We start from the raw sequence: 72,089 nt of genomic DNA, 5'->3' as shown, positions 1-72,089 counted from the left end.
TGACGTGGGTAGGCTTATCCCCTTGAGAGTGGGGAAGATTCCAACAAGGGGACATAACTTTAGAATTGAGGGACAAAAGTTTAGGGGTAACATGAGGGGTAACTTCTTTACTCAGAGGGTGGTGGCTGTATGGAATGGGCTTCCGGTGGAAGTGGTGGAGGCAGGCTCGATTTTATTATTTAAGAGTAAATTGGATAGGTATATGGATGAGAGGGGATTGGAGGGTTATGGTCTGAGAGCAGGTTGATGAGACTAGGTCAGAGAGAGTGGTCGGCGTGGACTGGTAGGGCCGAACGGGCCTGTTTCTGTGCTGTAGTTGTTATATGGTTATATGGTTTTATATATATATATATACACACACAAGATCAGAGTTTAAGTATATACTAGACCAAGTTGGGCCCGTTGGGCCCGTCCTATTGATCATATTGATCATATATATATATATATAAAAATCCTTAATTAATTCAAAATATCAATAGTGCCACAATTTTTGCACCATATTCATCAGCACTCTTGCTGCGACTGTTTCCAACAACTTTTATTTCAATTGGTCGTATATTTTTTAAGTTAGAGGTTTTAAAGTTAAAACATTTCATTTCTAACCGATTTCTTGAAGGGCTTCAGCGTGTGACGTCAAAATGGCCCGCACGTCTTCAACAGATCAGCTCCCCCCCCCTCCCGACCTTTGACTAATGCGCTCCCCCCCCGACCTTTAACTAATGCGCTCCCCCCCCCCGGACCTTTAACTAATGCTCTCTCCCCCCCCCCCCGGTGAATAAATAAATTCAGTGTCCACACATAGTTGTTAGTTACTCGACGGTTGCCGATTTTATTCTCTTATGAGGGAGCGTCTCACAGAGGACCAGCATCTGTATGAGTCTCGCCTGACTTGGTTACATTCAGTCAGTCTTTATAGGCAGAGACAAACAACCTTACCGCGTGACACATACTCTGCCTATCTTGTGACAAACCGTTAGCCACTCCCTCTAGAAGGCAGTTGTAGTCTTTCCTGTGTCCTGTGTCTTTCCGTACTGTCTCCGTCTGTCTGGCATACAAGAAGAAGTGTCTCATCGGTGTTTTTTCTGTAAGCCATGCAACATATTTTTACTCACAATCCCCCCTTTTATACATGTAACATACATTTTATAACAATTTTTCTTCATTTCATCCAGCCGTGGTCCGACACTTCCGTGCCTTCTGCCCACAGCCTTCATACACAAAAGTCTTCATAAATTAACCATGTGATCTTCGGGACTTAAGTCCGCCGATGCTTCACCTTCCACATCTGGCCTTATTTCCTTCTCGGAGTCACCTGGCTCCTTTTGCCTGAGGGACTCGTACATGATATTGTCCTGCTTGGTCAGCGCTGTCTCAATCAAGCGCTGGGTCAGTCCCCGCATACAAGGTATAACACAACATCCAAACAATGTCACCAACGCTACGCATACAATAATAGTTGTTATTGTAGAGACAAAGAAATTCTTCCATTTTCCGAACCACCCATCCAAGAACCCGGTCCATGAGGTATCGACCCCTGAGTTCTCTGCCATTTCAATGGAAAGGTGAGACCCGCCAATGCCCGTGACACCGATCCATCGGGGGCAGTGTTATTGGGAATAAAGGTACAGCATTCTTGTCCAAACATTACGCAAACACCCCCCTTCTCTGCCAATAACATATCCAAAGCCATCCGGTTTTGCCATGCCATAAGGCTCGTTTTATCCAATTGTTCGGCTAATCCTTTAACTGCGTCTCTAGTATAGTTAATAAATCGTTGCTGATTATAAAATAGGTAATTAATCCAATCTACGTTTTTGTTGATCGTAGACCACCAGAAGAACACGCTCTCCAATCCTGCCGCGATCTGATTTCGTGCTTTAAACTCATCCGGTACCCCTCTGGGTACCCCAATAGCGTCAATATAAATGTGTGTGTCAAACGACCCCTGTACCCTCAGGCTGCGTTTAACCCTTCCCTGGGCCTTAGTTGCTTCGTTCTTCCAGTTCCTTGGGTGATAATAGTAAATGGCATAACTAGCTGAATCATTGCACACGTCCCCTGCCATCCTGTTGGGAGCTTGGTCCTTAATATTTTCCCCCCACAATACCACCACACGTCCGCTCGTCCTACGGATTGATTGGCAAACTGGGATATGTTAGTGACGTTTATGGTCTCATTAACAGCCCGTCAAATGGCCCAACTCTTGTCCCCCATGTTTGTACCTGTTATAGCATTCGAAGTGCCCCTGTCCCCTAGTTGGGACCACAAAGGGCGGGGCCTGTTGCCCTTGCCCCGTGATAGGTGGAAACAAGTAGTGTAATGCTGCACATGACTCATCACTAGGACTCTCCTTATTCGTATATAACGACAGCATACATCGTACTCCCCCGCTACTTTCTCGCATGTTAAGGGAAACGCCATGGGCACCAACCGTGGTTTAGCCGCGGCGCAGGCATAAGTTTTCCTTTCCCATTGTTCGGGTGGTGTACATCATCCACTTTATCCACTCATTTGTTCCGTCCGTTCCCGTTCCTACCTCTAAGTTGGCTCGTAACTGTTCAAACCCTTTAATCTCCACTACTTTAATCGGATGGGCCTGTATTGTGGTGGCCTCCGTTGCTAGTGGCTTGGTGGGCTCTGCCTTATTCATTGGTTGCTCCATTACCTGGAACACTTCCCCATTCTCTGCCCAAAGCACCAGGAAGGAATCCCGCTTTATTTCTATAGTGAACTCACAACAGTTATCTACCCCACTTTGGTCAGCGCATACCCAGTATACCCCAGCATCCTCTGCCTTTGCACTCTGTATAGTTAAGTAAACCCTCTCCGGTTGTCCGGCCAATACCTCCGGCTGCCACATTCTCCATTGATCTGTTTGTTCCGTTGGCCACGTGTACATTTGTTGTCCCCTTCTAGAGGACGTGAACACTTATTTCCATGCCTTACAGGGATGGCGGCAAATATACATATGGATTCAACACCACCCTGGCCTTACCTTCAATTCAAGGTCTTCCTTTCCTGTCTCACCTGGTGTTGGGGGAGCAATAGCAGAGGTTTGGTTATCTAGCCATTTACGCATATAGTCTGCCAGTGTTGCTTCTTCCATTACCGTTTCTTCTTCCCTCTGCAGCCCGGGGTACGTGTAAGGTCTCCCAAACAGTATCTCATACGGTGAGGGACCCTCCTTCCCTGGTGTCATCCTCATATTTAACAACACCAAGGGGAGGCAATCCACCCACCCGAACCCTGTCACGGCCATAGCTTTCCGTAGCTTATTCTTCACCGTTCCATTTGTCTGCTCAATCAATCCTGCTGACTGGATGGTAGGAGCAGTGTCATTTACATGCAATGCCCATTTTGGTAGCCAGGCGATCCACGATTTCATTCACAAAGTGACTGCCGTTATCACTGTACAACGTTTCCGGGACCCCGAAGCGAGGAATGATGTCACACATTAGTGCTTTGGCCACGGTTAGGGCATCGGCTGTAGAAGTGGGGAAGATCTCGACCCATCGGGAGAAAACATCAATAATCACAAGGCAGGACTTCACCCCTTTGCACATACTCAGTTCAATAAAGTCCATATGCAAAATTTGAAAAGGGTAATTTGGTTGTGGGAACAGACCCGCTCCACTCCGCCCCCCCTCCTCCTCTCCCCCCCCCCCCCCCCCCCCACTGACATTAATATTTTTTTTAACAGACAATTTATTTTAAAGAAAAAAGCAATTTTCCTAGGTTACAATGGAAACCCTACGAGGGACGGGCCCACTTGGTCTAGTATCTATCTATCTATCTATCTATCTATCTATCTATTCTATCTATCTATATATTATCTATCTTCTATCTATCTATCTATCTATCTATCTATCTATCTATCTATCTATCTATCTATCTATCTATCTATCTATCTATCTATCTATCTATCTATCTATCTATCTATCTATCTAATCTATCTAATCTATCTATCTATCTATCTATATAATACTAAAACTCAGATCTTGTGAATATATATATATATATTTTTTGGGTTTGACCTGAATATATCGTATATTATATCGTATATTTATACGTAACAGCGATTGCAGCAAAACGGCGGACCGTAGCACGACGGTTTTCGCACCGCCTCAATCGCCAATCTCGCGCTCGCTCGGCCGTGATATTTTCATTTAATTTGGTCGCGTGTTTTTTAAGTTACAGAGGTTTTAAAGCGCTGCCCCCCCCCTTTTTCAGGGGGGCGCTGCGGTGCAGATTTAGTTTTCAGCTTGTGGCTTGTGACGGCTACATTTGTTTCGAAAAGTTTCCAGAAAAGGATTTAGTTTTCAGCTTGTGACGGCTACATTGTTTCGAAAAGCTTCCAGAAAAGCACTGATTGTTTTGTTATTGCAAGTCAAGTCAAGTCAAGTCAATTATATTTGTATAGCACATTTAAAAACAACCCATGTTGACCAAAGTGCTGCACATCTGATTAGGAAAAAAAAAAAAAAAGAAGGTTATAGTGGTCACTTGACATACACAGATCAGGAGGACGGGCCCAACGGGCACACTTGGAGAGTAAGAGTGGGGCTGGGGGAGGAGAGAATGGGGGGTGTGGGGACGGGCCCAACGGGCCCGCTTTGAACGGGCACACTTGTTCTAGTTATACTATTAAAACTCAGATCTTGTATATATGTACCTATCTTTCTATCACAGCTGCTATTGGGTGTTTACTCTGTAAATTTACATATTTTTTTTTCTGACCTTTTTTTTCCAAGGTCTTCAGCTTGTGATGTCACAATGCCCCTGCGAGATGAGCTCGAGCTGACCCCCATTCCCCCCCCCCCCCCCGCGGTATTCAGCGTGTGACGTCACAATGGACAAGCAGCTGCTATTGGGTGTTTAATCTTTACAGACGTTTTAAATTCACATTTTTTTCTGACCTTTTTTTTCAAAGTCGTGAGAAGCACTAAGTGACCGCGAATGTAGCAAAAACAGCAGTTAAACAGCACTTTAAACAGCACTGTTTTCAAGTAGTCTTTTTTATTGCAAGTCACTTAACATACACAGATCAGCATGGGGCCTCTATGCTCGTGGGCCACCGGAGCAAGTGTTGCGAAACAGCACTTGGAGTGTGTCTGGGGGAGAGAGAGAATGGGGGGGTCTGAGAATGGGGACTGGGGAAGGGGACAACAGGGGTCGTTGCGGAGGTGGCTTGGTGGTGGGGGAAAGAGGGTACTGGAAAAGGGGAGGTCCCCCTTCACCCCTCAACCCCTTCCTCCCCCCTCCTTCCCACCTCCATCCCCACTCCCTCCCCCCCTCCTCCCCCTCCCTCCCCAACTCCCTCCCCCTCCCACTCCACCTCCCTGAACCCTCCCCAACTAACTCCCCCCTCCCTCCTTCCCTCCATCCCTCCCTCCCCCCTCCCTCCACCCTTCCATCCCTCTCCCCCTCCCCCCTCCTTCCACCCTCCCTCCCCCCTCCCGGTTACAATGGAAACCCTACAGGGACGGGCCCAACGGGGAAAGAGGGGTAGTGGGAAAAGGGGTGGTCCCCCTCCCTCCCCTTCCACCCTCCCTCCCTCCCCCTCCCCCCAACCCCCCTCCCTCCCCTCCTCCACTCCCCCCTCCCCTCCCTCCCTCCCTCCCTCCCCCCTCCACACCTCCCTCCTCCGTCCCTCCCCCTTCCCTCCCTCCCCTCCTCCCGGTTAAAATGGAAACCCTACGAGGACGGGCCCAACGGGGAAAGAGGGGTACTACGAAAAGGGAGGTCCCCCTCCCTCACCCTTCCCCCCTCCCTCCCCCTTACCCCCCTCCCTCCCCTCTCCCTCCCTCACCCCAAACCCCCCCTCCCTCCCCCTCCCCTCCTCCCTCCACACCTCCTCTTCCCTCCCTCCCCCTTCCCTCCCTCCCCTCCTCCCTCCCTCCCCCAATCCCTCCCCCCTCCCTCCACCCTTCCATCCCTCTCCCCCTCCCCCCTCCTTCCACCTTCCCTCCCCCTCCCGGTTACAATGGAAATCCTACGGGGACGGGCCCAACGGGGAAAGAGGGGTACTGGGAAAAGGGGAGGTCCCCCTCCCTCCCTCCCCTCCACCCCACCCTCCCCCCTACCCCTCCTCCCCCTCCCTCCCCCTCCCTCCCCCCTCCACCCGCCTCCCTCCCCCCTTCCCCCCTCCCTCCCCCTCCCCTCCTCCATCCACACTTCCCTCCTCCCTCCCTCCCCCTTCCCTCCCTCCCCTCCTCCCGGTTACAATGGAAACCCTACGAGGACGGGCCCAACGGGGAAAGAGGGGTACTGGGAAAAGGGGAGGTCCCCATCCCTCCCCCCTTCCCCCCTCCCCTCCCTCCCCCCCCTACCCGCCTCCTCCCCTCTCCCTCCCCTCTCCCCCCCTTTCCCCCCTCACCCCCCCTCCTTCCCTCCTCCCTCCACACCTCCCTCCTCCCTCCCCCTTCCCTCCCTCCCCTCCTCCAGGTTACAATGGAAACCCTACGAGGACGGGCCCAACGGGGAAAGAGGGGTACTGGGAAAAGGGGAGGTCCTCCTCCCTCCCCCTTCCCCCCTCCCCTCCCCCCTCCCTCTCCCCCCCTACCCCTCTCCCTCCCCCTCCCCTCCCCCCTCCCTCCCCTCCCCTCCTCCTCCCTCCCCCTCCCCTCCTCCCTCCACACCTCTCTCCTCCCTCCCTCCCCCTTCCCTCCCTCCCCTCCTCTCGGTTACAATGGAAACCCTACGAGGACGGGCCCAATGGGGAAAGAGGGGTACTGGGAAAAGGGGAGGTCCCCCTCCCTCCCCCCTCCCTCCCCCCCTCCCTCCCCCTCCCTCCCCTCCCCCCCTCCCCCCTCCCTCTCTCCCCCCTCCCTCCCCCACCCCCCTCCCTCCCCCTACCCCCTCCCTCCCCTCTCCCCTTCCCCCCTCCCTCCCCCCCTCCCTCCCCCTCCCCCCTCCCTCCCCCTTACCCCCCTCCCTCCCCTCTCCCTCCCTCACCCCAAACCCCCCCTCCCTCCCCCTCCCCTCCTCCCTCCACACCTCCCTCTTCCCTCCCTCCCCCTTCCCTCCCTCCCCTCCTCCCTCCCTCCCCCAATCCCTCCCCCCTCCCTCCACCCTTCCATCCCTCTCCCCCTCCCCCCTCCTTCCACCTTCCCTCCCCCTCCCGGTTACAATGGAAATCTACGGGGACGGGCCCAACGGGGAAAGAGGGGTACTGGGAAAAGGGGAGGTCCCCCTCCCTCCCCCCCCGTTCCCCCCTCCCTCCCCCCTACCCACCTCCCTCCCCTCCCCTCCCCCCTCCCCCCTTCCCCCCTCCACCCCCCTCACCTCCCTCCCATCCCCTCCCCTCCTCCCTCCACACATCCCTCCTCCCTCCCTCCCTCCCCCTTCCCTCCCTCCCCTCCCGGTTACAATGGAAACCCAACGAGGACGGGCCCAACGGGGAAAGAGGGGTACTGGGAAAAGGGGAGGTCCCCCTCCCTCCCTCCCCTCCACCCCACCCTCCCCCTCCCCCCTACCCCTCCCTCCCCTCCCCCTCCCCTCCCCCCTCCCCCTCCCTCCCCCCTCCACCCGCCCTCCCCCCTCCACCCGCCTCCCTCCCCCCTTCCCCCCTCCCTCCCCTCCCCTCCTCCATCCACACTTCCCTCCTCCCTCCCTCCCCCTTCCCTCCCTCCCCTCCTCCCGGTTACAATGGAAACCCTACGAGGACGGGCCCAACGGGAAAGAGGGGTACTGGGAAAAGGGGAGGTCCCCATCCCTCCCCCCTTCCCCCCTCCCCTCCCTCCCCCCCTACCCGCCTCCCTCCCCTCTCCCTCCCCTCTCCCCCCCCTTTCCCCCTCACCCCCCCTCCTTCCCCTCCTCCCTCCACACCTCCCTCCTCCCTCCCTCCCTCCCCCTTCCCTCCCTCCCCTCCTCCCGGTTACAATGGAAACCCTACGAGGACGGGCCCAACGGGGAAAGAGGGGTACTGGGAAAAGGGGAGGTCCTCCTCCCTCCCCCTTCCCCCCTCCCCTCCCCCCTCCCTCTCCCCCCCTACCCCTCTCCCTCCCCCTCCCCCCCTTCCCCCCTCCCCTCCCCCCTCCCTCCCCCTCCCCTCCTCCCTCCCTCCCCCTCCCCTCCTCCCTCCACACCTCTCTCCTCCCTCCCTCCCCCTTCCCTCCCTCCCCTCCTCTCGGTTACAATGGAAACCCTACGAGGACGGGCCCAATGGGGAAAGAGGGGTAACTGGGAAAAGGGGAGGTCCCCCTCCCTCCCCCCTCCCCTCCCCTCCCCCCCTCCCCCCTCCCTCTCTCCCCCCTCCCTCCCCCACCCCCCTCCCTCCCCCTACCCCCCTCCCTCCCCTCTCCCCTTCCCCCCTCCCCTCCCCCCCTCCCTCCCCCTCCCCTCCTCCCTCCCTCCCCCTTCCCTCCCCCCCACTCCCCTCCCGGTTACAATGGAAACCCTACGAGGACGGGCCCAACGGGCACACTTGTGCTAGTATACTATTAAAACTCAGATCTTGTGAATATATCAATATGTTTGTAACATGTTTATTTGTATCAGTGATTTCGGCAAAACGGTAAACAGTCGCGCCACGGTTTTTGCACCGCCTTGATCACCAACCTCCCGGCTAACCGGCCGCGATATTTTCATTTAATTTGGTTGCGTGTTTTTTAAGTTAGAGAGGTTTTAAAGCGCTGCCCCCTGATTTATCGAAGTTTTTACAGAAGGGGGGCGCTGCGGTGCGGATTAATCTTCATTGTGATGTCACAATGCCCCTGTGAGATGAACTCGAGCTGACCCCCCTTCCCCCCCCCCCCCGCGGTATTCAGCGTGTGATGTCACAATGGACAAGCAGCTGCTATTGGGTGTCTGCTCTTTACAAATTTACATTTTTTTATTTTTAACCTTTTTTTTCAAGGTCTTCAGCTTGTGACGTCACAATGCTTGGGTGCGATGGGCTACTTTGTTGCGAAAAGCAACTGATTGTTTTTAAAGTTGTGTTTTTTATTGCAAGTCACTTAACATACACAGATCAGCATGGGGCCCTATGCTCGTGGGCCACCGGGGCAAGTGTTTCGAAAAAGAAAGGGAGGTCCCCCTTCCCCCCTCAACCCCTTCCTCCCCACTCCTTCCCACCTCCATCCCCACTCCCTCCCCCCCTCCTCCCCAACTCCCTCCCCATCCCTCCACACCTCCCTCACCCCTCGGGGACGGGCCCAACGGGGAAAGAGGGGTACTGGGAAAAGGGAGGTCCCCTCCCTCCCCCCTTCCCCCCTCCTCCACATCCCCCCCTGCCCCCCTCCCCCCATCCCCCCTCACCTCTCACCCCTTCCCTCCTCCCCCCTCCATCCCCCTCCCCTCCTCCCTCCCTCCCCCCTCCCTCCCCGCCTCCCGGTTACAATGGAAACCCTACAAGGACGGGCCCAACGGGGAAAGAGGGGTACTGGGAAAAGGGGAGGTCCCCCTCCCTCCCTTCCCCCCTCCCCTCCCCCCTTTCCTTCCCCTCCTCCCTCCACACCTCCCTCCCTCCCCCTCCCTCCCTGCCTCCCGGTTACAATGGAATCCCTTCGAGGACGGGCCCAACGGGGAAAGAGGGGTACTGGGAAAACGGGTGGTCCCCACCCTCCCCCCTCCCTCCCCCTCACCTCTACCCCCTCCCTCCCCTCTCCCTCCCCCCTCCCTCCCCTCTCCCTCCCCCCTCCATCTCCCCCCCTCCCCCTCCCCTCCCCCCTCCCTCCCCCTCCCCTCCTCCCTCCACACCTCCCTCCCTCCCTCCCCCTTCCCTTCCTCCCCTCCTCCCGGTTACAATGGAAACCCTACGAGGACGGGCCCAACGGGGAAAGAGGGGTACTGGGAAAAGGGGAGGTCCCCCTCCCTCCCACCAACCTCCCGGCTAACCGGCCGCGATATTTTCATTTAATTTGGTTGCGTGTTTTTTAAGTTAGAGAGGTTTTAAAGCGCTGCCCCCCCTGATTTATCGAAGTTTTTACAGAAGGGGGGCGCTGCGGTGCGGATTAATCTTCATTGTGATGTCACAATGCCCCTGTGAGATGAACTCGAGCTGACCCCCCTTCCCCCCCCCCCCCCCCCGCGGTATTCAGCGTGTGATGTCACAATGGACAAGCAGCTGCTATTGGGTGTCTGCTCTTTACAAATTTACATTTTTTTATTTTTAACCTTTTTTTTCAAGGTCTTCAGCTTGTGACGTCACAATGCTTGGGTGCGATGGGCTACTTTGTTGCGAAAAGCAACTGATTGTTTTTTAAAGTTGTGTTTTTTATTGCAAGTCACTTAACATACACAGATCAGCATGGGGCCCCTATGCTCGTGGGCCACCGGGGCAAGTGTTTCGAAAAAAGAAAGGGGAGGTCCCCTTCCCCCTCAACCCCTTCTCCCCACTCCTTCCCACCTCCATCCCCACTCCCTCCCCACCTCCTCCCCAACTCCCTCCCCATCCCTCCACACCTCCCTCACCCCTCGGGGACGGGCCCAACGGGAAAGAGGGGTACTGGGAAAAGGGGAGGTCCCCTCCCTCCCCCTTCCCCCCTCCCTCCACATCCCCCCCTTCCCCCCCTCCCCCCTCACCTCTCACCCCTTCCCTCCTCCCCCCTCCATTCCCCTCCCCTCCTCCCTCCCTCCCCCCTCCCTCCCCGCCTCCCGGTTACAATGGAAACCCTACAAGGACGGGCCCAACGGGGAAAGAGGGGTACTGGGAAAAGGGGAGGTCCCCCTCCCTCCCCTTCCCCCCTCCCCTCCCCCCTTTCCTTCCCCTCCTCCCTCCACACCTCCCTCCTCCCCCCTCCCTCCCTGCCTCCCGGTTACAATGGAAACCCTACGAGGACGGGCCCAACGGGGAAAGAGGGGTACTGGGAAAACGGGTGGTCCCCCACCCTCCCCCTCACCCCTACCCCCTCCCTCCCCTCTCCCTCCCCCCTCCATCTCCCCCCCTTCCCCCCTCCCCCCCCCCCTTCCCCCCTCCCTCCCCCTCCCCTCCTCCCTCCACACCTCCCTCCTCCCTCCCTCCCTCCCCCTTCCCTTCCTCCCCTCCTCCCGGTTACAATGGAAACCCTACGAGGACGGGCCCAACGGGGAAAGAGGGATACTGGGAAAAGGGGAGGTCCCCCTCCCTCTCCCCCTTCCCCCTCCCCTCCCCCCTTCCTCCCCCTCCCCCCCCACCCCCCTCTCTCCCCTCTCCCTCCCCCCCTTCCCCCCCCTCCCCTCCCCCCCTCCCTCCCCCTCCCCTCCTCCCTCCACACCTCCCTCCTCCCTTCCCCTTCCCTCCCTCCCCTCCTCCCGGTTACAATGGAAACCCTACGAGGACGGGCCCAATGGGGAAAGAGGGGTACTGGGAAAAGGGGAGGTCCCCCCTCCCCCCTACCCCCCTCTCCCTCCCCCCCTCCCTCCCCCTACCCCCCTCTCCCTTCCCCCTTCCCCCTCCCCTCCCCCTCCCCCTCCCCTCCTCCCTCCCTCCCCCTTCCCTCGCCCCCACCCTCCCCTTCCCTCCCCCCCACTCCCCTCCCGGTTACAATGGAAACCCTACGAGGACGGGCCCAACGGGCACACTTGTGCTAGTATATACTACTAAAACTCAGATCTTGTATGGTAATATATATGTATGTATATTTGATTTCGCTGATTTCTCCAAAACGGTAAACCGTAGCGCCAAGATTTGTGCGCAGCCTTAATCACCAAGGGGACATCTGATGGAAAATGATGTTTTTATTTAATTCGGTCGCATATTTTTTAAGTTACAGAGGTTTTAAAGCGCTGCCCCCCCCCTTTTGAGGTTTCTATAGGTGGCGCTGCGGTGCGGCTGTGCTCAGTACGCATGCGCGGAATCTCCTCAATCTGTACTCAGCACGCATGCGCGGCATCTCCTCACTCGCACCAAAAAAATGGACGCCGTTAGCGGCGCAAGCCCGCGATCACCGGCTCCCCTCTCCCCCGTTAGCGGCGCAAGCCCGCGATCACCGGCTCCCCTCTCCCCGTTAGCGGCGCAAGCCCGCGATCACCGGCTCCCCTCTCCCCGTTAGCGGCGCAAGCCCGCGATCACCGGCTCCCCTCTCCCCGTTAGCGGCGCAAGCCCGCGATCACCGGCTCCCCTCTCCTCTCTCCCCTTGCTTCTCTCCTCTCTCCCACACCCGGGAGAACATCTCCCCGCTATCCCACCCCCCCCCCCGGGCCTATGCGATCTCCCGCACCCCCCCCCCCGGACCTTTCACTGATCAGATCCCCCGCACCCCACCCCCCCCCGGGACTTTAACTGATGCTAAGAGTGTGTCTGGGGGAGAGAAAATTGGGGGGGGGCTGGGGGGGGTCTGGGGGGGGGGGGTCTGAGAATGGGGAATGGGACAACAGGGGTCGTGCGGAGGGGACTTGGTGGTGGGGGAAAGAGGGGTACTGGGAAAAGGGGAGGTCCATATCCCTCCCCTCTCCCCCATCCCTCCCTCCCCCCCTCTCTCCCCCCCCCTCCCTCCCTCCACAAATACCACCCCATCTCTCATCACCCTCCCCCCCTCCCTCCCCCCTCCATCCTCAACACATCCCTCCCTCCACCACTCCCTCGCTGGGGGGGAGAAAATGGGGGGTGTGGGGACGGGCCCAACGGGCCCGCTTTGAACGGGCACACTTGTTCTAGTCTATCTATCTATCTATATAATACTAAAACTCAGATCTTGTGAATATATATATATATATTTTTGGGTTTGACCTGAATATATCGTATATTTATACGTAACAGCGATTGCAGCAAAACGGCGGACCGTAGCACGACGGTTTTCGCACCGCCTCAATCGCCAATCTCGCACTCGCTCGGCCGTGATATTTTCATTTAATTTGGTCGCGTGTTTTTTAAGTTACAGAGGTTTTAAAGTGCTGCCCCCCCCTTTTTCAGGGGGGCGCTGCGGTGCAGATTTAGTTTTCAGCTTGTGGCTTGTGACGGCTACATTGTTTCGAAAAGCTTCCAGAAAAGCACTGATTGTTTTGTTATTGCAAGTCAAGTCAAGTCAAGTCAAGTCAATTATATTTGTATAGCACATTTAAAAACAACCCATGTTGACCAAAGTGCTGCACATCTGATTAGGAAAAAAAAAAAAAAGAAGGTTATAGTGGTCACTTGACATACACAGATCAGGAGGACGGGCCCAACGGCACACTTGGAGAGTAAGAGTGGGGCTGGGGGAGGAGAGAATGGGGGGTGTGGGGACGGGCCCAACGGGCCCGCTTTGAACGGGCACACTTGTTCTAGTTATACTATTAAAACTCAGATCTTGTATATATGTACCTATCTTTCTATCACAGCTGCTATTGGGTGTTTACTCTGTAAATTTACATTTATTTTTTTCTGACCTTTTTTTCCAAGGTCTTCAGCTTGTGATGTCACAATGCCCCTGCGAGATGAGCTCGAGCTGACCCCCATTCCCCCCCCCCCGCGGTATTCAGCGTGTGACGTCACAATGGACAAGCAGCTGCTATTGGGTGTTTAATCTTTACAGACGTTTTAAATCCACATTTTTTTCTGACCTTTTTTTTCAAAGTCGTGAGAAGCACTAAGTGACCGCGAATGTAGCAAAAACAGCACTTAAACAGCACTTTAAACAGCACTTTAAACAGCACTGTTTTCAAGTAGTCTTTTTTATTGCAAGTCACTTAACATACACAGATCAGCATGGGGCCTCTATGCTCGTGGGCCACCGGAGCAAGTGTTGCGAAACAGCACTTGGAGTGTGTCTGGGGAGAGAGAGAATGGGGGGGTCTGAGAATGGGGACTGGGGAGGGGGACAACAGGGGTCATTGCGGAGGTGGCTTGGTGGTGGGGGAAAGAGGGGTACTGGGAAAAGGGGAGGTCCCCCTTCACCCCTCAACCCCTTCCTCCCCCCTCCTTCCCACCTCCATCCCCACTCCCTCCCCCCCTCCTCCCCCTCCCTCCCCAACTCCCTCCCCCCTCCCTCTCCACCTCCCCGAACCCTCCCCAACTAACTCCCCCCTCCCTCCTTCCTCCATCCCTCCCTCCCCCTCCCTCCACCCTTCCATCCCTCTCCCCCTCCCCCCTCCTTCCACCCTCCCTCCCCCCTCCCGGTTACAATGGAAACCCTACGGGGACGGGCCCAACGGGGAAAGAGGGGTAGTGGGAAAAGGGGTGGTCCCCCTCCCTCCCCTTCCACCCTCCCTCCCTCCCCTCTCCCTCCCCCCTCCCCCCCTCTACTCCCCCCTCCCCTCCCCCCCTCCCTCCCTCCCTCCCCCTCCTCACCTCCCTCCTCCGTCCCTCCCCCTTTCAAAAAGTTTCAAAATTTCATTTCAAACCAAAATTTTCAAAGTGCTCTGTGTATGACATCACAATGGGGCATGCACGACCGCTCTCCTCAATTGCCCGAACATGATGGACGCCGTTAGCGAGGCCGCCGCCCGCCCCTCTTCCCTCTCCCCACTCTCCCACACCCGGGGGACACTCCAAGCAGGAGGGAGACTGATGGTCCACTTTCATTAATTGCATATTTAAAATTGACTATTGAATGAACTCAAAAACCTTGAGAAGATGAAAAGTATCCCTTTACTATATCAATAATCATGAAATTTGCAAAGAAATGTTAACATCGCATCAAGATATATTTGATGTACCATCCATTAACATGGGTTCTCATCAAATATTGGTAAAAAAATAATCAGTACTCCCTGTATTTTGCACCAGAACTTTAGACAATAGTCCCCCACATATTAATTAGCATAAATTGTTAAATTGGCCAGGAAAAGTCAACGTTACATTAACGTATAGTTGATGTACCATTGATTAATATGTATGTTCATCAACTGCACGTTAAAAAAAATGAGTGAACACTCCCCCGAATTTGGGGACATTTAAATTTGTGATCAGGGGTGTATAACCAACCAGTCTATGATAATTTTAGGTTGGCCCCACGGCTGTTGAACGAAAATCCGAAATTGAGCATATTAATTTATCAACTCGAAGCGTTGATAAAAAGAGCTCAGAACAAAAATAAATTGTAGTTAAGAAAAAACCTTGTACCAGTAAATCCTCTGTAGACCCTATGTCTGGCATGACAATAAATTAAAGCTTGGCTTGGTTTACCTTTAACTGTTTGTGTTGTCTGATTTAAGTAGTGAACTTTAACACAATATCCCAACAAATTACACCATGGCATTTATAGTTGGAGAGTTGTTCCTCCCTGGCATTCCACTAAGGCTGAGGACGTTGGCTTCTGGACATTTCTGAGGTGTCTGAAGAATCCAGTGAGAAATTTACAGCTAATGTCAAAGATGGGACAGGTGGTGCTTGATGGGGTGAGTACATCGACTGCAAATGTTGTTACTTTTATAACGGGAATTATAAACAGTTAAGATGCTTTGGCACTGAGCTGACCAAGTATTGACACGTGGTCGCACTAGACATTGAGGACTGGGCATCGTTCTGGTATTGATATTTCTAAAAGGACCTAGGACAGAAGAGGAAAAAATTACTTCTGCAAAGACGCAGAACAGTGAACAGTTCCACATTAAGAAAGTTTGGGTTTCTTACTGGGTTTCTTTGTTCTTGAAGAGAAAGCAGGAGTCTGCAGGAGGGCTGTTAGAATTAACAGTGATGTTTTATCAGTTCCCCTGAGACTTGATGAGTTTGGACATTTCACACCGGAATCAAACATCGAGCACTGACCTTGAGCCTTTGATCATTTTGGCAATCCAGAATCACTACATGCACAGAGCTATAGAAAATGTATTGAACGTGATTGTCCTTCCATAAAAACATATTGTTGATTGTCCCTCACATTGTCCCTGATATTATGTTTAAATATTTGATTATCTCTTTAGAAACATAGAAACATAGAAAATAGGTGCAGGAGTAGGCCATTCAGCCCTTCGAGCCTGCACCGCCATTCAATATGATCATGGCTGATCATCCAGCTCAGTAACCTGTACCTGCCTTCTCTCCATATTCCTTTAGCCATAAGGGCCACATCTAACTCCCTCTTAAATATAGCCAATGAACTGGCCTCAACTACCTTCTGCGGCAGAGAATTCCACAGACTCACCACTCTCTGTGTGAAGAAATGTTTTCTCATCTCGGTCCTAAAAGACTTCCCCCTTATCCTTAAGCTGTGACCCCTGGTTCTGGACTTCCCCAACATCGGGAACAATCTTCCCGCATCTAGCCTCTCCAACCCCTTAAGAATTTTATATGTTTCAATAAGATCCCCCCTCAGTCTTCTAAATTTCAGCGAGTATAAGCCCAGTCTATCCAGTCTTTCTTCATATGAAAGTCCTGCCATCCCAGGGATCAATCTGGTGAACCTTCTCTGTACTCCCTCTAAGGCTAGAATGTCTTTCCTCAGATTAGGAGACCAAAACTGTACACAATACACCAGGTGCGGTCTCACCAAGGCCCTGTACAGAACCTCCCTGCTCCTATACTCAAATCCTCTTGCTATGAATGCCAACATACCATTCGCTTTCTTCACTGCCTGCTGCACCTGCACGCTTGCTTTCAATGACTGGTGCACCATGACACCCAGGTCACATTGCATCTCCCCTTTTCCTAATTGGCCACCATTCAGGTAATACTCTGCTTTCCTGTTCTTGCCGCCAAAGTGGATAACCTCACATTTATCCACATTATATTGCATCTGCCATGCATTTGCCCACTCTCCTAATCTATCCAAGTCACTCTGCAGCCTCCTAGCATCCTCCTCGCAGCTAACACTGCCACCCAGCTTCGTGTCATCCGCAAACTTAGAGATGTTGCATTCAATTCCCTCGTCCAAATCATTAATATATATTGTAAATAACTGGGGTCCCAGCACTGAGCGGTACCCCACTAGTCACTGCCTGCCATTCCGAAAGGGACCCGTTTATTCCTACTCTTTGTTTCCTGTCCACCAACCAATTCTCTATCCACCTCAACACTGAACCCCCAATACCGTGTGCTTTAAGTTTGTACCCCTATCTCCTATGTGGGACCTTGTCGAAGGCCTTCTGAAAGTCCAGATATAACACATCGACTGGTTCTCCCTTATCCACTCTACTAGTTACATCCTCGAAAAATTCTATAAGATTCATCAGGCATGATTTGCCTTTCATAAATCCATGCTGACTTTGTCCGATGATTCCACCACTTTCCAAATATGATGCTATCACATCTTTAATAACTGACTCTAGCATTTTCCCCACTACCAATGTTAGGCTAACTGGTCTATAATTCCCCGTTTTCTCTCTCCCTCCCTTTTTAAAAAGTGGGGTTACATTAGCTACCCTCCAGTCCTCAGGAACTACTCCAGAATCTAAAGAGTTTTGAAAAATTATCACTAATGCATCCACTATTTCTGAGGCTACTTCCTTAAGCACTCTGAGATGCAGCCTATCTGGCCCTGGGGATTTATCGGCCTTTAATCCATTTAATTTACCTAACACTACTTCCCGACTAACCTGGATTACCCTCAGTTCCTCCATCTCGTTAGACCCCCGGTCCCCTGCTATTTCCGGCAGATTGTTTATGTCTTCCCTAGTGAAGACAGAACCAAAGTAGTTGTTCAATTGGTCTGCCATCTCCTTGTTCCCTATGATCAATTCACCTGTTTCCGACTGCAAGGGACCTACATTTGTCTTAACTAGTCTTTTTCTCTTCACATATCTATAAAAGCTTTTGCAGTCAGTTTTTATGTTCCCTGCCAGTTTTCTCTCATAATCTATTTTCCCTTTCCTAATTAAGCCCTTTGTCCTCCTCTGCTGGACTCTGAATTTCTCCCAGTCCTCTGGTATGATACTTTTTCTGATTAATTTATATGCTTCATCTTTTGTTTTAATACTATCCTTGATTTCCCTTGTTAGCCACGGATGCACTACCTTTCCTGGTTTGTTCTTTTGCCAAACTGGGATGAACAATTGTTGTAGTTCATCCATGCAATCTTTAAATGCCTTCCATTGCATGTCCACTGTCAACCCTTTAAGTATAAATTGCCAGTCTATCTTGGACAATTCACGTCTCATACCCTCAAAGTTACCTTTCTTTAAGTTCAGAACACTTGATTCTGAATTGACTTTGTCTCTCTCCATCCTAATGGAGAACTCCACCATATTATGGTCACTTTTGCCCAAGGGGCCTCGCACAACAAGACTGCTAACTAACCCTTCCTCATTACTCAATACCCAGTCTAGAATGGCCTGCTCTCTCGTTGGTTCCTCGACATGTTGGTTTAGAAAACCATCTCACAAACATTCCAAGAAATCCTCTTCCTCAGCACCCCTGCCAATTTGGTTCACCCAATCTATATGTAGATTGAAGTCACCCATTATAACTGCTGCACCTTTAGTGCACGCATTTCTAATTTCCTGTTTGATGCCATCCCCAACCTCACTACTGCTGTTAGGTGGCCTGTACACAACTCCCACTAGCGTTTTCTGCCCCTTAGTGTTTCGCAGCTCTACCCATATCGATTCCACATCCTCCAAGCTAATGTCCTTCCTTTCCACTGCGTTAATCTCCTCTCTAACCAGCAACGCTACCCCACCTCCTTTTCCTTTCTGTCTATCCTGCCTGAATATAGAATATCCCTGGATGTTGAGCTCCCAGCCTTGGTCACCCTGGAGCCATGTCTCCGTAATCCCAACTACATCATAATCATTAACAACTATCTCCACATTTAATTCATCCACCTTATTACGTATACTCCTTGCATTGAGACACAAAGCCTTCAGGCTTGTTTTTATAACACTCTTGCCCCTTATATAATTATGTTGCAAAGTGGTCCTTTTTGATTTTTGCCCTGGATTTGTCTGCCTGCCACTTTTACTTTTCACCTTGTTATCTATTATTTCTACCCTCATTTTATACCCCTCTGTCTCTCTTCTCATGCTCCCATCCCCCTGCCATATTAGTTTAAATCCTCCCCGACAGCGCTAGCAAACACTCCCCCAAGGACATTGGTTCCATTCCAGCTCGGGTGCAGACCGTCCTGCTTGTAACGGTCCCACCTCCCCCAGAACTGGTTCCAATGTCCCAGAAATTCGAATCCCTCCCCCTTGCAGCATTTTTCAAGCCACGTATTCATCTGAAATATCCTCCTATTTCTACTCTGACTAGCACGTGGCACTGGTAGTAATCCAGAGATTATTACCTTTGAGGGCCTACTTTTTAGTTTATCTCCTAGCTTCCTAAATTCACCTTGTAGGACCTCATCCCGTTTTTTACCTATATCGTTGGTGCCAATGTGCACCACGACAACTGGCTGCTCACCCTCCCCCTCCAGAATGTTCTGCAGCCGCTCTGAGACATCCCTGACCCTTGCACCAGGGAGGCAACATACCATCCTGGAGTCTCGTTTGCGGCCGCAGAAACTCCTATCTATTCCCCTTACAATCGAATCCCCTATCACTATAGCCCTTCCACTCTTTTTCCTCCATCTTTCTAAATGGATTCTTGCATTTTCCTAATGGTAAGTGTTTGTCACCTGCATCTCTCCTTTCTTGAATAAGGGTGTTGCTGGGTCCCTACCAGTATTCAGGGAACTCTGGAAGATCACAAGCAATTAACTCACCATCTTAGAAGTCACTTCCTTGAAGACCTGCAGCTTTAGTTTTCAGATCCAGGGGACTTGTCAGCCTTTAATTCCATCACTTTTTCTCTGGTAATCGTAACTGTGTTAAGTTCCTCCGTCCTTGACCCTCCACATTTTATACTGGCATTTCACACTGTGAATGGTTCGAATATAATCATGTATTGCCTTTCCGCTGATTAGTTAACACGCAACAAAAACTTTTCACTGTATCTCTGTAGACATGACAATAAACCAAACTAAACTAACAGAACAATTGAATGTTTTTTAGTTTCACCTGCTGTGAAGAAGTACAAAATGTTTAGTTCATAAGTTTTAGGAGCAGAATTAGGCCACTCAGCCCATCGAGTCTATTCCGCCATTCAATCATGGCTGATCTTCTGTATCTTTCCCTCTCAACCCAATTTTCCTACCCATTACCATTGACACCCTTACTAATGAAGAACCTGTCTATCTCTCTTTTAAAAATACCCCTAAACAGCCTTCACAGCTGTCTGTGACATTGAAGTCCACAGATTCACCACCCTCTGGCTGAAGAAATTCCTCATCTCCTTTCCGCGGGTACATCCTTTTATTCAGCAGGCATGTGAGTGAGGTAAAAAAAAAGAAGAAAAGAGCCGAGCGTTTGCGCGAGGCGTACAACGGGGGTAAAAAAATCTGATTTTTTTGGAAAATTTACACACAAAATTACCTGTTTCGAGCCTCTTTTAGTGCATTTCAAAGTAAACACAGACATTACAAAATGATGTGAATATGTCACTGTACACTAATACTATTTCGAAGTAAATTCGCACATTAATTGATAATCAACCCAAAAGGGTGGTAACTGGCTTTTCTGCTTGTTTTATATGTTAACCCTAATTAATTTAGTTATATAATCTTGCACATAAATTTACTATTTACTCATTACAGTTCCACCACTGATTTTCTGGCACTCTTGGTTCCAGAGCTTTGCTGGTTTATCCAGCCGGCCAAGGAAGTCGCTTGGCGATGGGGATAGATTTGCTGGCTCCAGCTGGGCTGGAGTTCCAGAGCCCCGGCCGCAGGTTGCAAATTCAACCCACCAATCGGCCGTGGAAGTCCCAGTGAGGTCGACATTGGCTGCCTTGCCCAGCCTAGGTGCCATATTTGTGGGGAGACTTCCAGGGCACGGGGGATTTCTCGCGGAACCTCTAGCGACCTCTAATGTTCATTACAAGTCTATACATTGGGTTTTTTTCTTTCGTTTTTTTTCGATCTGATTTCTCCATTTATTTGGCAAAGTGAAAAACATGGAAAATGGATTTTTAAAATGCAGAAATCCTCGGAAAAGCAGAAAATTCACATGTCTGTATTCTGAGACTTTGCCCTCTGGTCCTAGATTCTCCCACTAGTGGAAACATCCTTTCCACATCCACTCTATCCAGGCCTTTTATTATTTAAATGTTCATTTGTTTGAGATCTCTGTCATTACCAGTATTTCTCATTATTGATTTACAATCTCAGCCTCTAAAGGAGCAGCATGTGGGGCTCGGGATGTTTACAACTTACCATCTGATTGCTGCTAAACTGAGAATAGCTCAGTGTGTGGACGGTGGTGGGTGGGAACTGTTCTCATTGCTTGAGGTCTGACAAGGTGAAACTTCCGCGATTCCATTGTCTGTTTCTCCCCAGTCTGTCGCCGATGGACACGTGGGTGAAAGTGATGAGAACGTGGAGCGAGGCAACTGGTCCTCGAAGACCGACTACCTGCTCTCATTGATCGGCTATTCTGTGGGTCTGGCCAATGTCTGGAGATTCCCTTTCCTGGTGTACAAGAACGGAGGAGGTACTGTAGAGTTTCCACAATGCACAAACGGGAAAGGCAGAGATCAAGTCAACAATTCATTGATTTATAAATAGCATTAAATTCAAACATAAATTTATTATGCAGGGTAAAAGTGCGGTTTCAATAATGTTGATAAAAATCTCACAACTTTAAACCGTACATTTTTCTTGCAATGTATATGATTAGACACCTGGCTATTGATATTAAAGACATCTTTGTAGCTTATTTTAAACCTTTGTTTAATGCTCTAATGTAAATAAGGATGAGGATGTTTTTGGATGTTTTAACCTAGGGTTTATTGTAATGCCCACCATAGTTATTCATGGGTCCTGACAGGACTGCAAACCCCAATCGGAAGCAATTGTCCAAGGAACTGCTAAACAGTTTTTTACATGGAGCTTCTCCTGTTCAGTGGGTAAATGGTCCTGTTTCGATTTTTCACAAGGTAGGCTGCTCTGTATGAGGTGTGGATTGTGCAGCTTCTTGGTCTTAGAGGGCAGCTTTCCTGCACTTCTCATTGAAGCAGGGTTGGTCACCTAGCTTGGTGGAAGTGAGGTATAAACCAGACCATGAACTCTATCCAAAACCCCTGAAATTGCAGAGTTGTAGATGGAGTTCGGATCATCATGCAAACCATGACTCCATTGACTCCATCTACACCACGCTGCCTCAGCAAGGCCACCAGCATTATCAAGGACCAGTCTCACCCTAGTCACTCTCACTTCTCCCCTCTCCTATCAGGTACAAACAAAAGTTTTGCGTGTAAGTCAAGAAGTGATGAGACAGATTTATAGGAATTTGCTTAGTCCGCATTTGGAGTATTGTGTGTCGTTCTGGTCATCCCAATAAAGGGAAGAATGAGGACGCTTTGGAAATGGTGCAGAGGAGGTTTAGCAGAATGGCACCTGGTTAGGGGATTATTAATTACAAGGAGAGTTTTGACAGACTTGGATTGTTCTCACTGGAATGCTGGAGGTTGAGGGGAGAACTGATAGAAGTATATAAAATTATGAGAGGCACAGGTAGACATTTTTCCCATGATGGAAATGTCAAAGACTAGAGGGCATAGCTTTGAGGTGAGAGAGGCAAAGTTTAAAGGTGATGTATGGAGCAAGTTTTTTTTCAAAGAGAGTGGTGTGTGCCTGGAATGTGCTGATAGGACTGGTGGTGGAGGCAGATATAATAGTGGCATTTAAGAGGCTTCTGGATAGACACATGGATATGGATTATGTGTAGACGGATAAGAGTTGATCTTGGCATCATGTTCAGCATAGACATTTCTGGGCGAAGGGCCTATTCATGTGCTGTACTATTCTATATTATACATGTCTTGCTCTTTGGCATTCTAGAACATTTATATTTTTAGACACACCTGACAGATATTCAGTCTTTATAAAATGTCATCTTCACTCCCAAATTGTGTTGACCATTTATCATATCATCATATATATACAGCCGGAAACAGGCCTTTTCGGCCCACCAAGTCCGTGCCGCCCAGCGATCCCCGTACATTAACACTATCCTACACCCACTAGGGACAATTTTTACATTTACCCAGCCAATTAACCTACATACCTGTACGTCTTTGGAGTGTGGGAGGAAACCGAAGATCTCGGAGAAAACCCACGCAGGTCACGGGGAGAACGTACAAACTCCATACAGACGGCGCCCGTAGTCAGGATCGAACCTGGGTCTCAGGCGCTGCATTCGCTGTAAGGCAGCAACTCTACCATCGCGCCACTGTGCCGCACATTAATCTGTTTTCAGTTTGGGTGAAACCAGGGGTGTCAATGTGCACTTCATCATGTAAATAGCAAGATCGCCCGATAGATTGCCAACACTGGACTGGAAACTTAATTTGAATTTCATTTGCCAGAACAGCTGTCAGGTCTCAGTGTAACATTGCATTGGAGAATTATACTTTATTAATCTGTATTAAACTTAATTATTAAATACTATATTCAACATGTATGGATTAAATAACTATCACCATTCTGCCCAACTTTCCACCCGATCCACATCCCACTGTATCCTTAAACAACCTTCTTTGCTACTCCTTATGACTCCACCAATTTTCATGTTGTCTGCAAACTTACCAAACATAGTCCTTATATCTCCTACAAGTCAATAGGCTGGTTAGTCTGACTTTGGTGGTTGGTAAGATTTTCGAGTCCATTATAAAGGATGAGGTTACGGAGTACTTAAAAGTTCATGATAAAGTTGGCCGAAGTCAGCATGGCTTTGTGAAGGAGAGGTCTTGCTTTACAAATTTGCTGGAATTCTCTGAAGAAGTAAATAGCAGGACAGACATAGGAGAGTCAGTAGATGTTGTTTACTTAAATTTTCAGAAAGCCTTTGATCAGGTGCCACATGTTAGGCTGCTTAGGAAGATGAGAGCCCACGGTATCAAAGGGCAGATACGAGCATGGACAGCAGGTTGGCAGACGAGAAGGAGTGGCAATAATGGGGGCTTTTTCTGGTTGGCTGCCAGTGACTAGTGGAGTTCTGCAAGGGTCAGTGCTGGGGCTGCTATTCTTCACGTTGTATATTAATGATTTGGACGAGGGGATTTAAGGCTCTGTTGCAAAGTTTGGGGATGATACGAAAATAGGTGGAGGGGCAGGTAGTGTAGAGAAAGCAGGGACTCTGCAGGACTTGGACAGGTTGGGAGAGTGGACAGAGAAGTGGCAGATGGAATATAATGTAGCAAAGTGTGGAGTCATGCATTTTGTTAGTAGGAATAAAGGCATAGTCTATTTTCTAAATGGGGTGAGAATCCAGAAATCGGAGGTGCAAAGGGACTTGGGAGTGCTGGTGCAGGATTCCCCAAAAAATCATCTGCAAGTCAAATTGGTAGTAAAGAAAGCAAACTCAATGCTAGCATTTATTTGAAGAGGGCTTGTATACAAAACAGGGATGAAATATTGAGGCTCTATAGGGGGCTGGTTAGACTGCATTTGGAATATTTTGTGAGCAATTTTGGGCACCATATCTGAGGAAGGATGTGCTGACTCTGGAGAGGGTCCAGAGGAAGTTTACAAGAATGATCCCAGGAATGAGTAGGTTAACCTATGATGAGCGTTTGTCGACACTGGGCCTGTACTCGCTGGAGTTTAGAAGAATGAGGGGGGAACTCATTGCAACTTACTGAATAGTGAAAGGCTTGAATAGAGTGGATGTGGAGAGGATGTTTCCACTAGTGGGAGAGTCTAGGACTACATGTCATAGCCTCGGAATTAAAGGACGTGCTTTTAGATAGGAGATGAGGAAAAATTTATTTATTCAGAGGGTGGTGAATCTGTGGAACTTTGCCGCAGAAGGCTGTGGAGGCCGTCAGTGGATATTTTTAACGCAGAGATAGAAAGATTCTTGATTAGTACAGGTGTCAGAGGTTATGGGGAGAAGGCAGGAGAATGGGGTTCGGATGGAGAGATAGATCAACCATGAATGAATGGCGGAGTGGACTTGATGCACCGAATGACCCAATTTTACTTTTATTCTTTATGACCTTAATTATATAATACAAGCTAATTAAATCTTATAATCAAAAATCCCAGCACTAATTTTGCTGTACACCACTTGTTACAGATTTCCAGTTAGTGAAACACCCATCCACTGCCACCCTCTCATTAAGCCAACTTTGGATAAGAAAATAACTGCAGATGCTGGTACAAATCGATTTATTCACAAAATGCTGGAGTAACTCAGCAGGTCAGGCAGCATCTCGGGAGAGAAGGAATGGGTGACGTTTCGGGTCGAGACCCTTCTTCAGACTGATGTCAGGGGGGAGGGACAAAGGAAGGATATAGGTGGAGACAGGAAGATAGAGGGAGATCTGGGAAGGAGGAGGGGAAGGGAGGGACAGAGGAACTATCTAAAGTTGGAGAAGTCGATGTTCATACATACCACTGACTCGCACAGCTATCTGGACTACACTTCTTCCCACCCGGTCCCCAGCAAAAAGTCTATCCCCTACTCCCAATTCCTCCGTCTACGCCGCATCTGCGCCCGGGATGAGGTGTTTCACACTAGGGCTTCCGAGATGTCCTCGTTCTTCAGGAAACGGGGCTTCCCCTCCTCCATTATAGATGAGGCTCTCACTAGGGTCTCTTCTACATCCCGCAGCTCCGCTCTTGCTCCCCCTCCCGCCACTCGCAACAAGGACAGAATCCCCCTCGTTCTCACCTTCCACCCCACCAGCCAGCGGATCCAACATATCATCCACCAACATTTCCGTCACCTACAACGGGACCCTACCACTGGCCATATCTTCCCATCCCCTCCCCTCTCTGCATTCCGCAGAGACCGTTCCCTCCATAACTCCCTGGTCCACTCGTGCTTTCCTACCCAAACCACCCCAACCCCGGGCACTTTCCCCTGCAACCGCACGAGATGCAACACCTGTCCCTTTACCTCCCCCCTCAACTCTATCCAAGGACCCAAACAGTCTTTCCAGGTGAGACAAAGGTTCACCTGCACCTCCTCCAACCTCATCTATTGCATCCGCTGCTCTAGATGTCAACTTATTTACATCGGCGAAACCAAGCGCAGGCTCGGCGATCGCTTCGCTGAACACCTGCGCTCGGTCCGCATTAACCAAACTGATCTCCCGGTGGCCGAGCACTTCAACTCCTCCTCCCATTCCCAGTCTGACCTTTCTGTCATGGGCCTCCTCCAGTGTCATAGTGAGGCCCACCGGAAATTGGAGGAACAGCACCTCATATTTCGCCTGGGCAGTTTGCAGCCCAGTGGTATGAACATCGACTTCTCCAACTTTAGATAGTTCCTCTGTCCCTCCCTTCCCCTCCTCCTTCCCAGATCTCCCTCTATCTTCTTGTCTCCATCTATATCCTTCCTTTGTCCCGCCCCCTTGACATCAGTCTGAAGAAGGGTCTCGACCCGAAACGTCACCCATTCCTTCTCTCCCGAGATGCTGCCTGACCTGCTAAGTTACTCCAGCATTTTGTGAATAAGCCAACTTTGGATCCAGCTTACCAGCATGCCTCAGATTCTTGAGCTTTAACTTTCTGGGCCATCTTACCGTGTGGGACTATATTAATGTTACTATTTTAATGGAATGTTACTTCTGTTAACCTATTTAGGGCCATGGCATGGTCTCAGTTCACAGAGACTGAAGATAAATAGATTTCCTCTCACAGGATTGATGTCTCAGTTGTGGGGATGAGTGGTAGGCAGCTGGTTACACAGAAGGTTGGGTGGAGAGGAAGATTGTTGAATCTACCAGCAAAGTATATATTTGTTGAGAATCAGGAGTTATTGATAAGAATATCAGTGTGATGGGAAAAGATGGTCATGTTAGAGGTACACATTTGTCTCAGCTAATTTTGTTCTCAAATGCCGTTGTTATTTTTTCAGCTGCATTTCTTATTCCCTACTTACTAATGCTGGTGCTGGTTGGGATCCCGGTATTTTTCTTGGAATCGGCCTTTGGGCAGTTTGCCAGCCGTGGACCCATTGCAGTGTGGAAAGCCGTGCCAATGTTACAAGGTGAATGCTTGTTCAATGACATCAATTTGATATCTGTGTCTATGAATGTGCGAAATATTTGTGCATCGGCTTTGTTTTTCTTGTTACGTGCTGGTTTGAACCAGTTTTGGTTCAAATGACAGATACAAGCAATGACGAGACAAACACAGCGTGCAACTTGCTGCTATTCCTTGTTTTAAAATTATCCAGGAATGGACCCAAGACCAGGAAGTCTTGCCGCCTGGAAACAGCTCCACCCTAATTTTTTCACCCAGAGAGTTGTGAATTTGTGGAATTCTCTGCCACAGAAGGCAGTGGAAGCCAATTCACTGGATGAATTTAAAAGAGAGTTCGATAGAGCTCTAGGGGCTAGTGCAATCAAGGGATATGGGGAGCAGGCAGGCACAGGTTACTGATTGTGTTTGATCAGCCATGATCACAATGAATGGCGGTGCTGGCTTGAAGGGCCAAATGGCCTCCTCCTCCACCTATTTTCTATGTTTCTCACCCTGCACTAAATCACTTGGAAACTTTCCAAAGCCCTTTAAAGATATTAGAGTTTCAAAAAATATAACTTTTTCTCTAAACTAACTATATCTTGAACACCATTACATGAGGATTCAAGTAAATTCAATTAATTGAAAAATGCAAGTGACCTCGCACTAACCCTGGTCCTGGGTCCTTCAGTTAGTTCTGTGGTTGCCCAAACTTGGATTATTTTCTCTGTAGCGTTCGAGACTGATGATGACCTAAGATAAGATAAGTTTATTTGTCATTCCACACCTTACAGATCATGCAACGAATGGGACGAAACAGAGTGCCTGCGGGAACCATAGTGCAATACAAATGCAAAACATATAGACAGGGGATGACAGTGCAGTACAATACGATACAGTACAATACAATTAGACAGTGCAATACAATACATATAGATTAGGGGATTAAAGCATGTAAACGGTAAAAGGTAAAGCATTTAACCTAGAGATTAAAGCAGCTAAACGGTGAATTTAAAACCATCAGTGAGAGCAGGTAAATTATTGATTGCACATTAAATGAGATTATAAAGTGCAGAGTGCTAGGTGAGGTGCTAACACCCTCCCCCCACCCCCCCCCCCCCACCCTGAGTCAGGTGGGGCAGTTCAGTACACGAACAGCCTGAGGGAAAAAGCTGTTCCTGAACCTGGTGGTTCTGCAGCTAATGCCCCTCAGCCTTCTTCCAGGAAGGCAGCGGGTCAAATAGACCTTGGAAGAGGTGAGAGGAGTCCCTCATGATGCTGCAGGCTTTACTTTTGCACCTTCCTCTGTAAATGTCACTGATGGCAGGGAATCTGGTCGCAGTGATGTGCTGGGCTGTCTTCACAACATTCTGCAGGGCCTTCCTGCCTGCAGTTGAACAGGTCCCATGCCAGACAGGTCAAGTCAAAATGGACTCGATGGTGCATCTATAGAACCTGGAGAGAATGGATGTACCCAGATCAACTCTCTTTAGCCTCCTTTGGAAGTACAGGCATGGTTGAGCCTTCTTCACTGAGGAGGAGGTGTTCTGACTCCAGGAGAGATTGTCTGTGATGTGCACTCCCAGGAACTTGAAACTGTGCACTGTCTCCACAGTTCTGTCGTCGACCTGCAGGGGGGGAGTGAGTTGTTCCAGCCCTTCTGAAGTTGACATTCATCTCCTTCGCCTTGTCGACATTCAGAGAGAGGTTGTTGCCTCTGCACCAGATCTCAAGCTGCCTCACCTCTTCCCTGTAGGCGGATTCATCGCCGTTGGTGATGAGCCCCACGACTGTGGTGTCATCCGCGTATTTGATGATGTGGTCGGCCTGGTGCATGGCGGCACAGTCGTGGGTCAGCAGTGTAAACAGAAGTGGGCTCAGCCCACAGCCCTGGGGGGCTCCGGTGTACACAGTGGCACTGAGAGATGACCAAGTCTGGACTCTGACCATCTGTGTCCTGTTACTTAGAAAGTCCAAAATCCAATTGCACATTGAGGTGCTCAGATCAAGAGAGCAAGCTTACTTATCAGGGTCTGGGGGATGATGGTGTTAAGCGCTGAGCTAAAGTTGATGAACAGCAGACGTGCATAGGTGTTTTCATTCTCTATGTGAGACAGGACTAGATGGGTGGGCAGAAGTGATTGCATCCTCAGTGGAGCGGTTCTGCCTGTATGCATATTGGTGGGGGTCCAGTGTGTTTGGGATGGAGGCGTTAATGTGTGCCTTGACCAGCCGCTGGAAACACTTCATAACGACCGAAGTCAGTGCCATGGGGCGGCAGTCATTGAGGCATGTTACGGGGGATTTCTTGGGTACTGGGATGATGGTAGCAGATTTGAAGCACGAGGGAACAACAGCTCGGGTCAGGGAGATGTTGAAAATGTCCGTTAGCACATCTGTCAGCTGGTGGGCCACTCTTTGAGCACGCGACTGGGGATGTTATCTGGGCCGGCAGCTTTGTGTGGGTTCACCCTCAGCAGGGTTCTCCTCACATCATTTGTTGTAACAGACAGTACCTGGTCGCCTGGGGGGGAGAGTGGTCTTCAGGGCTGGCTTATTGTTGGTGGCTTCAAAGTGTGTGTAGAAAGAATTTAGTGTGTCTGGGAGGGAGCTATCGTCATCTGTACAGGCATCAGGGCTATTTTTCTTGTAGTTGGCCATTGTTTGAATGCCCTGCCACATGCGTCGAGGGTCATCCTGCTGAAAGTCATCTTGTGATCTTATGAAGTATCTAAATTCATGAGAGATATGGATAACTGTTAGTTAACTGACATGCTTGCTATTCTGATGCAGTTGCATTTCACAGCTCTGACATTCCTTTGGTTGAGTTATTTCCCTCCTACACCCCTCATTAATGATTTATCCTCATGCCAACCATGACCGCATTCTATTCCTTTGTCCTGCCTTTCCATTTGTACTGTCCAACACTCCCCAACCTTTCCTCAATTTAAATCTAACTTCTTTCCAATAATACGTACATTGTGCTCTCCAATTTTGGATAATAACCCACCCCTCTCACCCGTCTTTTTCTCCCCTCTCTTTCCCATGCATTACCTGGATGCACATCCATTTCCCCTTCCCTCAGTATCCTTCCACCTATATCCCCTCTGGCTTCACACTTCACCCTTCTCTCCTTATCTTAGAGTCTTTTGTCTTCTCTCAACTCTGCCTGTGTTCACCCATCTGCTAATCAAACCCCTCTCTCCTGTATCTACCAATCATTTGACAGGCTTTGTCCCACCCCACCTCTTTTCACCTTTCTCCCCCGTATTACAATCAGTCTGAAGAAAGGTCCTGACCTGAAATGTCACCTGATCACATACTCCAGAGATGCTGCCTGACCCGCTGAGGTACTTCAGCAGTTGATGTCTATTTTTGTCGTTCAATAGTCCAATAATGCTTTATTTGTCACATATGTATCTGCGCAGTGAAATTGCTTTTGCATATAGAACACATGCAGGCATCGCCATTATTTAAAGCCTAAAGTCAGGTCGTCCCACGCGCTCCATGTACTGGAGCAATTCCCGCAAATCAACATCCCTCTCCTCTTCTACTCCGGCCATCTTTGTGCCCTGGGAACGCCTTCTGCCTACCTACCTTGATGGCTCCGGAGCCATCACCCCGGTTCACCCTCCTACTGATCCACTCCTAGTGCCCAACGTGTCCAGTTCCCTCCCGGTGATGTTGTCAGACGAGCCTTCGGGTGGGTTTCCGATCCCGATGAGCTTTCTGGTGTGCTCCGACGAGCCTTCAGGTACGTTACCGGTCCTGCCGATTGATGTGCCTTTGGGCTGGCCCCCGGTAACGCCGTCTCAGCTTTGGAGTGGGCCCAGACAACTCTAAGCGATTTGGAATTTCTTCACTGTCTTTCCCAGTTCTGATGAAGGGTATTTGATTCAAAATAATACCTCTGCTTCTCTTTCTACAGATGCTGCCTAATCTGACGTGAGCATTTTCTGTTTTTAATTTAGACTTCCAACGTCTAGTGTTTCTAGTGTGATTTTCAATCTACCAACTGGTTGGGATGTGGGAAATAATGGAGCACCCATGGAAACCCTCGCAGTCACAAGTTAACAGGGAAACTCCGCACCGCCCACATTGGAGACCAGGTCTGAACCTAGGTTACTGGAGCTGTGAAACAGCAGAACTACCACCTGCACCATTCTCCACCTGTGCCCGTGAAAACTCTGATGAGATAGAATTTTGGGCTCTTCGTCCTAACTCATTTCAGATTCATAAGATCATAAGACATAGGAGCAATTCAGCCGATTGAGTCTGCTCTGCCATTCGATCATGCCTGATCTTTTTTTCCTTCTCAACCCCATTCTCCTGCCTTCTCCCCGGAGTCTTTGACGCCTTTACTAATCAAAAACCAATAAAAGTCTGCTTTAAAAATAACCAATGACTTGGACTCCACAGCCTTGCTGTGGCAATGAATTCCACAGATTCATCACCCTCTGGCTAGAAATTCTTCCTCATCTCCATTCTAAAGGTACATCCTTTTATTCTGAGGCTGTGGCCTCTGGTCCCAGACTCTCTCACTAGTGGAAACATCCTCTCCGCATCCACTCTATCCAGGTCTTTAATTATTCAGTTGGTTTTAATGAGTTTCCCTCTATTCCTTCTAAACTCTAAGCAGTACAGACCCAGAGCCCTGAAATGCCCCTCATACGTAATGAGATTCATTGCTGTTCAATTGGAATTCTTGATTTTGGGTGTCTTGATCGCTTTTACAATGTTCCAAAACACCTTTAAATATTTATGCGGGTTTATCCTTGAATATTGCAACAGAGTTTATTTTGCTGAATCTTACATCATCCCTATAAAGTTATTCTGGCAGTTTGGAACTATGGTGTAAATCTTGGCTCACCTACTCAAAGTTAACATCAAATGACTAAAAAGACATTTGGACAGGTATATGGATAGAAGCATAGAAACAGAAGCATAGAAAAATAGGTGCAAGAGTGGGCCATTTGGCCCTTCGAGCAAGCATCGCCATTCAGTATGATCATGGCTGATCATCTAAAATCAGTACCCCATTCTGGCTTTTTCCCCAACTACCTTGATTTTTTCAGCCCCAAGAGCTAAATCTAACTCTCTCTTGAAAACATCCAGTGAATTGACCACTGCCTTCTGTGGCAGAGAATTCAACTGATTCACAACTCTCTGGATGAACTATCTACCTCTTTGATGTCCCTCGAACCATCCTTGACCGGACTTTGCTGGCCCCACCTTGCACCAAACATCATTCCCTCATCATGCATCCACACACTTTAAATGGATCGATTGTAATCATGTATTGTCTCTCTGCTGACTGGCCAGCACACAACAAAAGCTCTCCATTGCACCACTGCACACATGACAACAAACCAAAATGAACTGAATTGCATCTTCTGTAGACTCTCTGGTTAATGATACTTCCAGAAAACAATGGATCGGATGGAAGTTACGGGGAGTAATTGGTAACGCATTGGACATCTGTATAAAATATGGAAATGTTTAGATGGATGTGGGCCATAAGCAGGTAGGTGGGACAAGTGGAGACAGGGCATCTTGGTCCTCATGGACATTAGGCTGGAGGCTTTGTTTCTGTGCTTTATGACTCCATTGCTCTATGTAGACACAAGAGACCGTGGAAGCTGGAATCTTGAACAAACGCTGAAGGTACACAGCTGGTCAGTCAGCAACTGTGGAGGGAAATGGACAGATGACGTTTTTGGGTCAAAACCTTTCTTCAGACCGAAGATTTTAGTCTGACGAAAGGTCCTGACCCAAGATCATCTGTCCATTTCCCTGCAGATACTGCCTGACGCACTGAGTTCCTCCAACACTTTGACACTTTGATTTTAACATCAAATGTAAGCATGTACTTGATGTCTGAGCTAAAGTGACTCCGGGCAGTGTGATTTCCTGCAGTTGTGGTCATCTGGGACATTTCTACAATTAAGAAGGGCTCCTTGTAAAAAATGGCGACTGTTCATCCAACCAACTGAACTCATAGGGAAGAATTAGTCAGTTTACTTACTATGTAAGTAACTTCATTACTTCAAACTTAATAACGAGAAGATTTCAGTATAGGAGTAAAGAGGTTCTTCTGCAGTTGTATAGGGCCCTGGTAAGAACAAATCCGGAGTATTGTGTACAGTTTTGGTCTCCTAATTTGAGGAAGGACATCCTTGTAATTGAGGCAGTGCAGCGTAGGTTCACAAGACTGATCCCTGGGATGGTGGGACTGTCATATGAGGAAAGATTGAAAAGACTAGGCTTGTATTCACTGGAGTTTAGAAGGATGAGAGGGAATCTTATAGAGACATAAAATTATAAAAGGACTGGATAAGCTAGATACAGGAAAAATGTTCCCAATGTTGGGAGTCCAGAACCAGGGGGCACAGTCTTAGAATAAAGGGGAGGCCATTTAAAACTGAGGTGAGAAGGAATTTTTTCACCCAGAGAGTTGTGAATTTGTGGAATTCGCTGCCACAGAGGGCAGTGGAGGCCAAATCACTGAATGAATTTAAGAGAGAGTTAGATAGAGCACTAGGGGCTAGTGGAATCAAGAGACATGGGGAGAAGTTGGGCACAGGTTACTGATTGTGGATGATAAGCCATGATCACAATGAATGGTGGTGCTGGCTCGAAGGGCCGAATGGCCTCCTCCTGCACCTATTTTCTATGTTTCTACGTAACTGCTTGTTTCTTAATTTAAGGTGTGGGGATCACTATGAACTTTCTATCAGCGATTTCTGCGATTTCCTACAACTGCATCATCGCCTACAGCCTGTTCTACCTGTTTGCCTCCTTCCAATCCCCCCTGCCCTGGTCAGACTGCTTCAGCTGGTGGGGTCCGGATGAAACCTGCAGTCGGACACCCAGAGGTACCGTTTTGTGTAATGTCTGTACAATAAATATTCAACTTTTACTCTATCAGTCTGAGTGATTGACAAGATGGAGACTGAATCAGACTGGGGCTGTGGGTGATGTATGACCTTGTTACACAGACTGGGGCTGTGGGTGATGCTTGACTTCAAAATTCAACCCCCACTGTAATCAATAGAAATTCAATTGCGGTGACCAGTGGGAGCAAGGCTCTGTGCTGGGACCCCAGTTATTTACAATATATATTAATGATTTAGACGAGGAAATTAAATGTAACATCTCCAAGTTTACGGATGGCACAAAGCTGGGTGGCAGTGTGAGCTGTGAGGAGGATGCTATGAGGCTGCAGGGTGACTTGGATAGGTTGGGTGAGTGCGCAGATGCATGGCAGATGCAGTATAATGTGTATAAATGTGAGGTTATCCACTTTGGTGGCATGAACAGGAAGACAGATTATTATCTGAATGGTGTCAGATTAGGAAAAGGGGACATGTAACGAGACCTGGGTGTGCTTGTACATGAGTCACTGAAAGTAAGCATGCAGGTACAGCAGGCAGTGAAGAAAGCCAATGGCATGTTGGCCTTCATTGCGAGACGATTTGAGTTTCGGAGCAAGGAGGTCCTACTGCAATTGTACAAGGCCCTGGTGAGACTGCACCTGGAGTATTGTGTGCAGTTTTGAGGAAGGACATTATTGCTATTGAGGGAGTGCTGCGTAGGTTCACCAGGTTAATTCCCTTGATGGCGGGACTGACATATGATGAGAGAATGGGTCGACTGGGCTTGTATTCACTGGAATTTAGAAGGATGAGAGGAGATCTTATAGAAACATATAAAATTCTTAAGGGAATGGACAGGCTAGATGCAGGAAAAATGTTCCCGATGTTGGGGGAGTCCAGAACCAGGGGTCACAGTTTAATAATCAGGGGTAGGCCATTTAGGACTGAGATGAGGAAAAACTTTTTCACCCAGAGAGTTGTGAATCTGGAATTCTCTGCCACAGAAAGCAGTGGAGACCACTTCACTGGAGGTTTTCAAGAGAGAGTTAAATTTAGCTCTTGGGGCTAATGAAATCAAGGCACATTAGGGAAAAGCAGGAACGGGGTACTGATTTTGGATGATCAGCCATGATCATATTGAATTCAGGTGCTGGCTCAAAGGGCCGAATGGCCTACTCCTGCACCTATTTTCTATGTTTGTTCACGTTTATTCGACACAGAGGTCCAGACGATCTATCACAATTCATACAGCCACTGTTGTGCCCTTTTGTATTATTACATGTATTATCCAATCTTAAGATTTTTCATCACAGATAGTATTTTCATGACCAATCTGCACTTAGCTTTTACTTCTTTTACGACCAGAGATGATACCCCTGCTCCTGGTCAGTATCTGATCGCAACAAAACATTTCTTCCCTTCTTCTTATGGACGTTAATTGCATTAAGAATAACCCTGTGGTTTCCTCATGTCTTAGAAAACATTCCATTTGGCATCAACAGGTCCATCCCAGTCTGCTAACACAATGTCAAGAATTAGTCCAGAGCTGTTTCATTGGACTGAGGCATTCATTCTTGTACCAAACGTTTTACCAATGCACCAACATTCCAACTGCCATTATAATATAGGAATAGGAATACTTTGTCACATGTGACTAGGCACAGTGAGATTCTTTGCAAATAGCAGCCAACTGCGGCGCTGACAAAGTTACGAAGCATGCCGGCTCCCCCTTTTGTTCCCCCCCCCCCCCCCACCACAGCGGTTCCCCCACTCCGGATCCTTCATTGTTTCCCCCCTCCCTCACAGTGGTCCTCCACGCTCTCATCGACTGTCAACCCACGAGGTTTCACCGCCGTCGCCAAGGCCTCACTGCTGCCGACGCTTCTGTGGTGCGGACCTGGGCCCCAGCCGCGGGCTCCATTGGGCCCTTCACCTGACCCTGGCTTGTACGCGGCGATCCGGGAAGCATCGAGACCGCGGCGCCTCGATAAAGGTTTCCCGCCGCGGTCCTTGTCCACAGCCACGGCCCCACCATCGGGAAACCCTCAAGTTTGACCTTATACTGCAGGAGCTTTGGCTTTTGTCTGGCATTAAGTTGTGAAAAATCTTATGCTTACTGGGAGTACCAGCATTATAGGGCCCTTGCACGGTAGGTCATAAGGTCAAAGGGTGTGACTCAAGGAGTCGCTCAAGCGTTCTGGAGGACAAGCAAGCCTCCGGCATACACGCGCCACACGTACATCCCTTTGAGTTACTCCAGCATTTTGTCCACCTTCAATTTATACCAGCATCTGCACTACTTTCCTACACATTTTCTCCGTTCCACTGCAAAATCTCCTCAAGGTATGAATACTTTGAAGCAGTTCTCCTCCTCTCTCCGACGAGCGTTCAGCACATCCTCTCTCACTGCTCCCCCTCTGTGATTCTGTTATATTACTTTGTCAGGCCAAACCCTTGGCCATCCTTTTCTCTTTAACTTCATCCAGCCTGGCTACACTCCCTGTCTCCATTGTCTTCCAATTCCAGCATTTAAGTGAGCCGATTTAAATCCCCACCACTGGTATCCATAACCTTAAAGGAATATCTTTTGAAATCTAACCTGAGCCACTGCAATTGGTCTCCTGTGTACCAAAACACGAAAAAGGAACTGTAAAATATAAGTAAGCTATTTTTTCATTAAGCCCTAAGGAAAGACCAAAGTGCTGGAGTAACTCAGCAAGTCAGGCAGGGATAACATGAACAGGTGATATTTTGAGCTGGGATCCTTCTTCAGATCAGTCTAAAGAAGGGTTCCAACCTGAAACATGGCCTATTCACCTTCTTCAGGGATGCTACCTGACCTGTTGAATTATTCTGGCATACGTGTCTTTCCCTGGTATAAACCAGCATCTGCAGTTCCTTGTTATTACAAGCCCCAAGGAACAGTGATTTGTGAGTTCTGCAGCTGGTATCTGGCTTATCATCTGTCAACAATAAGAGCATCTTAAACTTAAATATCATCTTCACCATAGAAAGAGGTCCCAAAGTACGCTACGACAAATAGCACAAAATAACACAAGGACAAATTAGTCCACCCAATCAATGAATAAGGGTATGGAAAATGTAGGAAATATGTTGCTGGGGGTTATGGAGAAAATCCCAGAGCTCAGAGCCAGAGCTCAGAACCAGAGCAGAGAGAACCATATTCCATAAGTTATTTCCAGAAAGGTGGAAACAAAATAGAAAAATGGAATTAAAAAAGGTCTGCTTCACAGGGAGAGAAATATTGAGGGATATATTGTGTCTATTTTCAGCTACGAAATTAATTATTTACTTTGATACAAAGAATTAAAACAAAAACAAATTTATTTAGAAAAATTGTAACATTCTGCTAAATATCATTGTAAAGAGTTACAAGGTGCTGATGCATAAAACATAGAAAATTAAAATGCTGTATGTCAAACGGTGTTTTGGCCTTTATTTGCAAAAGGAAAAAGAAGAAAAACAGGATTGGAAACAAAAAATAAAGAATAGTGAGAACACTCAACAGTCAAGTAGCATTTCATAGAATCATAGAGGAATAAAGCACCAAACAGGCCCTTTGGCCCATCATGCCCTACCGATCATCAACAACCTAGCTATATTAATCACAGTACTTCATTTATAGTCTTTTATGCCTTGAATTCAAATGTTCATCCAGCCCTGTCTAATGTCTCTCTGACAATGACCAACATTGTATCCTCCATGGCGGTCAGGCCCTGCAGGAAAATCTCTCTCATTTTCATTAGTTTCTGCTACCTTGCAAAAACTTGTCTTCTACACGAATGAGGACGTGTTGTGGATTATACTGGGGTGGTGAGATTGACATGGTTCAACAGGCAGTGTGTGCATGTTGTGGTATGTAGCATGAGGTTTGCAGTTGAACTAGGTTTATTGGGATGAAGTTAAACAGCCTGATGTGATTAAGCACTGTAATTATGTGGTGCCATTCATAAAGATTTTTGGTTGGGACTGAGGTATTGCAAGTTTAGTGGCGATTTTGGCTTGAGAGTCTCTGGCAGAATTCTGGCAAAAAAACTGTGACAAGTCAACGGCTGCAAGGACCAGTGATGGTCCCGCTGTACTGGCAGCCATAGTAAGTGCTTGCCTTCAGTACACCGCTTGTCCTCCAGAAGGCGTTACGTGGCAACAGTACGGGTCAGGGGTCATGGCCTCGCCTGCCGTGCAAGGGCCCTATAGTATGATTGAAAATCTACCATCATTGACCGAGTGATAACCAGGGCAGACAATTCAGTTATGTCTGACTCCTCTGAACCCTCACTCAGCTGATTTAAGGGGTCAGTCTGATTCAGAGAACAACAATGACCTTGATTATTTGACTGGAAATGTATCTTTGTTTCAAAAGAAATGATCTAGTAAATGCCACCCCACGTTTTCCAGAATCACTCTGCAACCTCACTCTGGATGGCGGATATTTAGAAGTCGTTAATACAACTTGGCTGCAGGCAAACAACAAAACTTGTTCCAATGGATCGGAAATCTATGTTCCTCACCAAAGCCCCACTGAGCAATACTGGGAGTAAGTAACTTGTTGGAGAAAGTGGCATCGTTCACCTGCACCATACAGCCTGCTGCTTCCTCTGGGGAGGATCGTCAAGTGAAAGTCTGGTTTGATGAGTGATTATAAGAGTTTGACTTGGAGCCATAATCAGACAGCCCATCCACCCAACATCTAAGCCAGTCCCATTTGCCTGCATTTGGCCCATATCCCTCTAAATCCATCCTGTCCATGCACCTGTCCAAGTGTCTTTTAAATACTGTTATAGTACCTGCCTCAACAACTTCCTCTGGCAGCTCATTCCATATACCCGCTCCCCTCTGAGTGAAAAGGTTGTCCTTCAAGTTCATATCAAATATTTATCCTCTCACGTTGAACCGGTGTACTCTGATTCTCGATTCCCCTATCATGGTAAAACACTCTGTGCTTTCACCCTATCAATTCCCCTCATGATGTTTTACACCTCTATAAGATTACCCCATAGCCTCATGCACTCCAAGGAATAAAGTCCTTACCTGCCCAACCATTCCCTGTGGCATGCTGGCCTTCATCAGTCACGGTATTGATGTTAGAAGTTGGGCCATTATGTTATAGTTGTACAGGACTGCATTTGTAGTATTATGTTCAGTTTTGGTCACCTCACCCTGCAATCGGAAGAACATTGTTAGCCTGGAACAAATACAACAAAGATTTACGAGGATTTTGTCAGGACTTGAGGGTTTAAGCTACAGGGAGAGGTTGGGCAGGTTAGGGCTTTATTCCTTGGAGGCTGAGGGGTAGTTTTACAGAAGTGTATAAAATCATGAGGGCAATAGCTAGGATGAGTCTTTTCCCCAAAGTAGGGTAATCAAGAACGAGGGGACATAGGTTTAAGGTGAAAGGGGAAAAATGTAATGGGAACCTGAGGGACAGTTTTTTCACAGTTTCTTTTTTTCGTTTTTGTTTTATTTATTGTCACGTTTACCGAGGTGCAGTGAAAAGCTTTTGTTGCGTGCTAACCAGTCAATGGAAAGACAATACATGATTACAATCAAGCCATTCACAGTGTACAGCTACATGATAAAGGGAATAATGTGAATAATGTTTAGTGCAAGATAAAGCCTGAAAAGAAAGTCCGAGGGTCTCCAATGAGGTAGCAATGCGGTAGGTCTTCGGGTACCAGGAGTCGGAGAATGGACAGATCTGAAAGGAGATTGAGAAGAGCATAGTTAAAGTAAGAAATATTGCCATAGGAGTAGAGGTTTAAAAGAGGGGAGCGGTTATAGTGCGTGATTGCAGATCCACTTCTGTAACTAGCACACAAAGAGTCGCTTTGGTTGGGTGCCATCTTAGGTGGTTGGTATATGGAACAAGCTGCCAGAAGAGGTAGCTGAGGCGAGTGCTACAACAACATTCAAATGACATTTGGACAGGTACATGGATAGGAAAGGTTTAGAGAGATATGGTCCAAATGTGGGCAGGTAAGACTAGCATAGATGGGACATCTTAGTTCAGCATGGGCAAGTTGGGCCAAAGGGCATGTTTCTGTGCTGTATGACTTCATGACTTGACTTCACATTTACTTGCTAAACCTTCTTTCTCTAATCCATATACAAGAACCCTGAGGTCCATCTGAAGCCCAACACATTCTGCTTTCCTAAAATTTAACCCATCTTTTTACTTTTGTTCCAAAGTGGGTGACTTCACATTTTTCCATATTTTAACTGCTTTGTTATTTTCACTAAACCTGTTTGCAAATCTCTGATGCTTCCTTGAATCTTCCTTACATTATCACTGTGCCATATATCATTGATTAACCTATATATATTACACTTGATCCCCTTTCTAACTCAATGATTAAGATTGAGAAAGCTGGGGCCACAGCACTGAGTCCTGTGGTACCTAACTGATCACTGTGTCTCAACCTAAAAATGATCATTTTTACTGCTCTGCCCATTAATCAATCCTTAGTCCATGTCAGTACATTGCCTGCAATGTCATGTACTATATTTTAACAACATGAATACAACTCTAGAAAGCTGCAGTTCCAGAAATCCATAAGAGAAAAAGGGTCGAGCAGTATCGGTGGGAAGAGAAATGATGATAACATTTCAAGTCCAAGCGACTTTGTCAAAGCATCTATCAAAGGGTTGACAACCTATCCAGTACAACCACTTGATCCACTACTTGTTATCTGCTTCAGAATCCGAAATGAAATGACCAAATCCCGGCATTTTATTAACTTTGAATATGTTTTCTTTGTTCCTCAGTCTTTGAGTCTCATACTCACTCTGGATCACCAGAGTGGGAGTTTTCTAAAACATTCTTGCAAAATATAAGTGTTATCATTTTTCCTTTCTTGGTCTATAAGCGATCAAGATTAGGTTTTGCTAATTCCCTTTTCCATATCTATGGGTTTTTTCAGGGCATTTTTATGTTTCTTGTCAGTTTGTTCTAATATTCTATCACCTCCTTCCTTCTCAATTCCTTGGCCCTTCTTGCTGACTTCTGAAATGGTCTTAGATTTCAGACCATGTTATTTCTAGCAACAAGGTTTAGAGGGATATGGGCCAAACCAAGGCAAATGGAACCAGCTCAGATGATCAATGTGGTCAGCATAGATGAGTTGGGCCGAAGGGCCTGTTTCCATGTTATACGACTCTGTTTTTATGTTTCTTGCATCTTTTTGCCTAGTTTAGTTTAAAGATAAGAGGAAAGAGGTCATTTAGCACACTGAGTGCCACCAACCAACAATCACCCATACACTAGTTCTATGTTATCCTAGTTTTGCATCCTACACACTAAAGGTAATTTACAGAAGCCAATTAATCTTTTATGAAATGTGGAAGGAAACCAGAGCACCCAGAGGAAACACAGTCACAGAGAGAACGTACAAAATGTATACAGACAGCGCCCATAAGGCCATGTTTAGGAGTAGAATTAGGCCATTCAGCCCATCTAGTCTACTCCACCATTCAATCATGGCTGATCTATCTCTCCCTCCTAACCCCATTCACCTGCCTTCTACCCATAATCTCGGACACCTGGACTAATCAAGAATCTATCTATCTCTGCCTTAAAAATATCCACTGACGGTCTCCACACTTCTGTGGCAAAGAATTCCACAAATTCACCACCCTCTGAAGAAATTCCGCCTCATCTCCTTCCTAAAAGAACTTCCTTTAATTCTGAGGCTATGGCCTCGATTCCTCGATTCTCCCACTAGTGGAAACATCCTCTCCACATCGACTATATCCAAGCCTTTCACTATTCTGTATGTTTCAATGAAGTCCCCCCTCATTCTTCTAAACTCCAGCGAGTACAGGCCCAGTACTGACAAATCCTCATCATACTGTAGGTTAACCTACTCATTCCCGGGATCATTCTTGTAAACATGGTCAGGATCGAACCCAGGCCTCTGGCACTGTAAGGCAGCATCTCTACTGCTGTGCCACTATGCTGTCTCGGTTCTCCTGTGCTGGAAGTTAATTGCTTTCTTGGCAAAGTTTTATGTGTTTTACCTTTGATACATGCTAAAATTGATTTTTAACACATCCAAATGATTGGTTGAATGCCTCATGGTTTGTATCTCATAATGATGGTGTGTACTGAACTAATTCATGAGATGTAATATTTTCTTTTCATCATATTCAGTAAGGAGGTTTTACGCCGGTCAAGGTCGATGGATGAGATGGGGGAGATTGTCTGGCACGTGGCTCTCTGTCTGCTTCTGGCCTGGCTGATAGTTGGGGCCTCCCTGTCTAAAGGAATCAAATCTTCAGGAAAGGTAAAATAATTTCAGAAAGGTAAAATAAATGGGTCAAACTCTGGTTATAAAATATGGGTTTCTACACAAGGAAATCTCATTGATCAGATGGCCCGGTTTACCCCGCAGTGGTGTTACCACTGGATCTGTGCAAGGGGAGCGGGGCATCTGAATATTGTCCCTGGGTGAAGGAATGGCAGCGAATCCCCAAACTGCTGGAACCGGCCCCCAGTCTCAGGGCTTCAGTCACTGCTCCAGGACTGTGGGTGAATATACAGCTGGAAGGCTGATCAGCACTGGCCCAGTGGTTGGACAGATGAGGGCTGGCCCAGTAACCTGGTGGTCTCCTTTAAGGGAAATGTGATTCAACTGAATAGTAAGAATGACATAGAAACCCAACAACAACATTTCATGTCACATCTATTGTGATCTGTTTTCCATTATTTATCCGCTGCTTGATTGCATTCATGGTAAAGAGTATGATTGTCCAGTCGGTGGTTGTAGAGTGGTGCAGTTGGTAGAACTGCTGCTTCACAGCGCTAACAACCCGGGGTCGATCCTGAACTCGGGTGCTGTTGTGTGGAGTTTGCACGTTCTCCCTGTGACTGCGTAGGTTTCCTCCATGTGCTCCTGTTTCCTCCGACATCCCTAAGATGTGCGTGTTTGTAGATTGATTGGCCCTCAGTAAGTTGCCCCGTGTGTAGAGAGTGGATGAGTAAGTGAGATAACACAGAACTAGTGTGAGCGGATGATTGATAGTCAGCATGGACTCGGTGGGCTAAAGAGCCTGTTTCCATGATGTATCACTAAATTATCTCACCTTAGAACTGCAAATGCTGGTTTAAATCAAACTAAATGCCGTTTAAATTTAGTTCACTCAGCGTTAAACGTACATTCCATGTTGTTAGTTCTCATCCACTTCCTCATGCTTCATCCTCTGCTTTGATTATAGTTCCTCCTGTTTGCCTTTTAATTGAATTCAGTGGTGTAGCTGTACAACAACACAGAACAATCTAACAATCGCTCTCCCTGACCAGGTGGTTTATTTCACTGCAACATTCCCGCTCATGGTTCTGACCGTACTTCTGATCCGAGGACTGACCCTGGAGGGAGCCTGGAAGGGGATTGATTTCTACATTGGAAGTCAGTTGGGCCTATCAAAGCTGGTTGATGCTGAGGTAATCTCACTAGGGTAATCCACAGATCACCCGATATACAGAAAACTGTTATAACAGACTGTAGCGGTCAGCTTCTCGTCTATCAATTAGCTCCCAAGCTGCCACTTGCATAGACCGGGGTGAACGATAAGCTTATAACTCGAGCTAATCAATAACAGAGACCTTCTCGACGTTTGAATAGTTAGTCATCTTTATTTTGAAGGCGCAATAAACATATTGGCATATCTTTTGTCATCGACTGGTTATGATTTGCTAGGTAAAATTCCATATCTTACCACAGTCTGCGATGATTACGAATTGTCAGATATAACTTCGGCGGAATCTGTATTAATCTTCTTGTCAATAAGATCTACAACTGATTACATCTTGGCTAATGAATCTTTTGGCGGAGCCTTTGGCTGAACCTCTGTCAGCACCCTCTCGGCTCACACACACTCACAGAACGTACCCAACTGCCCCTACTCTAGCTCCATCCAGCCCCTACGTAAGCATCGCATTAACTCTATAGTGTCTAAACTACAGCAGGATACAAAGTAATAATAATAATGTGCAAAAATAACTAATAAACGCTAAATGGCTCCTACACACCGGCCCTAATTGTTATAACTGTTTAGCACAGCAATTACTAATACAAAAAAAAGGAGGAGCCGAAGAAAAAACTCCATATATAATCAAAGGCATGCACTATACATTGGCATCTAACCTATTACAGTATTTATTCAATCAACAAAATCATCAATAGACAATAGGTGCAGGAGGAGGCCTTTCGGCCCTTCGAGCCAGCACCGCCATTTAATGTCATCATGACTGATCATCCACAATCAGTACCCCGTTCCTGCCTTCTTCCCATACCCCCTGACTCCGCTATCCTTAAGAGCTCTATCTAGCTCTCTCTTGAATGCATTCAGAGAATTGGTCTCCACTGCCTTCTGAGGCAGAGAATTCCACAGATTCACAACTCTCTGACTGAAAAAGTTTTTCCTCATCTCAGATCTAAATGGCTTACCCCTTATTCTTAAACTGTGGCCCCTTGTTCTGGACTCCCCCAACATTGGGAACATGTTTCCTGCCTCTAACGTGTCCAACCCCTTAATAATCATATATGTTTCAATAAGATCCCCTCTCATCCTTCTAAATTCCAGTGTATACAAGCCTAGCTGCTCCAGTCTTTCAACATATGACAGTCCTGGAGACCAAAACTGCACAGTACTCCAGGTGCGGTCTCATGAGGGCCCTATACAACTGCAGAAGGACCTCTTTGCTCCTATACTCAACTCCTCTTGTTATGAAGGCCAACATTCCATTGGCTTTCTTCACTGCTTGCTGTACCTGCATGCTTCCTTTCAGTGACTGATGCACTAGGACACCCAGATCTCGTTGTACGTCCCCTTTTCCTAACTTGACACCATTCAGATAATAATCTGCCTTCTTATTCTTACCACCAAAGTGGATAACCTCACACTTATCCACATCAAACTGCATCTGCCGTGCATCCGCCCACTCACACAACCTGTCCAAGTCACCCTGCAACCTCATATTATCTTCCTCACAGCTCACACTACCACCCAGCTTTTTATCATCTGCAAATTTGCTAATGGTACTTTTAATCCCTTCATCCAAGTCATTAATGTATATTGTAAATAGCTGCGGTCCCAGCACCGAGCCTTGCGGTACCCCACTAGTTACTGCCTGCCATTCTGAAAGGGACCCATTTATCCCCACTCTTTGCTTTCTGTCTGTCAACCAATTTGCTATCCAAGTCAGTACCCTACCCCCAATACCATGTGCTCTAATTTTGCCCACTAATCTCCTATGTGGAATCTTGTCGAAGGCTTTCTGAAAGTCAAGGTACACCACATCCACCGGCTCTCCCCTGTCAATTTTCCTAGTTACATCCTCAAGTAATTCCAGAAGATTAGTCAAGCATGATTTTCCCTTCATAAATGCATGCTGACTCAGAACGATCCTGTTACTGCTATCCAAATGCTCCGCAATTTCGTCTATTATAATTGACTCCAGCAGCTTCCCCACCACTGATGTCAGACTAACTGGTCTATAATTTCCCGTTTTCTCTCTCCCTCCTTTCTTGAAAAGTGGGATAACCCATCCAATCCACAGGAACCCTCCAATCCACAGGAACTGATCCTGAATCTATAGAACATTGGAAAATGATTACCAATGGATCCACAATTTCTAGAGCCACCTCCTTAAGTACCCTGGGATGCAGACCATCAGGCCCTGGGGATTTATCAGCCTTCAGTCCCATCAGTCTACCCAACATCATTTCCTGCCTAATGTGAATCTCCTTCAGTTCCTCCGTCACCCTAGGATCTCTGGCCACTAGAACATCTGGGAGATTGTTTGTAGCTTCCTTAGTGAAGACAGATCCAAAGTACCGGTTCAACTCGTCTGCCATTTCCTTGTCCCCATAATAAATTCCCCTGCTTCTGACTTCAAGGGACCCACATTTGACTTGACTATTTTTTTCCTCTTCACATACCTAAAAAAGCTTTTACTATCCTCCTTTATATTATTGGCTAACTTACCCTCGTACCTCATCTTTTCACCCCGTATTGCCTTTTTAGTTATCTTCTGTTGCTCTTTAAAAGATTCCCAATCCTCTGGATTCCCACTCTTCTTTGCAATGCTCTTAGTCTGCAGCCGAATGGTGCGCACGTCCTCACGTGCATCCGGTATGGTCTCCATTATTCTGCCCATCAGCCAGGAGTTTTCAGTCTCCTTCTTTTCCAGTTTAAGAAGCGGTCTACCGTTAGTCCTCCGGCTTCATCTGCTGGATTTTCCTTTGTACTAACATATCTCCATTGCAATGTGTCAGTAACATCACTCACAAAAGCGATTCTGTTAGCTAAAAACATCTGAAAGCATTTGGTTTAGTTGTTGATGTATATAAGCACGGTTGTGCTATCGGTCCAGAAAACGGATTTGTCCAGCTGGAGCTGTAATTCTTTTTGCAGCATTACATTAACTTTAACAGCTAAGACTGCAGCTGTAAGCACCTTTCTGGGAAATGTCATCTGTTTTAATGGTGCCACTCTGGCCTTACCCATTACAAATGCAACATGCACCTTCTTACTGTGATTTTCCAGTCTCAGATATGAAACAGTGCCCTAACCACTTTCACTTGTGTCTGAGAAGTGGTGTAGCTGTACATTTCTGATTTGACCAAAGTTGGTAGGCTTCATGCACCGGTCAAACTCCGCAATCTTATCAAGATCCGTCAGCAATCCTGTCCACTTCTGATGGAAAGTTTGGGGTATATCGAAATCCCAACCAAGCTTCTCCTTGCAGAGTTCCTGCATAATCAACTTAGCAGGCAGAGTAAATGGTGCTAGAAATCCTAAAGGATCGTAAATAGTGCCAACTACTGACAGGATACCATGTCTGTTGTATGGTCGTTCCTGTACAGCAATTTTGAACTTGAACCCATCGGTTTCCACGCACCAGCACAATCCTCGTGCTCTCTCCATCGGCAGATTGTCCTGATCCAAGTCCAACTCCTTGATCTCTTTAGCCCTACTTGCTTGAGGAATGGATGCTAGTACAGCACGGCTATTACTGATCCACTTCCATAGCGTAAATCCTCTCATTTGGCAGATGTCAGTCAGGTCTTTTACCATCCAGACTGCTTCTAGTTCCGAAGGCATGGACTTCAAACGGTCATCCACATAGAAGTTGCTCTTCACCGTGTCTACCACCTCTTCCGATAAGTGTGCTCCGTTGTCCTCAGCAGTTTTTCTCAATGCAAAGTTTGCACAACTTGGTGATGACACGGTTCCGAAAAGATGTACCTTCATCTGGTATTCCACAACATCTTGCTGCACATCACCATCAGGCCACCACAGAAATCGCAGATAGTCAACATGCTTTTCCGATACCTTGATCTGATGAAACATTACTTTAATATCCGCCATCAAAGCAACCGGCTCTTGTCAGAATCTGATGAGAACTCCAATGAGTAAGTTAGTTAGGTCTGGACCTTGTAGCAGCTGGCAGTTAAGTGATGTCCCCATAAAGACTGCCGCACAGTCAAAGACCACTCTTATGGTTCCTTTCTTCGAGTGATACACCCCGTGATGAGGGATGTACCAGAGTTTCCCATCATTACGATTCAACTGGTCCCTTGGTACCCTTTCAGCATAACCATTATCGATCATTTCCATGAGGAAAGATGTGTATTCACTGCAAAACTTTTCATCCTTATTAAACTTGCGTTTCAAGCTCTGGATACGCTGCTGTGCAATGCAACGATTGCTCGGCATGCTGGCATTCTCCTGATTGGAAGGTAAGTCCAAACAATAATGTCCATCTGTCATCCTTGCCGAACGATTCATAATATCCATGAACTTTACCTCTTCTCTCGACATTTCTTCTTTGTCCTTGCTGGATTCTTCATTGAAGTCATGGTTGTATTGTTTGACCAAAAGTTCCTCCAGATTAACAAGATATTTGATTAACAACCGCTGTAGGAAAGCCTTTTCCAATGCTGTTGTCATGGTCCTCTCTATTTACATCACAAATAACCTATCCCAACAAGGTTTTCATGGCGGATGGTCCATCCTCTTTGCTGTGGACCACTTCCCAAGGTTCCAATACCTTGGAAGCATTAGCTCCAATGAGTAAGTCAATACCAGAGTCTATTTCAGTTATCTTGATATTCTTCAAATAAGGCCATTGCTCCAGGTCTTCCTGTCTTGTGACTGAACATCAGATTTAATTTCAGACATTCTGAGCTTGTTAACGAAACCTAGATGTGCTTTATTTTCTCCTTATCGCTTCGTATTTTTTAAACAAGACTTGGTAACCAGGGACTCCCAAGGTCGTTGCTACACTGTCCGCATTCCAAGCTCTCGATCATTCGAAAACAGCTTTTGTTATCTCACACAGAAATACCAATTTAAAGTAGACTACGATTTCTGCTGTTTTTTCCCCACAGTCTCTGTCCAAGAGCTAATTCTCTTCAAATAACTCTAAGAGACAGATATAAGGCTTCAGCTTCCGCGAACTGCTTATACAATACAGCAGTATGAAAGATTTTGGCAATAAATCTCGCCCTGGTCAGTAAACTTTCGTAGCCTTCGTCTCTTGTGAAGACAAGCTTTCTGAACTTTCGAAAGAGTAAATTCCAATAAATCGTTCCAGCTTAGGCAGATTTCACGATGAATCACTCCAGTTCAGATAAGATCTCACACTTTGTCTCGAGGTAAGTTCTCTGAACTTTCCAAGGAGTAGATTCAAGCTGATCGCTTCAGCTTAAGAAGGTTTTGTACGCGATGTAGCGGCCAGCTTCTCGTCTATCAATTAGCTCCCAAGCTGCCACTTGCATAGACCGGGTGAACGATAAGCTTATAACTCGAGCTATCAATAACGGAGACCTTCTCGACGTTTGAATAGTTAGTCATCTTTATTTTGAAGGCGCAATAAACATGTTGGCATATCTCTTGTCATCGACCGGTTATTGATTTGCTAGGTAAAATTCCATATCTTACACAGTCTGCGATTGATACGAATTGCCAGATATAACTTCAGCGGAATCTAGCCTATCCAATCATTTAAGAATTTTATGTTCAATAAAATCCCTTCTCGTCCTAAATTCCAAAGATTACAAGTCCAGTCCCGCCATCCCGGCAATTAACCTGGTGAACCACGCTGCACTTCCTCAATTGCAATAATGTCCTTCCTCAAATTAGGAGACCAAAATTGCACACAATATAGGGAGAATAAGACTTGAAACGTCACCTTTTCCTTTTCTCCAGAAATGCTGCCTGATCCACTGAGTTACTCCACCATTTTGTGTCTATCTATAGGGAGAGGTTGGGCAGGATTGAACTTTATGCCTTGGAACGCAGGAGGCTGAGGGGCGATCTTATAGAGATGTATAAGATAATGAGGGGAATAGATGGGGTAAATGCATCAAATCTTTTTCTCCAGGGTTGGGGATTCAAGAACCAGAGGACATAGGTTTGTGAGATGGGAAAGAATCAAAGGAACCTGAGCAATGGTTTCACTCAGAGGGTGATGTGTACAGTATATGGAACAAGGGAAAATGAGGCTAGCATAGATGGTGTCTTGGTTGGCATGAGAAAGTTGGGCTGAAGGACCTATTAACTCTAATAAGAGCTGCTATAGCACCTGCCTCAACTACCTCCTCTGGCAGCTTGTTCCATAAACCCACCACCCTCTGAATGAAAAAGTGAGAAGTTAGTGGTGAGAAAGTGAAAGTACAAGAACAGGCCCACAATGTTTATGCCCAACATGATGCTGAGACTATCTGCCAACATGTAATCCAGATCTCTCCATTGCTTGCATATCCATGTGCCTATCCAAATGTTTCTTCAATGCGACTATCATATCTGCCTCCACCACCAACCCCAGCAATGTTTTCCAGGCGGTTGCCATGCTATGTGTAAAACACTTACCTTGCACATCATCTTTAAACTTTGTCCCTCCCTCCATAGAGCTATGCCCTCTCGTATTTGTTCTTTCTATCCGGAAACAGGTTCTGACTGTCTCTGATCCAAACTTGTTGAATAAGTTTGAATTTAATATCCCTGATGTGACTAATTTTATTTTCTGTTTCCCAGGTTTGGAAAGATGCTGCAACACAAATATGCTATTCTTTTGCAGTGGGATGGGGTAACTTGATAACCCTGTCGTCCTACAACAAATTCCACAACAACTGTTACAGAGACACCATCACTGTCTGTGCGGTGAACTGTGCCACGAGTATGTTTGCTGGATTTGCCATCTTCTCCGTCCTGGGACACATGGCTCACATACAGAACAAGCCTGTTTCAGAGGTCGTTCAGTCAGGTAACTGTGGTGTCAGACTCACTGTACTGGATTTTGATGGAGTAGATGGTGATGGAGTAGGGAACCTCACTGCCCACCTCACCGGTTAGATTCTCTCCCCACAGATGCTTCCTGACCTGCTGATCATTTCTGGCATTCTCTTTGTTTCATCAAAAGCGATCAGTAATTCATCATTGGGAATAATCAGAATGGGAGAAATCTTCAAACAGGATTCCTTACCCTTAGCCATTTCTCTGACATCAACCCTCTGTTAGGTGTGAAGAGTACAGTAATCAACACTTAGATCCAAAGCAGTGACTCATTTGTGGAGATGTTTAGGTCGAATGTGCCACACAGCTCATTAGAGTAACGAGCTGAATAATGAAACGGAATCGATAGACTTGTTTGTTCATACTTTGCTCTTGATTGGGAAATGTTCAGAATGGCAGATCGGGAAGGCACACTGCTTTTACTTAACTTCCTTGTGCAACTTAGAACACTTGATTAATATCACAAATTGAATATATCATGCTCAAGTATTAATCTTTATGAAAGAAAAAGATTGAACAAATTAATCTCTCCCTTTACATTATGTCATTGTAGTGATTCATGGGGAGGTTTAGTTTATTGCTAATACCAATTATTAGTACCGTATAACATAATCAGAGTAAATGTTAGTAATTGTATGAAAGGATGTAATTACACGCGAGATCCACTAAACCGTGTTGACATTCCAGTAGTTTTTGTTTATAAATTTTTTTTTTTGGTCCTTCGACCCACTGAGTCCACATCGACCACTGATAACCCGTTCACATTAGTTCCATGGTTTTTTCATTTACTCCCTACACACTAAGGGCAATTTACAGAAGTCAATTAACCTACAAACCTACACGGACACAGGGAAAACGAGCAAACTCCACACTGACAGCACCTGAGTTCAGGATCTAACCCAGGTTTTTAGCACTGTGATGCAGTAGCTCTACCAGATGCGACACTGCACCATCCACAAGATAGGTACAGTAGATGTAAGATGGGGAAATAAAATGAGAGCAAAGTTATGCTCCATCAGAGCTCAGGTATCCAGTCTGACTAATCCCGGGCTTTGTATTAGCTGCTGTGATGGGAGATTGATCAGGAAACCCTCTTCCTTCACCTCCCTCTCTTTCCCAAAGCCACTCCCAAACAACTCCTACTCGTTTAACCTGCAACACAGAATCACTCATGAATTAACGCCCCAAACAAAGTATGTGAGACTTCAATTTTCTCTGATGCAATGGGTATTTAAAAGCTGCTGGAAATGCCCCAAATAATGATGGAGGTGAGGACACACTCTACGATGGCAGTATAGAATTGGACCATTGCCTATGGCAGATTGTGTTTCCTCAGCTGCCGCAAGAAGTACATCCTCTGTTGGGCCTTTTTGACTATGGAATCAATGGTGGCTCCCCCATTTAAGGTCCCTGGAGATGATGGTTCCAAGAAACGTAAATGATTGCACAGATGTGACTAAGGTGTTGTTGATGTTGAGTGGGGGGAGGGGAGGGGGAACGCTCCTAAAGTCTACTATCAATTCCACTGTCTTAAGAGCATTGAGCTCCAGGTTGTTGCGAAGGCACTAGGACGCCAGCGGTGTCACTTCCTGTCTGTAGGCAGATTCCTTCCCATCCTGGAGAGAGAGTAAAGAAGAGGGGAGAGTACGCAGCCTTGCGGTGCTCCTATGCTGAGGATCTGCGGGTCTGAGATGTGCTTTCCCAGCCTCACATGCTGCTTCCTGTCTGTCAAGAAGTTGATGATCCACTGACAGAGGGGTTCAGGCACAGTCAACTGGGAGAGTTTGGAGTGTGGTAGCTCTGGCACAATGGTGTTAAATGCAGAACTAAAATCCACAAACAGAATCCTTGCATAGGTCCCCTGGCGGTCTAGGTGCTGGAGGATGAAGTGCAGGCCTAGGTTGACTGCATCATCCACCGATCTATTGGCCCTGTACGCAAACTGCAGAGGGTCCAGCAGGGGGTTTGTGATATTTTTCAGCTGGGCCAGCACGTCTTTCAAAGGTCTTCATGACTACAGAGGTCAGTGCGACAGGCCTGTAGTCATTAAGACCAGTGATCCTTGTCTTTTTGGGTACAGGGACAATAGTGGAGACTTTGAAGCAGGCAGAGACAGTACAGGTTTGCAGGGACTGGTTGAAAATGTCTGTGTAGATCGGTGCCAGTTGTGCGGCACAGAGGTTAAGGGTAGAGGGAGGAACATTGTCCGGTCCTGGAGATTTCCGGCTTTTCTGTTTCCTGAACAGCGTCTCCACCTCCGCAATTTCTATTGTTGGAGATGGAGAAGTGGCCAGACTGATGTTGGGCAGCAAGGAGGGGGGTCGGTGGTGGACGAGGGCCCAGTCTGTGCAGACTGGAGTCAGGTTGTAAGTGAGTGTGAAGTGGTGATTGCAGAGGGGTCGGGGGTTGGGGGAGAAGGGGCCAGTCTTTGCAGACTGGAGTCAGGCTGTGAGTAGGTGTGAAGTGGTGATTGGGGATGGGGTACCAGGGTTATGTTTCTGTTTATCGAACCTGCAGTAGAACTCGTTCAGGTTGTTGGTCAGTTGACGATTATCCAAGGAGCGGGGTTTTTTCTCTTGTAGCTGGTGATTTCTTGCAAGCCCTTCCAAACTGAAGAAGAGTCATTAGTTGAGAACTTGTTTCTCGGAGTACCTTTCCTTGGCAGCTCTGATTCCTCTTCTCTGCTTGTACTTGGCCTGCTTGAAGAGGTCTGCATCCCCGCTCCTGTAGGCCTCATCTTTAGACTGGCGGAGCTGTCTGAGTTCTGGGGTTCAATAATGACCAGGGCCTGTCATTGTTGAACCAGATCCGGGTCTTAGTGGGAATGCAACTGTCCTCGCAAAAGCTGATATAGGAAGTCACAGTGTCTGTATACTCACAGGTTTGTGGTTGCTTCCCTGAACACATTCCAATTAGTGCAGTCAAAACAGGACTGTAGTTTTTCAATGCCCTCGCTTGTCATTGTTCTGACCACAGGTTTAGCAGATTTTAGTTTCTGCCTGCAGGTCGGAATAAGGTGAACTAAACATTGATCAGAGAGACCCAGAGCCGCCCGTGGAACAGAGCGATATGCAGCTATTTTCCTCATTTACACATTGTCACATGTTTCTCAGGGCAGCTTCTGCCTTTCTGTTAAACCCAACATAACTAGATCTGAAATCTGAGCAGTTGCTTGTGGTTATCCAGTTCAAATACAAGATGCAGAGTTCACACACTCAAAGTTCTCCTGTTTCCCCTTTGCTTCCTTCTCCTGCTGCCTTTCCTTCTCTCTTTCCACGTCCGGGCAATGAACAAGCCACTTTGATAGTAGCTGATAACTGTTGATAGAGAAGTCACTACAGGCCTGGACACCTTCTTGCCCAAGTATTTCAGGCAAATTCCTGACCAGACTGGACATCTAAGCATCTGTCTAAGGACATCTGTCAAGGAGCCACAGTTTAAGAATAAGGGGTAGGTGTTTAGAACTGAGATGAGGAAAAACTTTTTCAGTCAGAGTTGTGAATCTGTGGAATTCTCTGCCTCAGAAGGCAGTGGAGGCCAATTCTCTGAATGCATTCAAGAGAGAGCTAGATAGAGCTCTAAAGGATAGCGGAGTCAGGGGGTATGGGGAGAAGGCAGGAACGGGGTACTGATTGAGAATGATCAGCCATGATCACATTGAATGGCGGTGCTGGCTCGAAGGGCCAAATGGCCTCCTCCTGCTCCTATTGTCTATTGTCTATTGACCCACTCGGTTGTTCAGTGATTCACCTGCGATTTTCCTCAAACTTGTTCACCAAGTATATTTTGTGCTCTCATTTTTCTCTCCTAATTTCTCTTTTATTTATATCCCCATAGTCATGCATGGCCTCTCCTTTCAGCTCAGCGGCCTTGTCTCTGATTATGTTTATTGCTTTACCTCACCCTCAATAATCTTTCAGATTCAAGGTTTCCTTATATTTGTTGCCTTTATTCTTCATGGGATCTCGTTGCTCCTGAACTCTCGTGACTAGACTTTTGAATGACTATCACTTGCTAGATTTACCCACAAGTAGCTGTTCCCCGTCTAGTTTGCCTTGTCCGATCTAATGATATTGAAATTGGCATTCATAAGTTTAATAGGAGCAGAATTAAGTCATTCGGCCCATCGAGTCTACTCCGCCATTCAATCATGACTGATCTATCTTTCCCTCTCAACCCTCTCAACCCCATTCTCTTTTCTTGTCTCCTTAACCCCTGACACTCTTACTAATCAAGAATCCTTCCATCAGTTCAGATCCTTAATTTAAAATCTTCCCCCTTTCCAATACTGCCTTTACACCCATTTTACACCATTTCTCAGCTACATTCCCAAAGACTAGTTCCAGTACTTTCCCTTCTTTGGTCGCATTATCTTTGTATTGGGATGCACTTAAAAAATTCTAATCATCCCTGAAACTTTCAGACAAAGGGAATCCCAATTGATATCCTGGAACTCTGTGTCTAGGTGATCTCCTTGCATATACTCGAATAAACAAGTGAATAGAGGTGCTTGAGTTATAGCTGATTGTTGTGAGATGCATGGAGTGACTAAAGGACCTGTCCCACTTCGGCGATTTTTTAGGCGACAACAGGCGACTAGGCTGTCGCCACATGATCGCTAGGATGTCGCCTGTATGGTCGTGAGTAGTCTCCTCAGTCGCCCAAAGAGTTGTAGCGTCTTTCTGGTGGCTGCTGGATTTTGAAATGTTGAAATATTTTCGGCAACAGTGGGTTTGACGCCAATGAGCATAGCTTGACATCTCCTGATGTAGGTGCTGTCGTAGGTTGTCGCCAATGCTGACTTCGGTGAGTTCCATTGGCGACTACCTACGTCAACCGGCGACAGGTACTGCCGTCAAAACCGGAGGCCAAAATGACGTGAATTGTCTTCAGTTGTCTCCCAACAGGGTCGTAGCTTGTCGTGGGTAGACGTAGGTTGACTTCAGTTGTCATAGGTGTCGTTGTAGGTTGTCGTAGGTGCGGTCGTAGGTGGACGTCCTACTCACGACGATTGGGTCGCCGGTTGTCGGTAGCTTGCCGTAGCTTGACGTCGACTAAGTGATAGGTTGTTGTAGCTTGTCGTAGACATTGTCGTAGGGGGGTCCATTCACCGTTTTTTCGGCGACCTGCTACGATTATGACAGTCGTTGGCAGTCACCTAAAAAATCGCCTAAAAAACAGGCCCTTAAAACTGACTGATGTAACAAACAACGGGTGTAACAAATAGTCTGGTGGGATTATGAGGACTTTGGAAGAGGAAGGATGAGGACCCACAATATTGTTTATGTGATCATGGCGGAGAGTTCACTGCTCTTGTGGTGAGCCTCTTCGTGGCGGCACTGTTGTTGCCGCTGCGGCCCGCCTGTTGTCCAATGTGTTAGTCTTTTTTTTCACTGTTTGTCTGTTTTTGAGTTGTGTTCGATGTGGGGGGGGGGGGTAACTTGCAGGTCATCTCTTCCCTAATGGAGGGGTGATCTCTTTGAGACGCACCTCCGTTCGAGCTGTGGCCTAACACTGGCCTGGCACCAGGAGCGGGCGGCCTCCTGCGGATCCGGCGGAGCTGAAGCCCCGGTTCACAGAGCCTGCGGACTTACTCACCATCAGAGGATTCGGCTGTGGGCCGCGGGCCCTGTGGACATTGGGAGTCTCAGATCCTTGGTTGGCGACCGGCTTGGGTGCTCCAGCAGCAGCAGTGACATCTTCTTCCGCCCCGAATCGCGGGGCTTGGGTCGACCCATCGACCGGACATTCCATCGTCCGGCGCGGCTCAAAATCGGTGGCGAGATTTTACACCGCCCGGGAGCTTCGGTGTCGGGAGCCTCGGCGTAGCATTTTGCTGCCCACCACGGGAGAAGAAGCGAAGAAGAAACGAAGAGGCAGGGAAGGATGAAACATTTTGGCCTTCCATCACGGTGAGGAGGATTGGAGGGACTCACTGTGATGGATGTTTTGTGTTGGACTTGTGAATTGTGTTTGTTGCTTTATTGCTTTTTTTGATGTTGGACTGCACGGTGGTGAATATGACTATGACAAATCAATGGGACGATGCTGGAGAGAGTCAAAAACTTCAAATTCCTGGGTGTGCATATTTCCGAAGATCTTTCCTGGACACAGCATACTGATGCAATTATAAAAAAGCACATCAATACCTCTACTTCCTGAGAAGATTACGGATATTTGGTATGTCAGAGAGGATTCTCATGAACTTCTACAGGGGTATAGTAGAGAGCATATTAATTGGCTGCATCGCGGCCTGGTTCATCAACTTGAATGCCCAGGAGCGAAAAAAACTGAAAAAAGATGTGAACATGGCCCAGTGCATCACCAGCTCTGACGTCTCCACTATCGAAGGGATTTACTGGAGTCGCTGCCACAAAAAGGCAGCCAGCATCATCAGAGACCCACACTACCTTGACCGCACTCTCATTTCACGCCTGCCATCGGGAAGAAGGTACAGGAGCCTGAAAACTGTAACGTCCACATTCAGGAACAGCTTCTTCCCACAGCCATCAGGCTATTTAACGCTACAACCTCAAATAAGCTCTGAACTACAATAGATGATTATTGTTATTATTGCACTATAATTGTATGTTTTTTGTGTGTATGTATTTTAGTGTATTTGTGAGTATGTGATTATATATACACACACACTGAACTTTTTTTCTCTCATTTATTATATTGTTTACAGTGCACTGTTTACATATTCTGTTGTGCTACTGTAAGTAAGAATTTCATTGTTCTATGTGGGACATATGACAACAAAACACTTGACTCTTGATTGTATCCACTGTTCAGGTTTCGGTTTGGTTTTCATCGCCTACCCAGAGGCTCTTGCACAGCTGCCGTGGGCTCCTCTATGGTCCACTTTGTTTTTCTTCATGCTGATCACGCTGGGAATCGACACTCAGTTTGGAACATTTGGTGAGAGAGCAGAGATCTTCCTCTTTTGAAGTGAAGTTATCTGAATTGTTCTTTTATACCATGAGAAATTTCTGCTGGCCGTATGATAATGGATGACCACTCCTTGCTTCTTTAGTTTTGGTTTAGGTTTATTATTGTCACGTACCAAGGTACAGTGAAAAGCAATGTTCTGAATGCTATCCAATTGAATCAGATAACTTTATACATAAATGCAATCAAGTCAAACTCAAGTACAATAGGTAGAGCAAAGAAAAAGGTACAGAGTGCAGAATGTAGTTCTTAGCATTGTAGTGCAACAGTTCTTTGTGTTGTATTGTGCAGACAATACTCCACTCATTGCCTTCCAGTAGCATCTGGCTGTTTGTTTTAAATGAGTCAACAATTGAAGTGAATTGTGAAAAGTGAAAGAAATATCACTGGGCATGTTTGTAATGTAACTTCTGTTTTACAGTTACTCCAGTGATTACTAATCTCCCGTTTTGGGCCATAATTCCTCTTCCACAACCATTACACCTAGTTCTTGGGACATAAATTATGCAGTTTATGTTTCCTCCCCCAAGGTTTAACACACATCAGAATAATGGGAGTGGGATTGGATGAAGAGGGGAAGTTGTCCTCATCTGCTTCCTCAGTGGGTGGGGTTCTGATCGTCTCCAATTTTCTTAGGGCTCAGTTTATTAATCTGGAGATAATTGTCTGTTGTTCATCTTTTAATTTAGATGCACCTTCACCAGTACCTAATTGTCCTATCAATGTTTTTAGTTCCCCAAGGGCCATTATAATTGGACATTTCCCTTCCTCTCCAAGTGATTCTGATAGTTTTTTGAGATGTCCTTAATCCTCGCACTGGCCAAGCAGCAAAGTATTTGCGCCTTGTGCTGCTGAATACAAAGAATTATATCCATCCCACTAAATACACTGCCAACCATTATTATTACATTTAGAAACATAGAAACACAGAAAATAGGTGCAGGAAGAGGTCATTTGGGCATTCGAGCCAGCACCACCATTCATTGTGATCACGGCTGATCATCTACAATCAGTAACCTGTGCCTGCCTTCTACCCATATCCCTTGATTCCACTAGTCCCTAGAGCTCTATCTATCTTTTAAATTCATCCAGTGAATTGGTCTCCACTGCCTTCTGCGGCAGAGAATTCCACAAACTCGCAACTCTCTAGGTGAAAAAGTTTCTTCTCACCTCAGTTTTAAATGGCCTCCACTTTATTCTTAAAATGTGTCCCCTGGTTCTGGACTCCCCCAACATTGGGAACATTTTTCCTGCATCTAGCTTGTCTAGTCCTTTTATAATTTTATTCGTCTCTACAAGATCCCCTCTCATCCTTCTAAACTCCAGTGAATACAAGCTTAATCTTTCCAATCTTTCCCCGTATGACAGTTCCTCCATCCCAGGCATGCCACGTCATGGATAGTCCCAATGCCATGTGTATTGTGGTCAAGTTGTACACTTTCCTCCCTGTTGTGGGCACTTGTCAAAACATTATCTATCCATTAAACAAGTGCAAGGGCTGAGGCTCCTCCAATATTACCTCCTGATCCCATGCTTGCATCACTTGTTGTTGCAGTCTCTTGTCCTTCCTGACTGGACATTCCTGCAGTACTTAATCTAAAGGAGTGGAACACAGTGTCCAACAGTTTCCCCTTCCCAATATGTCATAATACGCCACTCTCTGGACACTGCACATGATCTGGACACTCACAGAGTCTACTTAACCTCCTGCAGTTTCTTAACAGTCAGTCTGGGAAAACGGCTCACCGATCTTGCTCCCACGAGAAGCAGCACAGACGCACTGACTGCAATTGTTTCAATTTGACAATGGGCTCTAATAAACAGGCATGTGAGTGAGGTAAAGAAAAAAGAGGAAAAGGGCTTGTGTGAGGCATATATTGGGGGTCAAACATTTACACACAGAATTACCAGTTTCAAGCCTCTTTTAGTGCATTTCAAAGTAAAAACAGTCATTAGAAAATAATGTGAATATGTCACTGTACACTAATACCATTTTGAAGTAAATTCGCACATTAATTGATAATTAGCCCAAAAAGGTGGTAATTGGCTTTTCTGCTGTGTTTTATATTTTAACGCTGTCTTAATTAATTTAGTCTTATAATCTTGCACTTAAACTTAATATTTACTCATTACAGTTCCACCACTCATTTTCTGGCACTCTTGATTCCAGAGCTTTAATGGTTTATCCAGCAGGCCAAGGAAGTTGGCTATGGGGATAGATTTGCTGGCTCCAGCTGGGTTGGAGTTCCACAGCCCCGGCCGCAGGTTACAAATTCAACTCACTGATCGGCCGCGGAAGTCCAGGCGAGGTCGAGATTGGCTGCCTTGCCCAGCCTAGGTGCCACATTTGCGGCGAGACTTCCAGGGCGCGAGGGGAGATTTCTCGCGGAACCCCAAGAGACCTCGAGCGGAACCTAGTGTTCATTACAAGTTTACACATTGTGTTTTTTTCTTTCTTTTTTTCCGATCGGAAACCATGCTAAAAGCATGGAAAATGGATTAAAAAAACGTGGACATCAGTGGAAATGCAGAAAATTCACATGCCTGTATAAAGTTTCAGATAATTTTCATGTTCCTGTATTAGTTATGTTCACTCCATTTAATTTACAAGTTATTTTTAAATTATTTTCTATTTCTAAACATTTCAAATGTATAAAAAACACTACCTACCTATGACAGTTTCAAGGAACTATGATGTGCACTCCTAGATACCTCTGGTCTACGACACTCCCCAACCCCTGCCTTTCACTTTGAAGGTCCTGCCCTGGTTTGACTTCCCAATTTGCAACACCTTGCACTTGTATTAAACTTCATTAATCATTCCTCAGCCCATTTGTCCAACTGATCAAGATCCTGCTGTAACTTTTGAAAACCATCTTCGCTATCTACAATATCACCCATTTTATTGTTATCTTTAAACTTACTAATCATGCCTTGTACATTCTCATCCAAATCGTTGATATAAACCACAAACAGCAATGGGCCCAGTACTGATCCCTGAGTCATACCACTAATCACAGGCTTATAATTCTAACCTGATTTAACATTTTGTTTCATCAGAAACAATTTTAACATCCCTTATGGACCAGTACCCCAAGCATCTGCAATCAAAACGCCTTTTGCTGACGGCTGGTGCTAGCGTATTGCTATTTCTCCTCGGCCTTGTGTATGTAACACAGGTAGGTTGTCCACTACGTGTCCATGTGTGGTTGCAAGAGGGAGCCTCAATGTGGAGGAATATCAGAGGGAAAGGGAAATTCAGAGTTCGAAAATTGAAATAATATTTTAGGGTTCTGTAGAAGCTGGGCAGGCCAGAGGAGCTCAAACATCTGGGATGCTCTGGGAGTTATCTCGAGTTGGTCTGAAGAAAAGTCTCCTATCCATGTTCTCCAAAGATGCTGCCTGACACACAAAGTTACTACATCACTTTGTGTCTTTTTTTTTTGTTAACCAGCATCTGCAGTTACTTGCATCTCCAAATGGAGTTATTTGCAAGGCAGGTACAAAATTGGTTATTCAGCTTAAATGATGCGATTTTAAACACTAATGGGTTGAAGTGTAGCCCCCAATGAGGGTGTGAAATGGACTGTTGTCAGTTATCCCCATGAAGAAATAGGGAGGGTCAATGAAAAGAGGTAAGTTACAATGAAAGACAAGTCTACTCAGCTTGATGTCATCTGGGAAACTGAAATGCTGAATGCCAGAGGTGGTTGATGGAATGCACAAATGCGTCTTGTTCACGTTGATGCTTTGGGTCAGTGAACCCAAAAAGGAAGCAGACGTTGGCTCTCTGACCAAATCCATAGACCGGTTTCTGTTTCCATTAATACTGCTTTACTGAATGTGTATCTCCAGCATTTCCTGTTTATGTTTTAAAGTATGTTTGCTCTAAATCATGAATGCTCCAAGTATTGACATGAGGGAACAAGAACAATGGTCTTCTGTGCTATTTTTTGGTCTCTCAATTTCAAAAGAAATCTTCTGTTTTATGAGACCTGTGAAGAACGGTTGATCGATTCTCAGCATGGACTCAGTGGCCAAAGAGCATATTTTCATCGTGTATCTTTACACTAAACTAAACAGCTACACATCTGATCCCAGAATATAATGCAATAAATCCCAGGGTAGTGTAGGAGAATCAAGAACCAGAGGACATCGGTTTAAGACAAGCGGGGAATGACTTAATAGGAACTTGAGGGCCAACTTTTTGTGGTGTGTATATAGAACAAGCTGCCAAAGGACGTAGTTGAGGCAAATAGCATGACATTTAAAAAGACATTTAGACTTGTGCGTGGATACAAAATGTTTAGAGCGATATGGGCTAAATGTGAGCAAATGGGACTTGCTTTAATGGGACGTCTTGGTTGGCATAGACTATTTGGGCATACGGACTGTTTCCGTGCTACATGATTGTGATTCTAATAAATGAATATGAAGCAATGTGGGGTTGAGTGGTTTGTAGTAAAATTAATCCTCCTAGCTTTATATTTTGGAACTTTGAATGTTTGGGATTCCTCTTGAAATATTTTCTAATTTTCCATTTAACTTCAGGCTGGAATTTACTGGATTCATTTGACCGATTATTTCTGTACTGGATGGATTCTCATTACAGTCGCTTTGCTGGAACTCATCGGTGTAAGCTGGATATATGGTATGCACAACATAAAAAGCATTGAAACAAATCAATTCATTAAATTGCAAAGTATGTGTGGGGTCATATAACATGGAAGGTTCACTGGCCCAACGTGTCCATGCTAACTAAGAGGTCCCACCTAAGCCTGTCCCATTTGCCCGCGTTTGGCCTAAAACTGTCTAAACCTTTCCTATCTGATCTTCAGAGGAAACAAAACAGCTTCAGGAGCCTTTGATACTTTAAGATGTTTGGGTAATGAAGAAGCTCTTTAAAGTATTTTTCTCAAGTGGTTCCTGAGGCCAATATGTGACAGGGAGTGAGTCATAAGATCTTACAGTGTTCAACGTCGAGTCCAATTCAGATTTTGTTCAGATGGAGGATAAAGAGGCACGATAAAGTAGCCTCTGCTGAGGACTGATCAATCAGTGTCGGAGAGGGAAGATCAGAGGATATGAGGACCAAAGGAAGGCACGGGGCAGAAATGATAGGGATTGGGTAATTCAAGAGAATATAAGGAACCAATCTTGGTATGTATCCTTTTACAACCATTCCCTCCCTGCAAGACAAGACACGACGGTTTACCAATTTTTACAATTGTAGTGATACATCATTGAATTGAAACATTAACTCTCTTTCTTTCTTTGTCCAATTTGAAAGGTTCCTGGGATTTCTGTTGTTGTACCCTTGTATAAGCTCCCCTGATCTTTTGCTCATCCTGCTCAATACGTTCACTGACATCCATAGGGGTCCGCATGCACTGGGAAGGTATTTTATCAGAACCCTCAATGTGTCCTCTTTGAAAACCTCCTGCTCTGACAAGGGTTTACTTTCAGAAAACCCTGTTTCCAGTCCAATGTTGGACCATTGCTAAGAACTGAAGGGCCAACGTGTTAAATCATTGTTATGAGCAATGCTAACACCAATCCAGGTTCTGCAGAAGTGGTTGCTGACGTGCATGGTATTATCCTTGAATGCGCACTATCATATTTTGTACCTCGATGGAAACAGTAAGTACCAAACTACACCTTTTCTGACAGGAAAGGGATAAAAATCTCGCAACTGCTATATTCTTGTTAGGCTGATCAATGGAAAGCTTGTCAATCTTTAAAATAACACATCTTCCTCTGTACAAACCCATTTCTGCACTGTGTAACTCTGACTCTATGGCTGTGTCCCAGTGAGGAGCAGATGAACAGTCAGCAGGAATGATAGTACTGGGTGTGAACTACACAAAGCAAAGTTGCTGTAAATATTGATGGGAAAACTATAGTGAATTTGCAAAAATCCTGTGTATTGCAGAATGACATGCATTGTGCAATATCTCAATGTCGGAATGGAGGATCTTCAACTGCCTTGTTAGTCGTCTTCTCAGATATTTGCTTTTCCATCTCCCTCTGAGTGCTTGGGGCCTGGACACATAGTATTGCTTTTTCTACCCAGCTGTCTATCTAATGTGACATCCCAGTGTCTGGGAATATTAAGCTGATATTCCTGCCCCTTCAAGGCAAACTTCAGTAATGGCAACAATATCACACTCTGAGCTCTGTGACTGCTCTCACTTTGTCCCCGTTATTTCTAAAGCTTCTTGAACTAAAGGGAACACATTTAAGCAGATCCACGTTAAGTTTCTTTCTTTCCAGACTTTGTTTCCTCCGATATCTAAACTTAATCTCAGCATCTCCAGTCTCTTGTGCCTCCATACTCTCCTGTTTTCTGAGAAGATTTCCTAAATCCCTCTATTCTATATCCAATGTTGCCTCTCTCCATTCTGAACCTGCTGTCTTCTTTACTTCCTCCTTTCAATTGCTTTGAGCTCTCCGAAATGGTCCAGTTAGCCTCTCAACAAAGATATTGGTCTTGGACCTGCTGAAGTACAATCCTATACATGTCCTGGATCCCAGGAGTTTCAGACTTCACTTCTGCACCTTGTCTTCATCCATACATTCATTTGGACCTACTTCTTATAAAATACAGAAAAAATGGGGAATAGTAGGTAATGAAAACTCTGGACTAAACATCCAGAGGCATGAGATCAAACCCAGCACAGAAGATAGGTGTAAACTCAATGAAATAATCTGCACCTGAAAAAGCCTGCTGGTAACTTTACAGATGGCCGTGACGCCACCAGATTGTCATAAAATCCCATTCAGAAATCTGGTCTACATATGACTCCAGACCCTCAATACCCTCCAAAGTGGGTTCACAGCTACTTCATCATGTCAAACATACTATGTAACAACATTGGGAATAACATCATCTCCAGGACTGAGCTCACTACCACCTTCTCATGGACTGTTGGAGAAGGACCTTCTGCTGACTGGTTGGCACAGAAAAAAAAAGCTTTTAACAAGGCAATAAACTGAACTGAAATAGTTGACTTTAGCATGGTGACATCAACACACCATGAGAAACAAAAACAAGTGATTTTAGTATCTCTGCTTTCCTATTGTCCACAGGGGTAAACAGATTTATCAAGGACATTGAGATGATGATTGGGGAGAGGAGCTGGGTGTTCTGGCTGTGGTGGAAAGTGTGCTGGTGTTTTATCTCGCCGTGTTTGCTGGTGGTAAGGTCACATCTTCTAATGATTTTAAACTGAAAATAATTGAACCACTGGCAATCATTCATTTTCTGATCTATCTCTGCAAAATCATTTAAAACAGGTAATCTTAGCCTGGTCTTTGGCGACATTCACCCCACCAACATTCGGATCCGTTCAGTACCCGGTCTGGGCAATAGCACTTGGCTGGTGTACGATCACCGTCTGCATTATGTGGATCCCCATCATTGCCATTGTGAGAGTTTTCCAAGCTGAGGGCTCCACATTGTACCAGGTGAGGAAACACCTTAACATCTTTCAAAGAGCAAATCCATGTCACTAAGATGAATGTAGTTGTTTTATTCAATATCTTGGGGAGGAAGGTGCTGAGGTCACTGGGCTGTGAAATGCTTCACCTGTTTAATGGAGGAATGGGATGAATATTTGTAAAGGATGGACACAAAATGATGAGACATTGGGTGGAGGGGTGAAGCTTCACAATGAGGTCCCAGGATGAATGGCCTTTTTCTTGTGCTGTATAATCAGTGAAAGCTCCGAGAGTGATTTCAGAGTATTGGTTCTGAATTGAGTTTGGGCTCCAAATGCTGCCCAGACTCTGAGCCCACTGTTCTTTGTGTGATGCTTGGGTTGGTACAGGTCAGTCAGTCTGGTCTGGTTCACACTGCATATGGTATAACATGATCAGCCATGATCACATTGAATGGCGGTGCTGGCTCGAAGGACCGAATGACCTACTCCTGCACCTATTGTGTATTAACCCTGACTGGGGGTCCCAGTTCTCATCTCCACATGAAACCAGAGTTCAGGAAGATGAGGAGAGATATGGGGCAGTGACAGAGCTGCCTGACTGAAGCACATAACTGATTCTGATATCTGATGTCCCATGCCACAGATACAATAGGTCAATTTAAGAAGCTTTTGGATAGACACATCGAGATGCAGGGAATGAAGGGATATGGATCATGTGCAGGCAGAGGAGATTGATTTAACTGGACATCATGTTCAGCACAGGCACTGTGGGTTGACACGCCTGTTTGTGTGCTGCACTATTCTGCGTTCTATGTTCTATTTAGATTATCTCAATGCAGTCTATGAATGGAACCTTGGACATCAGAGTTGCATCCTATGATAAATATACACGCTTCATATAAGCTGCCATGTCTTGGAATGAAGCAACTCCTGATTGGGTTCTAGGCTGATCCTGGTTGTAAGTTAATGGTGGAAAAAAATCAAATATAATGTATGAAATGTTTCTCGTTTCTATTTGTAGAAACTTTCTGCTGCTTGCAAATCAGCTCCTGATTGGGGTCCGTATTTGGAACGGCACAGAGTGGGAAGATACCGAAACAAGCGCGATCCCGCTGATTCCCCGAACACTATGGAACTTCTTACTGACCATAAAGTGTGAACTATTGGGAGGAAACCCATTGTCACCAGTGATACTGCATGCCTTCATTTTATAGTCTGTTAAATGATTCTTAGTCACCTTGAAGCTGTGCACTATGATATTTCCATATTGGAAAAAAGGTTCTGATGGACTATCCTATCGATGCCTCCAATAATTTTATATGCTGTTATCAGGAATCTCCTCAACCTCTGGCACACTAGTGAAAACAATCACAGTCTCTCCAACCTCTCCTTGTAGCTAATACTCCTTAATCCAGGCATCTTCTTGGTAAAGAAACCTCCACACCCTTTCTGTATTGGGGCGACCAAAACTATATGCAATATTCCATATGTGGCCTAACCAAACTCGTATAAACCGTGACTACATAATTCTTGACTCTTACATTCAATACCCCCTTGTAGGATGGTGTTTACCACCAACGATATAGAGAGCAGGAGAATTGAGGAGGCAGTCACACTGGCAGAACCAAAGAACCAAGGAATCCAATTTGGGTCCACTGTTGTTTGTCATTTACATTAATGATCTGGATGATGGTGTGGCAAATTGGATTAGTAAATATGCAGATGATACTAAGATAGGTGGAGTAGTTGATAGTGAGGTAGATTTTCAAAGTCTACAGAGAGACTTGGGCCTTTTGGAAGGGTGGGCTGAAAGATGGCAGATGGAGTTTAATGCTGATAAGTGTGAGGTGCTGCATTTTGGTAGGACAAATCAAAATAGGACGTACAGGGTAAATGGTAGGGAATTGAGGAATGCAGTGGAACAGAGGGATCTGGGAATAACTGTGCATTGTTCCCTGAAGGTGGAATCTCATGTGGATAGGGTGGTGAAGAAGGCGTTTGGTATGCTTGCCTTTATAAATCAGAGCATCGAGTATAGAAGTTGGGATGTAATGTTGAAATTGTACAGGGCATTGGTGAGGCCAAATCTGGAGTATGGTGTGCAGTTCTGGTCGCCAAATTATAGGAAGGATGTCGACAAAATGGAGAGGGTACAGAGGAGATTTACTAGAATGTTGCCTGGGTTTCAGCACTTAGGCTACAGAGAGAGGTTGAACAGGTTGGGTCTTTATTCTTTGGAGCGTAGAAGGTTGAGGGGGGACTTGATAGAGGTTTTTAAAATTTTGAGAGGGACGGACAGAGTTGACGTGGGTAGGCTTTTCCCTTTGAGAGTGGGGAAGATTCCAACAAGGGGACATAGCTTCAGAATTGAGGGACAAAGGTTTAGGGGTAACATGAGGGGGAACTTCTTTACTCAGAGGGTGGTGGCTGTATGGAATGGGCTTCCGGTGGAAGTGGTGGAGGCTGGCTCGATTTTATTATTTAAGAGTAATTTGGATAGGTTTATGGATAAGAGGGGATTAGAGGGTTATGGTCTGAGTGCAGGTAGATGAGACTAGGTCAGGGAGAATGGTCGGCGTGGACTGGTAGGGCCGGACAGGCCTGTTTCCATGCTGTAGTTGTTATATGTTATATGTTATATGTTAATTCCAAGTCCCATTCACTGGAGTTCCTATCATTTTACTTTATTCGTGTTTATCAGTTATTGATAGTTCACAGTGCAAATTAAACCAAAAAACATCAGAAACCAAACCAAATTAACACAGAAAACCATGGCAGATGCTGCATGAAATGCAAACAATCACTTTGTGCCCTTCTCTAGTGCCTGTCCTCAACATATGTTTGCTTGTCATAGTACTTCACAATGCTATAGTGTTCATAGTACAATAATCAAAATGATCAAAAGCTAGTAAATTCTCTTATTCACAAAATGCTGGAGTAACTCAGCAGGTCAGGCAGCATCTTGGGAGAGAAGGAATGGGTGACGTTTCGAGTAGAAACCCTTCTTCAGACTGAAGAAGGGTCTCGACCCGAAACGTCACCCATTCCTTCTCTCCCGAGATGCTGCCTGACCTGCTGAGTTACTCCAGCATTTTGTGAATAAATCGATTTGTACCAGCATCTGCAGTTATTTTCTTATAATGCTAGTAAATTCTCAATCGTTTGAAAACACTGTAACCTATGTAAAATGTTAGAAAGTTGCATTTTTGAATTACATTCCAGATGATCAAACATCGTATGTCTGGAGGATTTGTTTGCTTACACATGACAATGTAAGATTAATTAGTCTCAACAAACACAGAGCAGCACATGCATTTTCCTACCAGAAATGTAACCTATTGTGACTATTATAACTGTCTTTCTACCCAAAACACGATTGCAGTTTATGTTTATTATTGTAACGTGTATCGAGGTACAGTGAAAAGCTTTGTTTGGCATGCTATCCTATCAGATCAGATAATACTATACAAAAGTAAAATCAGGCTAAACTCAACCACAATCGGTAAAGTAAAGTAAAAAGTAAGAGTGTAGAATCTAGTTCAGCATTAGTTTAATTTAGAGATACAAGTTGCTGACAATTGATCACCCATTCATACCAGTTCTATGTTATACCACTTTCTCTTCAACTCCCTACATATTAGGGGCATTTTACAGAGGACAAATAATCTACAAACCTATGTCTTTGGGATGTGGGAAGAAACCGGAGCATCCGGAGGAAACCCATGCGGTCACAGGGAGTACGTGCAAACTTCACACAGCACCCATGGTTGAGATCGAATGCGTTTCTCTGGCGCTGTGAGGCAGCAGCTCGACCAGCTGTGCCACCGCAGCATTGTTGCGCACCAGTTCCATAGACAATGTCCAATTTCCACGTTGCAGGAGCGCTGTATTGGACGGTACCTTAGCTTATGGAAGAATCGTTCAAAAGCCTGAAAACAGTGAGGAAGCAGCTGTCCCTGAGTCCAGTGGTGCACGCTTTCAAGTTTATATATCATCTGGTGGGACAAGTCTTTGAAAATGTTGTCAGTTTTGTGAAGCGTAGATGGAGTCGATAGTGAGGAGTGTGGTTCATATGATTTCTGCAATTTCTTGCAGTGTTGGACAAAGCCGTTCCCAAACCAAGCTGTGATGCAACCCAACAGTATGCTTTCTGTGGTGTATCTGTGGAAGTTTGTAAGAGTAATTAAGTTAAATTTAAGTTAAATAAGTTAAATTTCTTCAGTCTCCGAAGGAAGTAGACGCATCAGTTTGCCTTCTTGGCTGTTGCTTCAATGTGGTTGGTGCACGACAGATTGGTGGTAATATTAACAACAAGGAACTTGAAGCTCTCAACCATTTCCATTTCAGCAACATTGAAGGGGGGGATGTGGGGGTTAGTTAAAAGTTAACTAAAATTGGGAAATTCAATGTTCATACCTTTGTGTTGTGAGCTACCCAGGTGTGATTAAGTTCTCTATCATATCATTAAGCTCTTTATCTCCTTCCTGCACTCTATCTCATCATTGTTTGTGATTTAGTCATCTGCAAACTTGTAGATGGAGTTAGAACCGAATTTGGCCGCGCAGTTGTGAGTGTATAGAAAGTATAGTAGGAGGCTGAGAAAGCAACTTTATGGGGCACCAATGTTGAGAATTATAGTGAAGATGTTATCGACTATCTTCACTGATTGTGGTCTATGGGTCAGTGAAAGTGTAACCATCGAAACCACAAAAGTGTGGCTTTGAAATATTTTAAAAGTTGTGCATGATAGTTAACATAGATACCAGATACGAGAGGGAGAGATAAGAAGCTCAGAGAGGGGTAAGGAGAGGGCAGTGACACACTGTTAAAGTAAAGTAGAAACTGCAACTACAATTGTTCTGGCTAGAGAGGTTTTACCTTGAAAGTAAGAACTATCAGCCCTAGTATGGTGCAGTAGAAGGAAAACATGATTAATTACCATGATTAATTGTCTCGTGATATTACCAGAATGGTATTGAGCATGCAGAGAGTTCAGCTGGTGGGTCAGAGAGGAAGCACATCAGAGAAGGGTATCCTTGTGTCAGCTGTTACATTAAAGTAATTGTCACCCCCCAAATTAATATAAAGAATAAGGAATTCTACTCTTTTCTAATTTGGATTCTTGGACATGGTTTCTGCATGGTAAGCAGTAATTCAGCTACTGGACCATTTTAAACATTGTAGGCAGGCAAACACCAGTCCTATGAATCTAGCACTCCAAGTAAGAGGATCATCGTGTAAGCAATGGAATAGTGACATTGTTTATTGCTACTGTAAATTATCTCTCAGCAGGGACTGGATTGGGATATCTGGCAGAAAGCATTACAAATGGTAGTTTCAGGGAAGTCGTAGCACTTCAGGTTCAGCCAGATAACTGGGTGGTGGCCAGGGGAGGCAGGTAGATACTGTAGGGAGGAGGCATGAAGGTACTGTAGGTATCCCCGGTGGCAATTCGCATGGCTAACAAGTGTACCATTTTGGATATTGCTCAGGGGCAGGGATAGCCTTTTAAGGAAAGCAGTTCAGTGGCACCACAACTATCTGAGTTGAACCGCAGAGCATGCCAAAGCCTCAGCTAGCAATAGTGATAGGAGACTCTATCAGCAGGGTCACAGCTAGGCATGGCTGATCCAGGAATGAGGTCTTTGTCCATTGGGGTTTCTTCTGGGGCAGAGGTGAGCTGTACAAAAGAAACAGGTTGCATCTAAACTAAAGGGATCAATAATATCCTTGCAGAGAGGTTCACTAATGCCACTTGGGAGAGTATAAACTAGCCTGGAATGGGAGTGATACCCAAAGTGAGGGTGTATCAGATGAGAAATATAAAGCTTATCGAGAAATTAAAGCTAGCCAGGAGACTGCATTTATTATATTGCAGGATACATTACAGGTAAGGCAGATGGACTCAGTTCGTGGAGTGGCACATGGGATTTTGATATTATAACTCTTAAAAAACATAGTTGAGAGATTGGCTGGGATGGCAGCTCAACGTTCTGGGTACAGATGCTTCTGGCATGACAGAGGTGGAGGTAAGAGAGGGGGAGTTGCACAACAGATTAAGGAGACTATCACAGCATTACATTGAGAGGATATTCCAGAGGGAATGTCCTAGTCATAGAGCAAGGAAACAAATCCTTCAGCCCCATTCGTCCAAGATGTCCCATCCATGCTAGAAACAAAGCTTTTCACTCTACCAAGGTACACATGACAGTAATAAACGAAAACCTGGAATCCCTTTATTTTGCAAGAACCGTGATCCTTCAAATTACAAATTGACACTGTACATAGGACTATTATTAACAAAATTCCCTCCTGAGGCAGCAGTCAGTTCTTGATAGACATTGGGTTATGAGGTTCTGCAGGAAGTTCTAAGCATTGTTATAGATCAGCACTCATGAGTACAAAACCTCTGGCGCCACTGGGCAGCACAGTGGCGCGGCGGTAGAGTTGCTGCCTTACAGCAAATGCAGTGCCGGCGACCCAGGTTCGATCGTGACTATGGGTGCTGTCTGTACGGAGTTTGTACGTTCTCCCCGTGACCTGCGTGGGTTTTCTCCGAGATCTTCAGTTTCCCCCACACTCCAAAGGGTATAGGAATGTAGGTTAATTGGAATGTAGGTTAATTAACTCAGTGGCGCAAACAGCATCTGTGCTGGTGATGGCTGACAAATTGAATCGAGACCGTGCATTAGGGCGAGGAATGTGCTCAAGGATTAACGTCTTGCTCAAAGATTAACGTCAGGACTATGTACTCTGTACAAAGGTGCTCTAACGAGCACAATATTTATGGCATTGAGTAGGATCTACCATTATTCATTGCAGCTGCCTAAAGTCAAAGGGAGTTGAGAATAAACCAGCTGACATATTTCTGCTTAGCATTCCAGAGAGATTAGGTAGAAATACAGATCTGCCTGGGATGTACACTCTGCTGTGGCAGGGTACATACTGGCCAGGAGAGTTTCGGGTGGTCCTGGTGCAATGCAGGGATTACCTCAACGTCAGATTCAACACCGCATTAACACTTTGAAAATTGACTGTCAATATTTTTTATTAATTAAGTGTTCTGTCATTCAACCTGCTGCTCTTGTGGTCAGTTTCAGCTTGGTCCATGGTTGATTAGAGCATATTAATTCCAACAGTGTAAGGTTAACACAAATGCCTGCTCGATGTCAATGATCATCAGAACATGTTTAAAAAAACATGAACATGTTTAAAAGAGAGCCCTGAGAGGTGTGGATGGTTTGAGGATCTTTATGCATGATTTTCATGACCTTTCAATGGAGTTGTAAATGCTCCCAAATTTGATGGCTACTAAATGGAAAAGTTTAATGTTTCTGTGATGAATGTGCTTGTGTTTGGGTCTGTCAATGACTATTTCAGCCATTTCCCACTCCCCACATCGCTGCCAACGATGCTCACTGTCTTCTCACTCTGCTTGCTCATGTTATTAAAAGTCTTGGAGCTTTTACATGGAACAGTACAGAATAGAAACAGACCCTGGTTGCCCACAATATTTGTGCTAACCATGATGCCAATTTTCCCTATACATTGTGTATATGTGTATATCTCTCCATTCCCTTCCTGTTCACATGAATGTCTAAATGCCTTGTATCACATCTGCTTCTATCACTTATTATGTCATTAGTGATAGGAGCAGCATTAGGCCATTCGGCCCATCAACTCTACTCCGCCATTCAATCTTGGCTGATTTA

At 46.2% G+C, this 72,089-nt stretch overlaps 1 protein-coding gene across 1 annotated transcript; it reads left to right on the top strand.

Annotated features, from left to right (window-relative positions):
* Positions 1-15,204: 15,204 nt before the first annotated feature.
* LOC144600448 (sodium- and chloride-dependent neutral and basic amino acid transporter B(0+)-like) lies at positions 15,205-65,536 on the top strand. The gene is made up of 14 exons (XM_078412057.1): positions 15,205-15,237; positions 21,153-21,306; positions 26,683-26,814; positions 33,497-33,664; positions 38,084-38,222; positions 41,835-41,967; positions 42,984-43,124; positions 49,727-49,955; positions 56,780-56,905; positions 59,996-60,114; positions 61,487-61,586; positions 64,025-64,134; positions 64,232-64,402; positions 65,399-65,536. The coding sequence occupies exons 1-14, from the start codon at positions 15,205-15,207 to the stop codon at positions 65,534-65,536; spliced, it is 1,893 nt and encodes a 630-aa protein (XP_078268183.1).
* Positions 65,537-72,089: the final 6,553 nt, after the last annotated feature.

The sequence above is a fragment of the Rhinoraja longicauda genome, chromosome 15, assembly GCF_053455715.1.
Source record: "Rhinoraja longicauda isolate Sanriku21f chromosome 15, sRhiLon1.1, whole genome shotgun sequence".
Classification (NCBI taxonomy): domain Eukaryota; kingdom Metazoa; phylum Chordata; class Chondrichthyes; order Rajiformes; family Arhynchobatidae; genus Rhinoraja; species Rhinoraja longicauda.
The sequence above is the reverse complement of the archived record's forward strand: the minus strand, read 5'-3'. Positions and strand labels throughout refer to the sequence as shown.

What these genes read in the sequence shown, in the direction of transcription:
- LOC144600448 (XM_078412057.1), top strand. Translation starts at nt 15,205, where the DNA reads ATGTCAAAGATGGGACAGGTGGTGCTTGATGGG. An exon ending in GAATCAAATCTTCAGGAAAG is followed by an intron (nt 41,968 to 42,983) that starts GTAAAATAATTT and finishes CTCCCTGACCAG; the next exon opens with GTGGTTTATTTCACTGCAAC. An exon ending in GCCTTGTGTATGTAACACAG is followed by an intron (nt 60,115 to 61,486) that starts GTAGGTTGTCCA and finishes ATTTAACTTCAG; the next exon opens with GCTGGAATTTACTGGATTCA.